The 72,089-nt window shown below is 34.6% G+C and overlaps 2 protein-coding genes and 1 long non-coding RNA gene across 4 annotated transcripts; 1 reads left to right on the forward strand and 2 right to left on the reverse strand.

The window, feature by feature from the left end:
* The first annotated feature begins 5,729 nt into the window (after positions 1-5,729).
* Positions 5,730-25,588, forward strand: POU1F1 (POU class 1 homeobox 1). Of its 2 annotated transcripts, XM_082460587.1 has the most exons (7): positions 5,730-6,270; positions 6,877-7,302; positions 10,222-10,293; positions 17,451-17,675; positions 19,743-19,907; positions 20,642-20,702; positions 21,563-25,588. In XM_082460587.1, the coding sequence occupies exons 2-7, from the start codon at positions 7,161-7,163 to the stop codon at positions 21,771-21,773; spliced, it is 876 nt and encodes a 291-aa protein (XP_082316713.1). In that variant the 5' UTR covers positions 5,730-6,270; positions 6,877-7,160; the 3' UTR covers positions 21,774-25,588. The 2 variants fall into 2 exon arrangements, with proteins under 2 accessions (XP_082316713.1, XP_082316714.1); XM_082460588.1 differs by having other exon boundaries at positions 5,730-7,302; positions 10,144-10,293.
* LOC309660177 lies at positions 11,162-17,451 on the reverse strand. Its single transcript, XR_014263238.1, has 2 exons — positions 13,041-17,451; positions 11,162-12,761 (listed from the first exon to the last, which is right to left on the reverse strand). It is a non-coding gene; the product is annotated as an uncharacterized lncRNA (long non-coding RNA).
* Positions 25,589-26,433: 845 nt separating the features above from the next.
* Positions 26,434-56,331, reverse strand: CHMP2B (charged multivesicular body protein 2B). The gene is made up of 6 exons (XM_082460618.1): positions 56,043-56,331; positions 40,682-40,773; positions 35,328-35,522; positions 31,687-31,789; positions 28,328-28,434; positions 26,434-28,123 (listed from the first exon to the last, which is right to left on the reverse strand). Exons 1-6 carry the CDS (start codon positions 56,074-56,076, stop codon positions 28,013-28,015), a joined length of 642 nt encoding a protein of 213 aa, XP_082316744.1. The 5' UTR covers positions 56,077-56,331; the 3' UTR covers positions 26,434-28,012.
* Positions 56,332-72,089: the final 15,758 nt, after the last annotated feature.

The raw sequence follows: 72,089 nt of genomic DNA on the forward strand, positions 1-72,089 counted from the left end.
AAATCTACCCATGAACTATAGTACAACAGAGATATGGCCCTTGTGGAAGAGCATCATTCCTAAGTCAATGTCTCACCTTGACATTTATGTCCCATAAGTACCAAGTTTACCCTTTAGACAGCATTAAGAAAGCATTCATCTTCAGCAAGGCTGCAAGTCATTGACATTATCTCTTCCTTGGGCAATAAAGAACCTTGATTTCTGGATACGAAAGAATTTAAGCAAGAATAAACTGCATAATGCACACATTCGTTGCTGCTTTCACAATCAACAAAGAGCTAAATATGACATGCATGACTGCTGCATGTTTTGAATAATGTCTGCTTCCAGTGTAACAGAGTTTCTTTTCAAGCCATATGTCTGTATAATCTTTTCTTTAAAAACTGCTTGGAGTAAAATCTATAATCTTCTCCAATGTTGAGTTGTGGGAATACTACATTTTATTGTCACTTACACTAACTGAATAAATTAATTTAGATTCATTTTCATATGCTGATGGGAATCCCCCATCTTAATTCCTTCTCCTCTCTCTCTCTCTCAATCTCTCTCTGTTTATATATAGAGAGAACATATGTAACATATATATAAATAAATAAATAAATATATATATATATATAAATTCTAATTAGTTCAAAGTGATTTGAATTACAAATTGGTAAAGAAAGAATATTAACATTAATTGAACATATTGAATAGGGTTAAATTATGTAGTAGTGCCAGTCCATTACCCCACAAGAAATAATATCTATATTATTCATGTAATACACCTGGGAACTAATATAGGTTTGTACAGAGACCCATATGCTGAGAAGGTGAGAATACTACATCTTGTAGATAATTAGCTCTTTTTCCATGTTTTTTCCCTGAAGTCATGTGACAAGCAAAAAGTCTAAATATAAAGATACGTAGAAAGAGTCAGGGAACTATAGTTAATAAATCTCAAAATCAATACACCTTTTCCTTATACAATAAAAGGCAGTATTACATAGCTTGTTCAGGCTTTAAATGGATTGCTTGGATTCCTATACCATCTCCGTTACTTACTGTATGACTTTTGGTAAGTCTTTAACCTCTCTATTCCTCAGTTTCCCAGTCTGTAAAACAGTGCCTAGGTTGCTGGATTAATGTGAGGATCAAAGAAAATAATAACCATAAAGCACATAGGCTTAATAAGCATAAATATTTATTTTAAAATTCACATATTAATAATTGTTAACATTTATAGAGAACTTATTAGTATTATCTCCATTTTATAGAAAAAGTAAACTGAAACACTGTAAGATGAAGTTACTTTCCTGTCACTTCATAGCTATTAAGGTGTCAAACTTGAGTTCAAGCCCAAATATTTTGGCTCCAAAATCTATCTACATGCTGAACTATTACTTTATTTCTCAACTCATGCAAAAATGTAGAAAAATTAAGAAAAGAGATTTAACTTCTATTACCTGGAGACAAATAGATTTGAGTATTATTTCCTAATCACATAACAGCATTTTTTCTGGGTTTATATATTTTTGTCAAAATGTGATTATTCTGTCAAAACTCAGTTTATTTTTTAAAAAATAATTGTTTAGTTAATTGAAGAGAAGCTACAGTGAATGAACCAAACTAACAAATGTGCCTCACCAAGACGTCTGCTATATTTTCTTTTACTACCTTAACTTGAAGTGGATTTTTCTTCTTATTTATCTGATAGTTTTCAAATTATGCTATAATTTTCTTTAGTATCTAAGCAATTATAAATGAACTCTATTGCAGCATTATTTACAACAGCCAAGATATGGAAGCAACTTAAGTGTCCATCAATAGATAAATGAATAAGATACAGTGTATACAGTGGAATATTAGTCGGCCATTAAAAAGAATGAAATTGTGCCATTTGTGACAACATGGATGGACCAAGAGTGTATTATTCTAAGTGAGATAAGTCAGGCAGAGAGAGACAAATACTGTATGATTTCATTGAGATGTGAAATCTAAAAAACAAAACAAATGAACAAACATAACCAAACAGAAACAGAGTCATAATACAGAGGAAAAACAGGTTGTTGCCAGAGGGGAGGTGAGTGGAGGGAGAGAAATAGGTGAGGGAGATTAAGAAGTACAAAGTTTCAGTTACAAAATAAATGTCACAGTTGTGAAATATATAGTATAGAGAATATAGTCAATAATTATGTAGTATCTTTGTATGGTGACAGATGACAACTAGACTTATCAATGTGATCATTTTGAAATGTATAGAAATATCAAATCACTATGTTCTATACCAGAAATTAACATAGTGTTGTAGGTCAATTATACTTCAAAAACAAATAAAACTCATAGAAAAAGAGACCAAATTTGTGGCTACTAGAGGTGGGGGTTAGGGAAAAGAAATTGGATGAAGGTAGTCAAAAGGTACAAACTTCCAGTTATAAGAAAAATAAATACTAGGGAGGTAATGTACAACATGATAAAGATAATTCACTCTGCTGTATGTTATATATGAAAGTTGTTAGGAGTGTAAGTCCGAAGAGTTGTCATCATAAGGAAAAATTTTTTTTTGCTATTTCTTTAATATTGCATCTATATGGGATGATGGATGTTAAGTAAACTTGTTGTGGTAATCATTTCATTATGTATATAAGTCAAATCATTATGTTGTACACCTTAAACTTATACAGTGCTGTATATCAATTATATCTCAGTAGAAAAAAGTTTTAAATAAATCAAATCTAGAAACATAATGCATACGCCAGCTTAAAATGTTAAGAGGAATTTTTTAAGGCTCCAAAATAACAGAAAACAACAAAAACAAAAATAAAACCTCTAGACAAAAGAGAATTTTAAAACTTAAAATCATTAAGAAATGCACAAAGGAAAACATCAACATATTTAGTTCATGCACAAAAAATTATATATGTCAATATCCAATATAAATTTAAAAGACAAACAAGAAATTTTTAAAAATTTAATCATGAAATGATGGAAACAATGAAAATGAAACAATGACAATTAAAATTAATGTTTTAATATATTTAAAAAACACATACAAATTGATAATAAAAATCAATATTAAGTAAAAAGGCAAAACATAACATCTGTTATTAACAAAACAATAAATACATATAGCTAATATAAATATGAAAATATAGCATATTAGCAATAAAAATGCAAATTAAATTAATAAAATGCTATTGTCTTAAGTGACTAATAGAGCTAAGTGTTTAAAATTTAGTTTATTAATACCATTGAGAAAGCAACAAAAATGTAAGTTTTACTCTACTGAGGCTATTATGAAATTGCAGAACAGCATCAGTCACATTTTAAGGGTGTCTTCCCAGGTAGCAATCCATCCCTCATTGTCTACAAATGCCTGAGCGCTTCCAGTGCAACCCAATCCATTCACAAATGTGGACACAGGGAACCATGTTGTGCTTCTGGAACACAACAAAAGCCATGGCCAATCAGAATGTTTCTCTCATAAATGTAGACTGAGAAATGGCAAAATAATCTCTTTGGTTAAAAGCTTAAGGTGTGATCTGGAGATCTGTGAAGTGGCCATAGATGGACTCAACCTAGGTTGTGTCGTAGAGAGTTAAAAAGTGAGAGACACAGAGTAAGGGAGATAGGAGAGTCAGAGAGATGTGGCAGATGGCTTTCATTTCCTATTCAGTCCCTCCCTATGGCCTGACCTCTGTGAGATCCAAGAATCCTCTGTATCACCTAGTAATAAACAATTATTTTTTGCTCAACTTGTTCCTGGTATTTGAAACCAAATCATAATAGAACAAATTGTTTGAAAAAGAAACTTGGAAGACAAGCCACAGACAGGGAAAAAATATTTGCCAAGACATATCTGATAATGGACTGTTATCCAAAATATACAAAGAACCCTTAAAATTCAACAATAAGAACAAACAGCAACCCAATTTAAAAATGGACAAACGATCTGAACATTTTACTGAAGAAGATATACAGATGGCAAATAAATATGAAGAGATGCTCAACATCACATGCCATCAGGGAATAGTAAATTAAGAAAACAATGAAATACTACTGCATACCTACTAGAATGATCACAATCCAAAATACTGACAACACTAAATGCTGAGGAGGACGTGGAAGCAACATGCACTCTCATTCACTGCTGGTGAGAATACAAAATAGTACAGCCACTTTGGAAAACAGTTTGTCAGTTTCTTACAAAACTAAACATATTCTTACTATACAATCCAGCAATCTTGCTCCTTGGTATTTATCCTAAAGAGCTGAAAACTTATGTCCACACAAAATCTTGCACACAGGTGTATACCCCAGCCTTATTCAAAATCGCCAAAACTTGGAAGTAACAAGATGTCCTTCAGTAGGTGAATGGATGAACTGTGGTACATCCAAACAATGCAATATTATTCAGAGCTAAAAATAAAAGAGCTACCAAACCCTAAAAAGATCTGGGGGAAACTTACATGCATATTACCAAGTGAAAGAAGCCAATGTGAAAAAGCTACATACTGTATGATTCCAACCACATGGCATTCTGGAAAAGGCAAAACTATGGAGACAGTCAAAAGATCAATGGTGCCAGGGGTTAGGAGGAAGGGGAGAATGAATAGGCAGAGCAAGGGGGATTTTTAGAGCAGTGAAACTATCCTGTATGATACTACAATAGTTGATACATGTCATTAAACATTTGTTCAAGCAAGTTGAATACACAGGAGTGAACTCTAATGTAAACCGTGGACTTTGGATGATAATGATGTATCACTGCAGTTTCATTCATTGTAACAAATGTATCACTCTGGTGCAGATGTGAGGTGGACCGTGCATGTGTCGGAGCAGAGTACATACAGGAACTCTTAGTACTTTCTGCTCAGTTTTGCTGTGAACCTAAAACTGCTCTAAAAAAAAAAAAAAATGTCCTTCGTTTTTAAAGCAATTTAAGAATGTTTCCAAGAACTTTAAAAATATCATAAGGCAAACTCATAATCCCACTTCTAAGAACCCATCATAAGGAGGGATATTCAAAACAATCCTATAGATAAATTGTAAAAATGCACTGTGTAAAAAAAACATTTTGGACAAAGAGTTAATTGCATTGTTATTTATAAAAGTGAAAAGCAAAAAGCAATACAAACACCCAACAATAAACAGCTAAATTGTAATAGAGTAATATAGTTCAATACTATGCAAAAGCAAAACTGTGTACAAAAGCTGATTTAAAAATCTGATAAATTAATAATTTACAGTGCTAAGTAAAGATTATAATGGGAACATCTACTTCCTGGCTTTACACAATTTTAACTATAACAGTCTGGTTTCCACTTCACAGCAAAATTAGTTAACATTTTTTAAACCATTATTAAGGAAATTATGTCTAAAATTGCAATTTTAGAATTTTAGATGGCAAATACTGGTGAAGTTCTTTGTTGCTGTTCCAGGCAAGTTTTACAGTGCTCCTCTTTATCATTTGGTTGATATACTTTACTGACATATTCCAATGACTCAAACTATAGCAAAATTATTAGGGGCAATTTTCTAAATATCATTTAGTTTATTTTTAAAATTATTTGATGCCTTATAAACTTTTAATTTAATTTTCTTAGCAAATCGCTTTATAAAAAAATTCTTTATAAACACATCAGAAAATACTTTTTTGTATATGTGAAGTCTGAAAATTACAAGAATTCTGCAAAAGTAAAATAAATACGTTTGATTACCTGTAACCTTCTTCTCTCATTAGAGAAGACTAATGGAGCTTCAAAGAGAATTCAGAATGGAAAATATGTCATTTTTACAATAAATATTTTCAGGCAATATCTAATGATTTGGGCAACCTTATAACATATTTTTTCTACAAAATATTAACTGGTTAATGACAAGCGTTCAAATTTCAAGTTTTTGAAAGTGTATTCTCATCAATGTCAACATTAAATTTAGCACAAAGCAACCAATTCCAAGGTAAATATTCCATAATATAAAATTTCAAAAATATCTAATGGAGCATAAGTCCTTGCTTATGTCAGTAATATCTATGCCTGTCAGGTTACTTCTGGTCCCTATATTATCCCTAGTATACATAATAAAGACAGTATTGCATTCATTCATTTATATGTAGAGATCATGATCATTGTGAAATCATTATACTGATAATTATCTTTGAATCAATTGTTTATAGTATATTATTTTTTTCATAGTCTTATAATGTCAATATATTTTGTGTGGAAAGTTAGCACCCCGTGCAGGTTCTGGAGCGGAATGGCAAAGATCAGAGGCTCTGGCACAATCAAGGTTAGTGGGAATGGTACACAGATCTCACAAAGATGTGACATTTGCTGACATAACTGTAGAAAGCGACTAGAATAGTGTTGACATCTAGTAAGAGCTCACTACGTGTATGTTCTTGTTGAATAAATTGAAACCAAGGGAGAGATACTATCACTAATGTTCATCTTCTCTGCAAATTACTACAATTTTATTTAATATTTTATCATTTTCTATTTGTGATATAGTAAAAATTCAATTGTTTTCATAGTTTTTCAGAATTATATTGAGTGTGAATCACTAGTTGGCAATATATTCATTCTCAAATTTAGTCTTTTATGCATCTTTCAATTTAAACTTAAAAATTCTGCTTCTTAAAATTATGTAGCATGTACTTCTCTTGTTATTTTTGAGATTTAATGAGGTTATGAAAAAAAAGAAAAAATCTCATATGTATAAATTTATCATTTTGTTAGTAGCAAAAATACACCTAGTGTTTTTCCATTCATTTTAGTGTTATTTCTTTGAGGGACACTTTTTTTTTTTTTTTTTTTTAAGTTCTTGATTCCTTTCTAAAAGGTCTGAATTACTGAAGTTGTCAAATAAAGTTTCATATTTCTCCTTTGCCTTCAGTCTGTACCCAAGAACCAGCTTCCCCTCTTGGGCATGGATTATGTTTGGGTAAGAAGGAAGACTGTCCAGATTGATGAAGCAATACCCCTGGGAAAAGACGATTAACATGTATAAAGGGATTTCCCTGCAGTATAAATACCAGCACGCGCCCTCCCGGTGCTCAGAGCCTCCCTGATGTATATATGCAGGTAGTGAGATTTGAAACGGCCCTTTGAGATGGTGATATAATAAAACTCTGACTTGAGGAGCAGCACTTCTCCTCATTTTTCTGCTCTTTTGTGGGAATGAGTTGCCAACCTTTTACTTCGGCTGATACCTTTATACCTCTGAATTCTGAGTCTTCTGCAACTCTGCCTCTGATAATGCATCACAGCGCTGCCGAGTGCCTACCTGTCTCCAACCACGCCACCAACGTGATGTCCACAGGTACTGACTCCAATAACCGTCTACGTGTGGCTGGGCCTAAAATGTCAGGGTGGACGCTTTGAATCTTGTTAGTTTAGAATCTCATTGCTTCTTTTATTTTCATTGGTGTTAAGTTAAATATTCAGGATATCGAAGAGGTCAAAATGCCTAAGAAAATTTTCAAGAAATATTAGTAAGTGTAGTAATTTCTATTATTGTTGGTTTTATTATAGAAGAGATCTGTTTTCTATATAAGTAAACAGTGAGTCTGAAAACCATTTTTACGTAGACATGTATGGATAAAGAGCAAAGCTAAAGAAATAGTGTAAAATAATTTAAAAGGTGTTATTTCTTTATCTAAGAGATTTATTTGGTTTTTAGATTACATTTACTACCATGTCTAAAAACAGTCATACACCTCACAGTAAACACAACTGAATGATTCCCAATACCAACAACAATGGGTTTCAAAGAATAAAATAATTAGGTGTTTAAATACACTTACATTTTTAGCATAATTAAAAACTCAGAAATCAAATCTAGAGGCAATATAATATTTAGAACCCATAGACTGAGTTGAATTTTCTCAAAATTGAGTTCTGAAGAGACTTCAAAGTTTTTATATTTTCTTATATAACTTTCTTAAATGAAAATTAAACTTGAGAATTCAAATATACTGTCTCAAACACAACCAAGCAAATAAGTATATTTTGTTAATGTGTCCATTTTTTATGCAGTAACAAAGTGTTTTGAAGTTGATTTATAAAGTCTTGAGTTGAGTAAATGTCTTCTGTTTAACAGCACTTTCCACTTGTTTTAAAAGCAATCTAAATATGAACTAAATTTTATACATTTAAAAATCAAAATTTGAGTTGATACATTTATATGCTGATTTAAAGTATTTTAGCCTTATCTTTTGTTATAATTAAGCAGCTTTCAAACTTATAGGTAAGTTTGGCATTAATCTTCAGCTGAATTTTAAAGTATCTAGATATCATATATTTAGACTTTGGGAAAATTATTAATGTAGTGATTTTTTTATCTACTAAACATTCTCAGAATTTAATTTAAAATGTACTAATGAAAATATCCTCAAACATATTTTTTGGAAAATGTAATAAAGTATTTTTATCAAAGAGGTGTGGTATAAATAAATTTAAACAATTATCACATAGCTAATTGTATATTTTACATTATAGGCATTTATATAGGTTGGTGATGAGAAGGATAATGCATTGTTTGCTTAATCTACTGTGTGTGGATAGTATTTGGCTAGAATAAAAGTAAAATTTGGAATTGAGGTTAAAATTAAGCGAGTTTAGGTCAAAACCCTATTTATTTATTTAAAAATAAGTAAATAATGTATAAATAAATAATTTATAAATAATTTATAAGTATTATTTATAGCTAATTCATAAATAATTATAAATAATAATGTATAAATAAATAATTTAAAAATAAATAAATAATGTACTTAGTAAGTTAGCCTACCCTTTTACACTACTTCCCCAAATCAGACAAACAAAAGGTATTTAAACCTTGGAAGTAAAAAAATTCATAATCAGAAAAGTGACCTAACGTGTTTTAAATAACAATAACATTGATTTTTATAATTTTTCCATCAAGTTGTAATCATATACATCTAATTGTCTAAGTAAGGAATTAAAAATAGTGATTATAATGAGAAGAGCACTTAGATATTGAATGCGTTTCATGTTCATTTGTTTAATTTTGGAATGCATAGTAATCATTTTAAAGTAAAATGACTTCAGTTCTCTGTGTCAGTTGTAAAATGAAAATTTATGCAGCTATTTTAAAGTATTAAAAATTGAGTTATAGTTTGAGAAAATATGTTTTACTTTCTGAAGAAATTTTGTCTTTAATCGGTAGACCATATATTTTCAAAGGATTCTTAATCTATTCTTTATAATATCTCATATTATTCAAGAAGATACAATTTTATTTATGAAAATCCACCACTACATTCAGGATATCATGAAAAAAAAGAGAAAATAAAATACATAAGAAAACGTTGGCTAGTGATTTTATTGTCAGTAGTCCATTGTGATTCATGTTTAAAGCTTGATAACAGTTTAGTAATTCTAATTTATAATACTTTCAACATACACATTAATTCAATGAAACCTATAACTATTTATAAATGAGGTTAAGTTTATATGCTAGGTTCAACCTTTATAAACCTCAAGTTACTCAACAATCAATGAACTTATTTTTTGACCAGCTTCATCATTAGAATTGTTGAATTAATTGTGTGCCTGAAGAAAATCTACAACCTCATGATTTCAACACCAGCCTAAATACATTGTACATTGTCGCAGGCTTTTCATAAGCCTCTGAACTTAGGGGGGGTTTTATTATTATATCCAATAAAAGGCTAGTGACTCTGCCATTTCCTCTTTGATGGAAACAATTTGTTAGGTGAATAAGCAGAAGTAAAGACTGATCGGGAGTTGATTTCTGTATTCATTGCTCCAGAAAAAGACCACTGTATTATACTATGTTATACAAGAATTTTAAGAAACTATCCTCTCGTCAGTTCATCGCAATGTCTATATTGGGTGGAACCTGCGAGAATTCGGCTACTTCCAATTAGCCAATTTTCAAACTGGTCAATCACCCCAACACAGAGCACAGGATATAATTAATGAAGGCTCTAGTCCACTTTGATGATTCATGATCTCATTATTTGAGACAAATTTCAACCCCTAGTTTTAACTTACTCATCAGAGAACCTCCCCCAAATGAGAACAAATTATTGGCATATAACTTTAAGAATAGCTTAAATGTGTACTTTTGAAATGAAACGAATGTGTCTTGAATCCTCATACATTTTCTTACCAGTCCCGTCTATTTTGTCTTTGATCCAAACTCCTAAATGTTTGTGCACATATTTCTTGGTGACAACATTGGGAACCACAGCAACAGGACTTCATTATTCTGTTCCTTCCTGTCATTATGGAAACCAGTCATCGACCTATGGAGTGATGGCAGGTAAGACAAATTGTCTTTACATATAAGATTGAGTTTGGGGACACTTGGATGGATTTCCTGGGTCTGAGGGAATCTTGACCAGAGTATATCATGAATTTCAGATCTCTTAACCTTGGAAATGCTGGTAAAACCACCGCTTATTGAAATGTTCTCTGATCTGTGATGTCTTCAGAGACCATAATAGTTATACCTGATTGCCCCTTTTCTACACACCTCTGAACTGCTATGCTTCTTAACTCTTGTGTTTGCTTTGTATGATTTTTATTTTAATTCTCTACTGCCAAACTGCTCATTGTCACTTGTTTATGCCATTAGTGGGCTTGCCTACAGTAATAATAAGGTAGCCGCGAGCCTTATGTGTCTATTTAAATTTAGATGTAAATTAACTAAAATAAGGTCAAATTTAAAATTCAGTTCCTCAGTTGCACTAGCCATATTTCAAGTGCTCAGTAATCTTACGTGGCTACCAAAGCAGATGGACCAACTTATAGAGCATCTTCCTCATCATAATATTTCTCTGGCCATTTGGTCCATAAAGATAAATAAGACATTGAAGGCTAAGTGTGATTTGCAGCTGCTTTCGCAATAGTTGAGTTTTCGGCAGCCCTGTCTGAGATGCTTCTGAGTCTTAGATGAGATTGAAATAGTTGAAGTTACATATCTTTTTTCCCTTTGGATAAGTAAAGCATCACTAGATCAAGATAAACTACTTGTTTATTGACACTTGCATGAAGATATTGATAGCACATTTCTTAAAGAAAAGAAAATATGACCTAAGAGATCCACTCATTACAAAATGTATGACTTAATTTTAGGATATGGCCATAGAAACAATTTTGCCTGGCACAGAAGTTTTTTTGGGTATCCCTTAATCTTTTATATTTATTTCTGCAACAGGGAGAGAAATACTGTGGGTAACAATAAACTACCAAGGATCTATGGGAGAATGTGAGTGTGTGTGTGTGTGTGTGTGTGCACACTTGTGTGATATTGAGAAACTCTGGATAGAGAAATCACATATTAGGGAAATCTTGTGTTTTGTTATCCAGAGTAGGTAATAAAAAATCAAATATGGATTTATGCTTATACATTTGAAATAAAATTGAACAAAGAATTTAGCTCACCAACCTTTAATTTCTCAGAATTTCTCTGTTTGGCTCAATAAAACATTAAAACTTTAAAATAAAATATTCCAGAACAAATTAGCTTCTTTTACCTTCTATTAGGCAGCATTCTGAATAAACTAGTATCCTCACCTTTATATAAAATGAAAACTGATGTTCTTAATGGTTACCTGTAAATCCTAATGTCTCACTTTAATAAGTAAGAAATAAAGAAAGCCATATTTTTTCTTCCTCTTTGAAAACAGATCATTTATGATTCATATACGTAGTAGTTAATCAGTATTCATGGTTAATGAGAACAGCCCTCGATGATGAACTACTTTCATTATAAAATAGAATAATATGCATTTAGCCACTAGAGGTGCAGGCAGAATGCCTTCTGTAGCCTCCACCACATTTTGATTATGGAGACTGGAAATAACAAGCTCATGGCCACGTGCTGCCCTTTCTTGGAGGAAAAAGGCCTTGCTCTTCCTTCACAGTAAGTCCCAGGAACCCCAGTACAACTATAGGCTCCCTCTATACCCAGCAAGTGGCAGGAATGGATTGAGGTTGGCACAAAGATAAAACCAGCCACAGACCAAATACTTTTAGACGGTTTTTGCTACCACCTCCCTCTCACCAGATCTAGGCCAGTGTCTGCGGAGTTCACAGCTGACCTGAGAAATCTAACACCCTTCCAATTTCCAGGATTGGAGAGATCAGGCCCAGGTTCACACTGGGAGTCCACAGGCAGCTCAGATTGTGCTGGTACAAGTTTCCCTGGAAGGCTCAGCAAACTCTCTTCCTCATTAAAAGCTGAAAAGGAGAGACCCCTGGAAAAGCCCTTTAAAATGATTCAAAGCCTGGGTTAGTGACAATCACGAGAAAAATTGCCCTAAGATTTGGAGGTATTGCTGTGGTCTTAAACCAAAATTAAATATATTTTGTCACAGAAAGAAAAATTCACCATAGCAAGCATAGAGATTATATTCGAATATTTTTTGAGAGGGATATCATTAAAATGTGGTGTGCTTTATAATTTGTTACAATGTCACTATTTTGACATATATTTGGTAATTAGCCTTTGCATCATGACCGATTAAATCTCAGAGAATCTGAACCTTTCTGCCGTCATCCCCATAGAAGCTACACAAATTGAGTTGTAAAACACAAGAATTCCGAAGTATTCAGGAATTCAGAAAAGGTATAAAAAACACAAGAGAAACCTGGCAATGTCATTTGAATTTTCTGAGAAGTCTCAAGGCGTTCATCAAATCAGCTGCTTCCACACGATCCACAGAAGCGTCTAATCATCAACAACAAAGACAGAGTCATTGTCACATACTCCATATAAAAGTGAAGCTGCAGAAAGAACAATATTTCAAAGGGTGTGAAATTGGCTTTATTTGAATATGGTTATTTTGTCACTGTACTCTGCTGCTTACATTTAGTTTGAGCATTTCAGTAAATTAATAACCCATCGGAAGACAAGAGCTATAGCTAAATATTTTGTTAAGGTTGGTAGGGAGGATTCTAATGACCAGATGTATCCCCTGTGCTTCATAGCCCAGGTGTGGGCATACCAAAGAGAATGACTGATTGGATGAAATGAATTAGCCACACCAGGAGCTAATGACAAACCTTGTTCAAATCAGCATCTCCAAGTGTCAGTCTCTTCATATCCAAGTTGCAGTGGGTACCACAGGTCTATCAGAGTTGAGTTGTGGCAACTTTGTACCAACTCAACCTGGCTTTCTCCTTGATCTTCTCTTCAGATACATTCTCAGTTAAATTTCTTCTTCTATCTCCTTTCTCCTGAGAACTTAGATAATTCAACAGCCTACAGTATAGATAATAGGAAACAGGGAATTATAAATGCTATTCAAAAATCTCTTCTGGAAAAACACAAAATAAACCAAAATAACAACAAAAACCCTTCAAAACTCTGATTCCTGGGTATCTGACATTGTGTCTGTTCTCCAGTTTCTAAAGCTGGGTCAAAATTAGAAAACAAGCTTAATGAGCTGCGTACTTTGTCCACTGTCCTGTGGAAACTGGGCAAATCAGCTACATGGTAATGATTGCTAAATCCAGCAAGGTTATGACATAATGGCCACCCAAGATGTGCTGTAAGAGTCCTTGCTTAAAAATTAATTTTATCAGGAAAGCAAAATAGCTGATATTGGGGAATTAATCAAGAAGATGGATGTTCTTTTCTTATGAGAAGTGGATAATAAAAGAAAAGATTAGTATGGCTGCAAGTGCCCTTTCCACCTGGGCTAAGGCAAAGGGTAACAGAAATCTGTGTGACAGTGACATAGAGAAATAGTCTACTTTGGAGCCCATCTCTTCATTCTTAAGTTGTCTTCTTTTTTTTTTTTTCTGTTTCATTTTTGTCTTTTTTTATTTTATTTAGTCTTACTTTTCCCTAACTTATTCTGGTTGTGTTGACACTAAGGGAAGGAGTAATTCTGACCATCCTTTGCCTCTGGATCATGAAAGGACTTTCAGTAGCACTGACACTATGTATTTTCCCTAAATTTTGTAGCCTCTGTCTCAACTACACAACTCGGTGATTGTAAAGCAGCCACAGGCAATATTTAAACAAACAGGCATGCCTGTGCTCCAAATCAACGTAATTTATAAAACCAGGCAGAGGACCCTGTTGTACCTGAATAGGATGTACAAATGCACAAAAGAGAAAAAAAATCACAATTCAAATTTATGATTTGTTTCACGTTGTCATGCATGAGGACAAAAAAAAAAAAAAAGAAATGGAAATATTCAAATGCACTTTGCTGTGCATGTCTACAGCAAGGTGGGAGTATTTTACTGTGTTTCTCTGCTTCCCCTGTTTGTTCTTTTAAAGCTTCATAACCTCAGAGATGTTGTTAGTTAGCATCTGGCTGAGCCACATGATGCAGAAGAGCCCCCTGCCCTGTATCACAGAACCTTGAGCCAGGTCCCCACAAGGCAAGACCATGGCCTCCCCATCACCTGCTTTAAAAGACTCACCTCTGTTCCTCTCCCTCCTCCGCCACCCAGAAGTACATGCAGAGCAGTTCAGAAAGGCTGTGGTGGATTAATCTGCGGTGTGAAAATACATCTTGGGCTGTAAAAAATGTACAAACACTTCCAAGCTATTTAGGTGTGCGCTTGTTCTAGGCTTATAGACAATTTTGCTTTAGCAATGTTTTGGAAATTGCTCATGAAACTTCTGCTGGACATGACTCACTGCATCTTATTCTCCTCCTCCCCAACCTGACTTTTCAATAATCCAGGCTTTAGAAAAAAATGTTAAATATCTTGTCATGTATACCATACCAATCACTCCCCATTTTCCCCCAAATATAGGATCATATGATAGAAACCACAGGTTGTTTGGCTGTGCTTGTGACTATCATGAATTTCTGTTTAAGGTTAGTTCCAGGAAAACCATGTCCTTGCAGATAACTGTGGATACTTTCAATTAATGAAAAATAAAAGCATGTCACACATTGTGCTTTCCTTTTTCCTCTGGATGCCAGACTTTTGAACATGGTATTTCCTGTGTACTTTTTATGGACTCATGTTCAAATTTATTTGCTAAATGTGCATTTCTCCAGAGTATTTATAATGTATAAACTAGCTTTAAAATTTTCCAGAAATAGAGATGGCACATCCAATATTTGATTAAATAAATATAATACTTTTGTCTGAAAGCGTTTGTTTAATGTAGTCAAATATGTTTAAGATGCAGAAATCTTTAAAGTCATTTGATTTCCCTGAGTGCAGACTACCTGAAAAATGAACTGATTATTTTGATTTGGTTTACTGCAATGTTCATTGGACTTCACTTCTAGTTTCAACTGTGTAGTGAATTCATCATAGCACCCAAGGAGAGTTATTTAACTTGTTTTTATTCAAATTTTAAATTGTGGGTAAAAAATACATATCTTTTCTACTTCATTTGTTTATATAAGGATAAGAAGATGACAAATGTAAAATGAACACAGCACGGAGATTTGTAGCAGTGCGACTATTATCAGCAAGAAAAATTGAAAAGAGTGATCAAGATTGCTAACAAATTCAGACCTTTCTGCATCTCATGTAAACGATATGCAACAAATTACTTATGTGAAATAAAAATAATTTGACACAGATTACATGAGTTATCCAAAGTGCCTTAAAATACATTAAATATGCAAAATAAAACAGCAGCCTGATTTGTCTCTCTGTTTTTACTGTTTCTCAGAGTATTTCATCATTAAGTGTATTAAGTGGCATTTGCTCTTTCTGAATGATGAAAGAAGTGAAGAGTTTTTCATATGTGTAAGATTCAACTCTGAAAGCAAAGCAAAAGAAGTCTTGAGATAAATATTAAGTAAATGTTAAAATAAAAGTGATCAGTTTTCTTTTTTATATATTAGTCTTTTCTTTTACTTCAACTAGCAGAAATCTAAAACTAATAGAAAGCTAAAAATGAACCCCAAAGGTAATAAACATTAACAAATTGAGTTATGTAATAAATTAAAAATTGATATTTAAAAAAAAATAAAACTGGATAATTTTGATTTTTAGAAGTAACATTAATTGCTCTAGACAGGAATAGTTTCTTTTGTATAATTTTTACATCTGTGAAACGGCTAAATTTATTTTATGCTATTTTGTTTAATTTCTCACTTGTATCTGTATTTTGCTTCAGAAAAGTAATATAGTCTACTGGATAGGGGTACACTATATAATACATATTCTCATGTAAATAATATAAGCCAACAATTTGCTGACTTACACTATTCTTTGCTCATTGCGTGTTGATATATTAATGTAAGCTTTATATATTCTGGCAAAATACACTATTACTCATGTCTGACTTGTGAATGTATTTATAGAGAAATTATAGGTAGCATAAACTCGATGTATTTTTTCAGTAAGTTTCTAAGAATGATTACTGCAGGTATTCTGTAGTCATTTATTTTTAGTTTAAATACTTATTTGTACTCACAAGAAAGATTATTAAGATTATTAATTATTGCATATTTTATTTACATCAAAATGTCTTGGTTATACAGGTGTCATTTAATATAAATTAAAGTTAAACCTCTATGAATAAAAATGTAAAGTACTGATGAAGAAAACAGAAATAAAATGTGTGGGAATTTGGCTTATACCATCCTCTCACCCACACTCCACGACTGAGGCAGACTCTTCTTTCCAAATGAAGAATGAAATCTAGAAGCAATTAAAAAATTAAATCTTTTAGTTTTTTGTGATTTATTTAACTCACTAAATGGATTCAATGCTTCATCATTTATGGGTGATTACCTATCATATCTAGAACTGCACCCTTCCTTGCCACTTATTTTTGCTTCCTAAATAATTGTCAGGAAGCGATTCCATTATATTTTATACTTTTCAAGAACTCTTGTTGCTAACTTTTTAATAGAACTTCAAAAATTACTTTTTGTTAATGTCTGTCGCTTGTTAACGTCGAATCTATTTAAACATATTAATGTATTTTGTGTTCTCATAATTTTCTTTTTACCTGCCTTTACTAAATTAAGCATTTACTGAAAAAACAGTGGGGTTTCTTAATAATGTAAAATCAATTTTTCAATCCTACGAAAACTTCCCAGCATAGCCCTTAACCACGTGGCTTGATTATAACAAACATCATAGATTATTTGTTCAATGAATTAAGAAAACAGAGATGAATATGTACATTCTGGTTAAAGTTGAACCTCAGATTCCCAGGAATAGATATCTTTTAGAGAAAAAAATGATGGAAAACTCACACTTCTGTGAAATTTGCTTATTTCTATTTTAATTATTTGTAAGTCCCTGCTTCTTTCCTTTGGCTTTGCATTATCTTTGTTTTTGCTGCTCCCAGGAAGGTGGAAAATAAATCATTGCATTTATACTAAGCTACTCTTCTATTTCAGAAGACTGAATGTCAGGTAACCTTTCAGAATTGAGACTGGCTGTCACAGAATAATCTTATGGGCCAAACTCTTGCATGTATAGAAATGGGGGATAATTACAAACGGTCCTTTCCTTTTCTTGCTGTTACAGGGAGCTTAGCCCCTTGTCTTTATAAGTTTCCCGACCACACCTTGAGTCATGGCTTTCCTCCCATGCACCAGCCTCTCCTGGCAGAGGACCTCACAGCCGCTGATTTCAAGCAGGAGCTCAGGCGGAAAAGCAAGTTGGCTGAAGAGCCAATAGACATGGATTCTCCAGAAATCCGAGAACTTGAAAAGTTTGCCAATGAATTTAAAGTGAGAAGAATTAAACTAGGTATGTGCTTGTTATGAGCAGTGGGGCACACAGCCTGCTCTGCAAATTCTTACTCTGTTACTGTTCAGTCTCTGACACTCTGCTCAAAAGTCCAAGACAGTTCTCATTCTACATCTCTACTGTGGATGTAAGTTACTCGAATGATGACAAACCTACAAAAACCTTCATTTCCCTGTAAATTCTTAGTAGCCAAAATACATAGATTTCTAAATTAATGGTACTCTTTTTCCGAGATAAGTTTTGAAGTGCCTTTTTTACCTATAGTTTATTTGAAGAGATACCTTTGTATGATTCAAAGGCTAAAAAAGTATAAGTGAAATATATCCCTTCTGCTTGTTTTTCCTGTTTATCAGTGTTATGTGGCCTTCCAGAGATATTTTATGCATATACATATAAGCAGATACATATATTTCTTCATACAGATTTTTTTTCACTTAACTATTTGCTTTGGAGAGCTTTCAATATTAGTTTTTTAGAGAGCTTTCTGTAATGCATCTGCCAATTTCCATTTTATGAATATACTACCAGTCTCCTGCTGATGGAATTTATATGGCCTTCAATCTTATGCTACTGAAAACAATACCACAATCATTAACTTCATAAATGTCATTTTGCACCTATATAAATACATGTGAAAGGAAAGTGTTAAAAGCAAAATTTCTTGATCAAAGAGTATGTGTGTTTGTAATCTCGATAGATGTCAAATTGGTCTCTGTGGAAGTTGTACCATATTTTACTACCACCATGGGTGTCTCTTTTGCCACCCTTCAGAATATGAGCTCCATGAAGGCAGGAGTTTTTCTGTACTTTGTTTTTTGTTTATTTATTTCTTTTTTGTTTTCTCCTTAGGGGCATATCCTCAGCACTTAGAACAGTGACTGGCACATAGAATAAAAAAATAGTTGTTGAAGGAAAAAGATGCTATTAAATCTTTTGGATCTTTGCAAATCAGATAGGTCAAAGTGGTGCCTCATGGTAGTTTCATTTTAAATTTCTCTTATTATGAGTGAAGAGTGAAATGTTCTTTCATGTGTTTGACAGTCATTTGTAATTCCTTTTCTGTGAACTGTCTGTTCATAGCCTTTGCTCACTTTCTATTGAAAAGTGTTTTTAATGTAAATAACCATAATAATTAACCTTGATTTTAATGCATGAAATATATTTTTTAATGGATTGAAATGATGGTGCAAACTTTTGCATTTGTGAAATGAGCCACTGGTAATTTTTAATGATATTTATTGATGGGCATCATATGTAATCATTTTATGCATACAGGTATATAGCCTTAGGCCCTGACTTAATATGTAGTAACTACTTGTCATAAACACAGCAATAGGCATCTTTATAACATTCATTTTCAATTTGCTATTTATATTGCTGTGAATGTTTCAAGTTCTATATTGATGGCTTATATCAACTTGTATTCTAAAAATGTTTGAGACAATCTATGAGAACTTTTTTTGCCTGGAGATAGAAGCATTACTGAATGATATCATAAATATGCTTGGAGGTATACATAAAATATTGTGTGATCAAAGTCTCATAATAAACATGTTTTTAGGGAAAGTAAACACAATTCTTAGTTTTAGGGAAAGTAAACACAACTCTTAGTTTTATCTTCAACATGTTGAATTTTTCACTCTTAAAGTTGAGACAGAAATATTTATGATATATCACCATGTAGTTTATGCATTATATTTAATATACTATAGATTTTGAGTATATATCATCAGATGTTTAATAATAATGATTAAGAGAGAATTTTTAAATGTCTTCTAAAGTGTTTATGACACATCTAACCAATCTGGCTAAATATTATGAATGGCAGATGTTCCTACCTGAATTCTTTTGACTTCTAAAAGAGTAATTTATTAACTAGAAGGAATTTTTTTTTGAAATACTGAACAATTCTACACTGAACCTTACTGTTATTCTAAGTTGCCAACAAATATATGGTTAAAAGTGGTAATTAATAGTTGACAAAGATACACAAATTTGTACAATAATGGACCAAAATGAATGTTTCTTGAAAAACTGAAGTTAATGGCCTCTGTTGTTTTTTCACAGGATACACCCAAACAAATGTTGGGGAAGCCCTGGCAGCTGTGCATGGCTCTGAATTCAGTCAAACAACTATCTGCCGATTTGAAAACTTGCAGCTCAGCTTCAAAAATGCATGCAAACTGAAAGCAATATTATCCAAATGGCTGGAGGAAGCCGAGCAAGTAGGAGGTACTAAAGTTGTTTCTGGAGACTCAGTGATGTTCTAACCTGAAAACAATGCCTTCCCTTGGTTGGATTAATGCTAAAGTGAGAGGCTTGAAGTTTGGTTTGGGTTTGCTTTTTCTCTTTGACGTGAAAAATAAATATCTTGTTTCATCACACTAAAAAAAGCAAGGCCAGTGCGAGTATAGAAATAAGTTTACTGAGAATGTAAATTGTGAGAGAATAAACTGTATAAGGAAAGCCTCTAGACAATATGGCATAGGTGTGAAGTGGTAAAATGATTCTTTTTAACACATCCAGATTGTTTTGCCTCTGGGCTATATACTGTAGTAATTATACATGAATCATTTTTATAACCTAATATAAGTGTAGCCAGAGCAGTTGCACACACAAGCAATTGCTAGATGAGCAATTTATTGTGATAAAATTATATTAATTATATTAATGTCAAGGCTGGATAAAGAGCAAGGTTTGAGAGCATTCAGAGCAAGTGTTCCAACTAAAAGTAGGGATAGGATTTAAAGACAATTGTTTTCGCAAAGTTAATATTTATTTCTGTGTTAACATTTTAATCTAGGGCTTGTAATCTAAAATGATGTAGATCACAAAACTTTAAAACAAAAATGTATGGTAATTTTATTTTGCATTGTTTTATAAAGAAAATTTTAAATCCAAATCTGATAGTTAAAATAAAAAGACTTACTTTGTTTTTGGAATTATTCATCTTTTCCCTATCACAGCTTTATACAATGAGAAAGTGGGTGCAAATGAAAGAAAAAGGAAACGGAGAACAACTATCAGGTATACTTTTGAGATATTAAGAGTTACTGGAGAAGAAAGAGATATTTTACAAATGGAATGAGCATTTAAGCATAGTATAGGTTCAATATAACATAAAAATGAATAGAGTCAATTGAGAAAATAAGATAGGTGAAAAAGCATAACATTTAATAAATTACTGGTGAGATAGAGCTGGAAATTTAAAATTTGATGAAAAATATGTATTGTTTGATTAAAGAACAGTTTTACTCTGCAAGTTTTGGATAAAACAGAAACTGGACAATCACTTCTAAACAGAGTGACCGTTTCTATTGTCCTTTTAGACATAAGTCTTGCTCTGGCAGTATGGTATCTATGTTATTACAAATAACAAAACTAGTCATCAGTATTTTAGCTGCATAAAGTTCAAGGTAACTCCTTGCATTTCAAGCCAGAAAGATTGTTCATTGATCTTTTTGTAATTTCCATGAGGCTCATAGAGGAATTGCTAAAATACAGTTTTTGTTTTAGTGGGTTCATTTCATTTATTGTAAATAAATGATTTCTGGGAGACATTTAGAAATGCCCACAGAATTATTTCCTTCTCAGTAAGTCAGTGCCCTCTTGTGGCACAAAGTGGGATAACAGAATGTCTGGGTCCCCCTACTTATTTCTTCCTGTGACTCTGGTATAGGTAGCCTACGGAAGACTAGCAAGCATCCAAATGATCAACAAACTGCACATTTATCTTTGTTGAAGAGCTTTGAAGGTGTTTCCGGAGTCTTTAAATTTCCTTTTTATGTTAATATTTAGGAAATTCAACCTAACAGTTTTGATCTGCCGAAAACATCCCTAAAAATATACTATCTCCCTTTCTCTCCTGTCAACTCCCCACCTCCCAGTATTGCTGCTAAAGACGCTCTGGAGAGACACTTTGGAGAACAGAATAAACCTTCCTCTCAAGAGATCTTGCGGATGGCTGAAGAACTGAACTTGGAGAAAGAAGTAGTGAGGGTTTGGTTTTGCAACCGAAGGCAGAGAGAAAAACGGGTGAAAACAAGTCTGAATCAGAGTTTATTTACTATTTCTAAGGAGCATCTTGAATGCAGATAAGATTTCCTGTTGTGTAATAGCCAGTTTTTCTATTTTTCATTCCTTTCTCTTCTTCAGCCAAACTAAAAATTCGTTTTTTGGTTAGCTTCAAAAAAATCATATCAGTAACTTTTGCAGAAGCTTTTCTTTTCTACTTTAAAAATAAATACGACAATTTAAATTATATTGATGAATTATTCTCAGAAGCCACATTGTACTTTTTAAGCCAGAGACTAATAGGAATAAAACAGTGATTCTCTCTCTCAATATATCTCTCCCTCTCTCTTTATACACACACACACACACACACACACACACACACACACACACACAGGGGAGTGGTCTTTTAGTTTAAAGGTTCCTTTTCCAAAGGCTGTGTATCTGCTTTTTAATATTTTAGTCAGTAATGTCACGTAAAGAATATCACCAGAGAAGATCCAATTAGAAAATTCCTTAACTGATGTCCTGCTTACCATCAGCTCTAATAGTTTGTTTGAACTAAACTTTTTTTTTTTATAAAGTTATTTTATTATTTATTTATTTATTTTTGGCTGCATTGGGTCTTTGTTGCTGTGTGTGGGCTTTCTCTAGTTAGGTGAGCGGGCTTCTCGTTGCAGTGGTTTCACTTGTTGCAGAGCACGGGCTCTAGGTGCACAGGCTTCAGTAGTTGTGGCACGTGGGCTAGGTAGTTGTGGCTCACGGGCTCTAGAGCGTAGGCTCAGTAGTTGTGGCGCACGGGCTTAGTTGCTCCGCGGCATGTGGGATCTTCCCGGACCAGGGCTCGAACCCGTGTCCCCTGCGTTGGCAGGCGGATTCTTAACCACTGCGCCACCAGGGAAGTCCTGAACTAAAAGTTTTGCACTTAAGAACCACAGGGGCCTTTGAATTTTATTATTGCATTTAGGAATAAATCTTAGAAGTGACACCTTTGAAGTTAACATTTAGGGCATAGAGCCCAAAGAAGTGTTTCAAAAGAAATTTGTAGAAATATTAATTTATGTTCTTTTTATTCTTCCCAGACATTAGCTTTTTTGATGTTTAGCTTTAGAAAATATGCTTTATTGATTCTTGAGCCCCACACTGCTATTTCTGTAAGCTGTAAAAGTGCAAGGAAGATGTCTTGCTTGTTTGCTGTTTTTTCTCCAGGGTCTGGGAAAGCCTATGCTCACAATGGGCATGCAGTCTTTGTTAAATGAACAAAGGGCCGTGCTCTTAACAATGGCTACGAACTTGAAGGGAGTCTAATTTAATAACATAACTTATTTTTGAAATCTCACAACCTAGAAAATCATCTGGGGTCCTATCAGAAAAGATGATCATTTTTTATGTAATTGGTTAGAATATGATTTATTATTAATAAAAAAGTTTGCTATATTTAGCTTTACAATTCAGAGAGTTGTACTGTAAGGGACATATTTATTTAATTTATAAGAATGTGCACTGTACAGCACAGGGAATATAGCCACTATTTTATAATAACTTTAAATGGAGTATAATCTGTAAAAATATTGAATTGCTATGTTGTACACCTGAAATTAACATAATATTGTAAATCAACTATACTTCAATTTAAAAAAAGAATGCACTTCTTTAAAACTTGTAGGCAGAAGTAGACTGTAATGTGATAGCACTATCAAATAATGACTTTGTTTTGCATTTTGAATGTAAATCTGCTGGCAATGTTTAACTTATTTTATGTAACAAAAATGGGAATTAGACTAAATTTTTTTATTTAGAATGCTTACTAAACTACACTGTCCTGTCTCTTGCTTTTTGTAATATTAATAAAGACCAAGCATTATACAGGTCATAATCTATGTAGATTATGTATGTCTGTGCACACATAATCAGCATTAATTGGATGGCTAGAAACTTTGATATATCATGAACAACAAAAAAAATTAGTTTTCATGGGATTGACATATATACACTGATATGTATAAAATAGATAACTGATGAGAACCTGCTGTATAGCACAGGGAACTCTACTTTGTGTCGCTGTATGGTAGAAACTAACACAACATTGTAAAACAACTATACCGCAATAATAATAATTAAAAAAAACGTTTTCAGTGGCCTGATCATCCATGCTTAAGGACACATCTAGCACCCAAGAGGTGTTAAATAATATATATATTTAACTATATATTTAATATTTACTATATATATATGAAGGCTTTTCTTATTTGAGAGTAAATTCCAAATTTTTCAGCTATGTGGATTTATAAGTACTTTCTCTTGATAATTCACCTGCTTAAAGCATACATTAGTTGGGGAAGTGATTCTTTAGTTTGCAAAAGGCAGGGCAAAATGTACATACATATATACACACCTAAAAATACATATATGCATGCCTTTGAAACTTGCAAATAGGAGCAAATGTAATGCAATATAAATCTAGAATAGTTTTTGCACTTAAAATCCAGACTTTTTGCACTTAAAATATGAAACTGCTGGGAATGTTTAATCTGACATTATATAGCAAAAACAAGCATGTGTACATGCTTAGTCATCATTACAGATGTATGTTTAGACCATATGATCAGACATTCATTTTAAAGGTCATTCTTTGCAACTTTAGATACAATTAGCATTGGAAACCAATTTTTCTCCCTAAAAATATTCTGAATCAATACTTAATATTGAAATAGCAATTCCTTAGTTATTTAGCTATTCATTGGTTGTAAATGCACTGGTATTTGCTATAAACTCATTTGTATAAATGAGTTTTGAGACTATATTTTCTAACTATATCGAGATAGAATTTTAACAGATACTGGCCTTTTTAAAAAAATAGAAAATAGTTAATGTTAGTTAGAATCCTAAACTGCAATTAAACAAATGACAAATGTGATTTGCTGTGCAGTATCTATGTGTTCATACATTTGGGAATAAACGTCAAAAGCTGACTTTAGCCACACAGCCTTTCCATCTCATGTTTTTGTGAGTTCTTCTGTGGTAAATCTTCAGGAATTCAGTAGAGTTCCGCTAAAATGGAAAGATCTGTTTGTCACTTACCTATTGGTATACTCAATTTTACCCTGTAGAGGTGGTTGAGAAACTCATTCATGTAATTTACCTTTCCATATCTAATGGTGGAAGTATTTATTTAGTTAAAGGAAAACTTTTCAGTGGTTGGGGACAGAGGGGTGTGTGTGTGTGTGTGTGTGTGTGTGCACGCGCGCGCGCATGTAGCACGTCTTCAGCTTCTTAGGAGGATGGCACGTGGGGGAGAAGGAAGTGTGTGTGCTGTCCCAGTAGCAGGGTACCTCACCTCAGACTTCAGGATCCTCATGCTTCAATCCAATTGACTCTTGAAGGAACTAAGTTACAGGAATGGTCTTAAATACCTTTACGGGACTCAGCTTCTACAGAAAGGAAATTGGAAAGGTGATCTATTTTTTTGTAGCTGCAAAACCCTATTCATGTAGAGTAATGGCATCAAAGGAGAAGGTCATCACAGGTCTCTTTTCAGATCTGCACATACACTGTTTCAACATGGCAGTGTCTGAAATGGGGGTGCATGTTTAAATTGGGCCCACTGGGATCAGGCCAGAAGCGTCGTTACTGGGCTAGTAAGGAATGCACATGTGGCCAAGGGGCAAGGGCAGGCTTCTCCTAAAGGCATGCATTACAAAGAATAAAATACACATCACTGTGCAGGTCAAATAACATAAAGCTCACAGGCTACTAGATTCCCCACTCTGGTCTACAAGGTCACTATCTTTTTACAATTTTTTTTAAAATTTATTTTATTGAAGTATAGTTGATTTTCAATGTTGTGTTAATTTCCTGAGCCCATTTCCACTATCCCTGCCATGACCAGGTGCTCCTCTCAGAGCACAGAGTACAGTCTGTGCAACACAGTCATCCGACAGATGGTCATTTTATGTTTTCTAAGATGAGTATTGACATTTCTGTACCACATTCTACTTCTCTGAGACTCAGCAATCTCCTCCATCCATGACTTTCACACCCAGTAATAGGATATGACATTGGGCTGCATCCCTTTCAGTAACAGAGAAATTGCTATACTCCTCTGCTCTCTTTCTACTGGCAAACTTTTGTTTGACTACAGCTGTTAAAGAAATCCTTTTGCCAGAAGTAGGAAATGAGGGAAATCAACTTTAAAAAAAAAAAATCAGTATTTTCATTAAACTCAGTAAGAATCCTTGTTTCCTAATCTTAAGGGTCTAAAAGGAAGTTTTATTTTTAGCAAAGGATAGCGTAACATTACAAATTTATAGTGACTGTTCGTGAAAACTGCCACTAGAGCATTTTATAAATGTAGCCAAATCAGAATGACTCTACTTTTTCCTTTGGATCCCAAAGTCTTCTGTGGTATCCATTTTTGACTGAAATTTAAAAAATAAGCTCTAAGACCTATCTGTTTAAAAATGGTTATCCCCTGGAAGTTCTAGGAAAGAAATTATCAGGTAAGTTTCATGTAAAACCACCAAGTCTTAGACTTACTCCATTCACAAACATCAGTCCTGTATCAGCTGCTAATTCTTAAAAAGATAATTATTGTTAAAATGTAAGTAGCAGAGTTATCTAATTTTTCCTTCCAAGAAAGTAATAAAAATCAGTCTTTTGAAAAATTACCAGATATGCATAAAACTTTTAACTTCAGCAGAAACCAAAAATAGAGTTAAAGAGATAAGGGAAAAAAAAAGCATAACAGCAATAAACCTTTATTGGGATTTTTTTTTAACAAAATAATTTTAAAAACAAAACCCCCCACATGTCAACAAGAAAGTAAACAAGAAAGTTAGTTAGCATTATTATGTACATCCAAGAATCAAAACAAGTTCTGGGTTAACATTCCATAATCCAGTAAAATGTTTTGACCCATCAATGTTCAGGGTAACTGCATTTAATATTATCAATAACGGAATCTTATCTTTGAACATTATAAAATGGTTTATGGATTATAGACTGTAAAGTGTAGGTTTTTGTTTTTCCCACCAATCCATATGCCACATGTCTACTAGTCCTAAAATGTATTGATGTTGTCCGTATTAGTCCAAAATATCCATTATCCCAAATCAACCAGGTTACAGCTATCTGATCTCCTCCAGAAGAGTTTTTATGCTGGGATGTGCTAGAACCCATATATGACAACATCATTTTTCAAAGCTAACCTAATTCTAAATTCTAACTAATCTGCCACTTCTTCACTTATTCTCACTTTCTATCCATACATTAAATACCATAGCAACTTTACCTTAAAAAAATGCAGCTAATACATTAATACACATTCAGGCAGTAATTTCGGACAAAGTTGTAGTTTATTTACCATGAAAAAATGCTAATTTTTAAAATTTAGGTTGAGTACTGTCATAGTAGTGTTATTTGAGAATGATGCCTTCAATTTAGAGGGTTCAGTGTACACATTAATACAGTTCAAAACTAAAGAGATTAAATTATAACTCATATGGAGAAAATCTCAGTTCTTGGCAGAAAGATCAAAATATATTGTTTTATTACTATAAAATGTTATTAATTCAGTGTCTCTTTTTGCTAATTATATTTAATTCACTTTTATAAGCTTTACAAAAAAGAGCCTGGATAATTTTTGTAAAAGGCTTCAATTTGAGTTTAAAATGTAATTCTTTTCTGTCAGTTAAAATGATTTAAAGATGTGCACAATATGTTTGTGCTATTTAAGGCAGGTGCCAAGCACATTTTGAAAGGTAAGAAACTTACCAACTAGAATGTTCTCCCAAAGGAAAAAAAAAAGAAAAGCTCATAACAGTTTTTGTTTAAGACAGATGTTTAAATAGCACTCTTCTTTCAGGTAATTTAAAAATAATTTGGCAGCTGAACCACCTATGGTCATAACACATATCGCTAACAAAGGACAAGTTAACAGATACAGAATTAATGATATACTTTTAATATTTTTACAGGTCTCTTTAAGCTGGTGCCTAGTGGCTTTAACAAGATTTGTATTCAGTGAAAAAGATTTAGAAGATAAACGACACTAAGTAATGAATATAATTTCTCTATGCCATGCAGAAAAGTCAACATTTTACACATCATCACTCCTAAACAGTTTTAATTAAAATCCAAACTGTTCCCATTTTTGCATCATTGTCATTCTTTGGCAAAAGATTCAAAACAGCCATGGGTTAGGAAACAACTGTTTACTCATGGTCTTCATTTTTGCAAAATAAATGTGTTTTGTAAAAGGAATCTGCACTGTGCCTGGTTTATACTAAATAATTATAATAGGCAAAATATAATGGCTTTTTTGATTAATCTACTCCTAAAGCTTTGAGTTGCCGTTCAATCTCTTCGTCGGAGATAGTAGCCTTTGAAGTAGAGGCAGATGGTAAGCTTCGGGCTGCTGATGGAGCTTTGGCCATCTATATTAAAGAGAGAAAAAGAGAAAAAATGTGTATTATCAAACTTTTGGGATAGGACATAAAAGATGTGCTGCAAACAGGTGTAATTTACTTTTCAAACAAATATTAAAAACATACAACCTAACATAAAGGAAAACTTAAAACAATTAAGTGACACAAATGGTAGAGAAAATATTTCCAACTGAGAGAATAAGACATTCATACCTTTCCAGAGATTTCAATTCCAATTTCATCAAGAACTTGATTCACAATATCTTGGCTTTCTTCTTCATCATCAGAGCCTTCAAAGATGTCATCAAGTGTGTCATTGACTTGAGAGGAGGGGAGGAAACAAAGCAGTTACTTTCAAACAGATTTCAGGTTAGGTTTATATTTTTAGAAAAAGGCCCAACTATGTAATTTACACAGTACAAATAAAATTTATGAATGGATGGAGAAAAGTAAAGATCTTAGGTAGTTTACATTTAAGTAGAACAGAAAAAAATTAATAAACAGTTTGTGATAAATGGAAAGGTAAATGATTATAAAGCTTCAAAGGGAAGAGAATATATCCACCTGGGGGGAAGTAATATGTGAGATGGTCCTTGAAGGACACATAGAATTTAACCAAACAGAGATAGCGTAGTGTGAGCAAAGACATGGTGGAAGGCAATAGGGAATATATATAAGTAAGAGTAAGTTCCTCTGTTTGGTTATTTAAGATGTATAAAGGGAAAATGGTTGAGAGGGAAAGAATTAAAGCAACTGGCTTGTGATCATTACTAACATGATCACCGGGGAATGCCCCCAGAGAAAGAAAGACAAGTAACCTAGTCTGACCTCTCTGTAAGCACGCTGCTAATTGGGCTCCTGCTAAACAGACTAATATTTGCTAGCAAGAGAGTCCTTGTTTATGGAATGCTCCTAGCAGGATGTTTTTGCTTTGGTATTGCTATAGCTACTATCTATGGGTTTATATCCATGACTCCCTAGAAAATAACACATAAGGTAGGTGACCATCTGAGGTATAAATTTAATATATTTCCTAAAATGCTCTCTTCAACATGAGATGATAAGCAAACCTATTGGACACATCATCTCTTATGCTGGGTCAAAGAGCTTATGTCTGATATGGAAAGAAAAGATCTGGAGAGTCATTTGGGATGTCCCACCACTCTCCTTGTTTTGCATGTGCATCTTAATAGTTTGTATCCTTGACATTGCTACTAAAGCTTGACATTGGTTAAGATCTCTGATTTGCATGAGCATGGTTTGATAATTTAATTTTTTGTGTTAGTTTAATAGTATAAAGTCAGTTGGAAAAAGCTAAAGAGCTTAAGGCCAAAAAAGTGGACTATCATCTCCGAAGAAGTAAAGTGAATGTTAAGACTTTAATTACAATCTCAATTCTTCCACTTAGTACCTGTGCAACTTTGGAGGAAGTCACTTTACCTCTCTGGGCCTCAGTATTTGCATTGACAAAATAAAGGGGCTTGACCTGAAAATTGTTTCTGATTTATAATGTAGGATTTTATTTTGTAGTCAGAAAGAAGCCACTGTGCGAATATGATCGGCACACTCAGAGGTAAGCTTCTAGAAAAATAATTTAGCAGTGATACTCAGATTGTAGTGAAGTAACAAGGGAGGTGGGGAGTCCAGGTCAGAGTTTATAAGGGCCTGAATGAAAAACTGCTTGCAGAAAAAATGAAAGAAAAGGATGGAGGAGAAACACCAGAATGGTGTAATCAGGATGTAATAAAAATTTCCCAAAGATCTTGTTTCCAAAATCTAAATGTGAACAAGCGTTGGCACAACACTGTACAATATAAATTCTAATTGGAGAAAGACATGTCCATTTAAACCTTGAATTTATCTTTGGGTGAAAATACTAATGTTAAAATACCTTACTGAAAAGACAAGTAACCACCAATAACTACTATTCTTTCAGACTCACTTTCAAATTACTAAAACACAAACAAGAACTGTGACAGATACAAGTTTTAAGTACAAGCTTATTGACTCTCTTCATTATAGCTTAATGGAATAGTTAATCCCTCTGTTAAGATCTGCTCACACCTATGCCATCACTGGAATCCACATAAACATATTAGATACCGTGATCATTATATAAATGACAATTCTCTCAGTCATTAAAAATTCACTAATGATGTCTTTGAAAAATTATATTTTTGAAAGTAAAGGTTCAAAGTAAAAACTTAAGTAAACAATTTTTGGAACTATCAAAGATACATGTACAGTATCATTAAACCTTAGAAGGAAAACAGATACTCTGAAATAGAATACTAGAACAAAGGTAAATTTCATAATCCTAGTAATTTAATTAGATACTATTTTATGCAATAAATGCCGTTAAATTAAAATGCTAGCAGATAAGCAGAACTAAACTGGCGTATCCCGACACAGTTGTAAAACAATTAGAAAATATCTTTGCAAAATAATGATGCCAGCTTTGACATATCATACAAATAATGATTCAATGTTGACCAGGGTGTTGTGAAGGGTCACTCATTCGTTATCGGTGAAATAAAGATGGGCATAGTCCTTCTGGAAAAAGTCTGGTAGTATGAATCAAAAGCTTTATAAAAGTTAATACTCTAAGAACATTGAAGAAATTCAGACAAAGAAACATATTTATCAAAGGATTATCAAATACATTGAACATTTTAAAACAATCTTATTGGCCAATGTAAGAATGGTTCAATAAATTAGGGTATATTGATGTTACATAATATTAAAGCCATTAAAAAAAAAAGACTCCAGAGAAAATTCAAGGTAATGAGTACATGTTTATGTTATACTACTGTTTTTTAAAGGCAAGGTTAAGATTCAAAATTGTCCATGTTATATTATCTCACTTTAGAAGACATGGAAAAATATAGGAAAGACATATACAATGTTAACACTAAGTATATCTGGGTGGTGTGATAAATTTTTTTTATAGCTTTGTTCATTTTAGTCCTCATATTTCCACCACAGCCTGTAGTTTATACTCAAAAAGAAGAAAATTAAATATTAAATTTAGACTCTGGAAAGGGAAAAAGAAAAAAGAATGAAAGAACTCCGTTTTCTCTACCTCCAATATAAATAGATTTTCTATAGCATGAAATATATACATTAAATTTAGATATAGATAGATATACATTAGATATTCTATAGTATGAAAAAATATAAGTATATCTTTTATATATATTCATAGATCTTCTCTAGTATGAAAGGATCAACACAACTCTTAAACTATCTAACTTATACCAGGAAGAGGTATTTTATTCACAAGTTGGTTTGGGTCCTCTAATCAACAAAGTAAAACTGCTGAGGCCAATATGGCATAGAAATATGGCATCACATATTTTATATTTTTCCTTCAGTTAAATGTTAATAGAATTTTGAGCCTTCTATAAAAATACAATGAAATTACAATATAGTCATCTATCTAGAAGGGAGCTGTATCATTTCTTTTCTCATCATTTGTGCCTTCGTGGATGAGAATATGAGGTTGCTAGTAAATAAACTTGTTAATTCAAAGAGAAAAACCTGTAAATTTCATTACAAGTTATTAAACTTACTCATTTCTTCAGTCATTTCCATTTTCATGTTTTCCTTCTGGAAATTCTGCATTGTTTGTAATGTCTTTTGTGGATCCATCTTCTTGTTAACTGCCTGCATTGTCTAAATATATGAAAAGATTCACGTTAGCTACATAATTATGAAAATTTTACTATGGAATAAGTCCAAAGGGAGCACATCAAAAAAAGGCAGGTTTCTTAAAGATATTCTACCATAATCAAACATAATAGTATTAGTATTCTAGAAAAAAATGAAATGCTCATTTGGAAACCACCTGCTTAACATCTATATAATAAAGACAACTGCGAAAAACCTCATCTGAACAGTAGGCAAAAAATTATATAATAAAAAACACTGACAACATAAAATCCACTGCTACTCAAATGGGAAAACTACATTTGCCTATAATGTGGCAAGCAGGTAATATCTAAATTAAAAAGAATTTTTAAATTTTTTCAAAAATTTTCAAAAGTTTTAATGTCTAAATTAAAGGATATACTGGCATACATATTTAACCTATTAATTCATTTTAAACCATGATTTCAAGAAATGTTCAAAACATTGAGTTTTGCAAAAATACGTGAAAAGAATTCTCTTACATTTTATATTCACAACCACTTTTATTAAAAGAAATTAATGCCACCTAGTAAGACCAAAATATTTTATATATTATTATTATATGTGTCTGTGTATATATTATATGTGTGTATTATATGAAATATGTCAGTTTCAAAGATACAAAGCCAAACACAGTCTTTTATGCATGCTGCAGTCAAAGTAATCTTTGCAAGTGTGACACTGTACTCCCCCCACCCCCCACCAGCCCACACATATCTAACTCTCCAGTGGCTCTGCATTGCTTTTAGTATTAAAAGCCAAATTCCATAATTGACCTGTGATACCAAGCACCATTTGAACTCTGCTTAACAAGCCAGTCTCATTCTACACCACTGCCCTCTAGACACACTGATCTTATATTTCCTTAAATGTGCCATGTTTCCTCCCGCCACAGGACCTTTGCATATACTGTCTCTCACCTGGAATGCTCTTCTTTATTTGCTTTCACTATCAATACTTCAGATTTCAGTTTATATACAACTTTCTTAGGGAAGTAGTCCCTGACACCCTAGGTTAGAATAGATACCCCTATTAAATCCTTCTCACTATAGATAAAATTTTATTTATTGGTGTAAATTATATTACTTTACTCGCAAATTACATTATTGTTACAAAAATATACTAAAAACAACAATGATGCTGACAGTGATAATAGAGCAGCTAATGCCTATATATATTAGCTTTCTGTGTGCCAGGCACTGTTCTAAGAACTTTACATATAATAATATTTAAAGTTAATTGACATTTAAACCTAACAAGTCTTTATGTGCTAGGTATTACCATTTCCCCTCCATTACAAATGGAGAATGAAGGTATAGGAAGGTGAAATAGCTTGCTAAGGTCACATAGCTACCAAGTGAGATCTGAACCCAAGTAATCTGACTCCAAAGCTTATGTTTTTAATCACTGCACTAAACTACATCTCAAATGGGCTGCTTTTTAAATAGACTTTAACCTATTACAGGTTAAGCCCTTGCCTGGTTTTGCTTTCCATTTCATCTCCATCACTTATTATAATTCCTACTTAGGGGACCTAAACAAATATTTCCTGAATTAATAAATTTCTGAGAAATTTAAGTGAAAACTAATTCATACATTGCTATATGGCAGGACCACATTAGGTACCTTTTCCTCCCCTATCACTTGCAGAAAATTGCAAAATGAGCAGTCTTCCTCCTCAACATTATTGAAACGTTATCCAGTCCAGGTGTGTGATCTTCAGATATGACCTTTTCCTCAAATTAGACAGATGTTTAGTTCTGTCAACTTGGTAAAACCAAAAAAGGGAAAAAAAGTTTTTGCCTTTGACTGTGTTTTTCACTGTAAAATGACTAAGATTCCTAGAGAGTAAAAACTAACAGAATGAAGCTATATTGAAACATTCTGTTTTTTTAAGGAACACATGTGCCACTGTACATAAGATGGACACATTCTATTTTCATGTGTCCTGAGGTCTAAAAGGCAATTATACTTGATCCTCATTATTTCTGGATTCCTTAGTTTTGAATTTGCCTACTCACTAAAATATATTTGTAACAAGTCAACACTTGCAGTACTTTTGTGCTCATTTGTTGACATGTGCAGAGCTGCAAAACATCTGAGTCACCCAACACACGTTTCCAGCTTAGTTCAAGCAAGGTGACACTCTGCCATCTTGACTCAGCACTAATACTGTAAATTCGTGTCTTCTTTGTGGTTTATTTTGTGCCTTTGGTTGGTTGGGGGTTAAAATGTACTAAAGTGTGGTCTAGCGTTTCTAAATGCAAGAAGTCCATGACGTGCCTTGGATCAAATGTGGAAAAATTGGAAAAAATACAAATGTGGAGAAAATACATTTGTTAGATTAGCTTTTTTCAGGCATGAGTTACAGTGCTGCTGACCATGAGTTCAATGTTAATGATCAACTATGATAAGTAAGGTGTCTTTCAACAGAAACATATAAAACAAGGTTACGTATAGACTGGTTGACAAAAATTGTGATCAAAGGCTCACAGGAACCTAAGTCTGCATTTCCCCTAGGAGCAATGGTTTGATATTCCCTAATTCAGTATTCCTGACTTTATAGAACGTAACTACTGCAAATAATGAGAATCAACTGTTATGTACTATTTTCCTAATATAAACCTGTACTTTCTCTCCTCTGTGGCTTTTCTTCCTTTTGCTCTTCACATTCATATTCTTTCTTCCCTTTATTTAAAGCCTAGTGATATTTAAGACCTAGGTCTTCTGCAAAGTCTTTCAGATCAAGTATAATTGCCTTTTAGACTGCAGAACACAGGGAAATAGAATGTGTCCATCTTATGTACAGTAAGTACTATTCAAGGATCTGTGCAGTTTACTGAAACCTAGCATAGACTGATGTATAGAGAGTTTCCTTTTCAGACACATCTTAACCTCCTCCCATCCCCGACTGAACTATATAAGATCTGTGAGAGCAGAGCCTTTGTCTTGAACTTCTGATTTCTCACAATTCTTAATATACATCAAAGAGCTCATTATTTATTAAATGTCTGAAAGGCTCACAGTCCTTTGAGTTCTATAGTAAGAACACTAATTTTTTTTAATGTAAAGACTGTAAGTTAAACTTAAGTTCCTGATAAAAATTAACTGATAAATTCTTCTCACAATACTCATGTGTCCTTGACACATTCATGAAAATGAATCAAGAGAAAATTATTATTCAAATTATTATACCAAAACTTATGGCATAATGAAATAAGGCCAAAAATCTTAAAATGATGTTTTAAGTCAATTTTAAAAATTTAGAAGCTACATATAGTCTTGGAACAGTGGAACTGCCCTGGAACAAAAAATTTTATATTAAAACAAATCAATAAAAAAATCTAGAAATATTTATCTGGATTATGTAGTATTATAACTCATTTTATTAAAAATTACAAAGATTCTGTACCACATATATATCAGAAGGTGCTTTAAATTTAATTTGAATCTAATCTGAATACTGACATTTAAATATCTCAGATAAAATCATAAAGCTATGGATACAAAAGTTCCCACTTACTTTTGCTGTAGTAGACATTGCTCCTGCCATCTTCATCTGGGAATTCATCACTTTTGTTTGTGTGGACATAGACGTGACTTTTGAACTTACAGCAAAAGTTCTTGTTTTCTGTTTCCTTAGATGTACAAGCTGTTTGGCTAAAACTCTGCAAGCTTCTTTATTACCAATCTTGGCCATTTTCTTAATTTCTAATTCCTAAGAGAGGAAATAAAAAGAGGGGAACAAAATCATTAAGGGGGAGTCCTCAATGATTTAAGAAGAATAGACTGAACATATATAATATACCATTTCACCCTGATTATGAAGAGAAAGAGGCTAGTATAAAGCCACAGAAATAGTAATTAGAGAGGGAAATTTATTCTACATGTTTACATGGAATAGAGAGAACTAGTACCTTCATCCAGAAATACAAAACAAGTGTACAAAACAGTACTCACATAAAGCCCAGAAGAGAATTTAAAAACTCAAACCAAAAGCAGGTAGGAAAAAAAGGAAAAAATAAATAATCAAACGAAGAGTTGGTAGGAGATAGCAAAAAAGAAGACCACAATGGTATAGTTAAAGCTAGTAATATAGACAATCATGTTAGGTGAAAAGGTCCATCTCCATCTCAAATAAAAGGCAGACTGTTAGATTAGATAAGAACATAAAGGCAATTATATGCTATCTCAAGAAACCAACTTTAATTACCAAAACAAAGCTACGTAAAAGGATAGAAAAATATATTCTATACAAATACTTATTAAAATCTGGAAATTTGGAGTGGTTACATTAACCAGATCAAAAAAGCTTAAAAAAAGGAGTATTACCAGAATAAAAAGGGGCATTTCATAATAATAAAGGAATTAATACATAAAGGTGTCAAAACAATCCTAAATGTGTACGCACCTAAAACAGTACTTCCAAATTTATGAAGCAGAAACTGACAGAACTGAAAGGCGTAACAGACAAATACATAACTAGGATGAGGGGTATCAACAACTCCTTTCTGAAGTATATTGCTTTACTTGTTAGGACAAATGGACAGAAAATCTGTAATGATACAGAAGATTTACAAAAACACTATCACCAACTTGACCTAAGCAACATTTACTAAAAGCTCCATCGCCAACAGCAGAATACTCACTCTTTCCAAGTGTACACTAAAAAAAAAAAAAATCACCAAAATATATCATATTCTGTAACAGAAAACAAGGCTCAACAAATATAAAAGGATTGAAAGCATACGAGGTATGATCTCTAACTACAGTAAAATTAAACTAGAAAGCAGTAAGAAAAATATGAAAGGAAAAACAGAAGCAGATATCAAACAATGTGGTTTGAAATAAGTCATGGGTTAAAGAAAAAAATCAGAGGGGAAATGAGATAATATTTTAAATTAATAAAATGAAAATGCCCCATATCAAAACGTGTGAGCTGCAGTTAAAAATAATTCTTAGAAATGTATAGCGTTAGAGCTTACATTAAAAAAATGAATATCTCGTCAGCTTCAAAACAGAGAAAGTAGAAAGAAGAGCAAATAAAACATAAAGTAGGGCTTCCCTGGTGGCGCAGTGGTTGAGAATCTGCCTGCCAATGCAGGGGACACGGGTTCGAGCCCTGGTCTGGGAAGATCCCACATGCCGCAGAGCAGCTGGGCCCGTGAGCCACAGTTACTGAGCCTGCGCGTCTGGAGCCTGTGCTCCGCAACAACAGAGGCCGTGATAGTGAGAGGCCCGTGCACTGCGATGAAGAGTGGCCCCCACTTGCCACAACTAGAGAAAGCCCTCGCATAGAGACGAAGACCCAACACAGCCAAAAATACATAAATAAATAAAAATTAAAAAAAAATAAAGTAAACAAAAGGAAGGAAATAATATAAACAAGAAAAGAAATCTGTGAACTAGGAAAGAAAAAAATACAGAAAATAAATGAGATCAAAGGCTGGTTTTTTACAAGAAATTGATCAAATTGATAAACCATCAGCCAGTCAGAAGAGGGAGAAAAAACCGAGACAGACAGAACACACAAACGATAAATATTGGGAATGTAAAGGGAGGCATCACTTTATATCCTAAAGATGTTAAAGAATAATAAAAAATATTATAAACACGACGTCATTACCTTTTAAAATTTAGTAGAAATGGGCAAATTACTTGACAGATGCACACTACCAAATCTCATTCAGAAAGGTAGATAGCGTGATCCATTCTATATCTATTTTCTAAAAATTGAAAATTTTAGAATTTAAAAATCTATCCACAAAGATAGATTTTTGTGTAGCTTAAAGTCTATCCACAAAGAAAACTTCACTCCCAATGGCTTTACTGATGAAACCTTTCAAACATTTAAGAAAGAAATACACAAACCCTTCCAGTAAATGAAACAGGAAGGGACACTTGCCAATTCATGCTTTAAGGTCAGCAGTACTCTGATGTCAAAACCATATAAAGACACTATACAAAGAGATAACTACAAATTAACAGTTTTTATGAAGAGATGCTAATATTCTTATGAAAATTTCAGCAAATTGAAATAAAAGTATTTTTAAAAAATTCATCATTACCAATGAAGTTTATCCCAGTAGCAAAAGCTTGATTCAGCTTTGGAATTCAACTTTGGAATTCATCAATGATGTAATTCACTATACTAACAGACTAAAGAAGAAGAACTACATAATCATCATTTCAATAGATGCCAAAAAAAAAAAAAAATCACTTGACAAAATTAATTCCCCATAAAAACTCTCAACAAACTAGATGCAAAAGGAACTTCCTCAACCTGAGAAAGGGTCTCTACAAAAAGCCTACAGTTAATATCATACTTAATGATGAAAGACTGAATGTCTTCCCCTAAAGTCAATAAAAAGGTTATAAACCACTTTTAACATTGGAAGTTCTGGCCAGTGTAATAAGGTATAAAAAAAAAAGCATCAAGATTGAAAAGGAAGATGAAAAATTTTATTTACACAGATGACATGATTGTCTATGTAGAAACAGACAATAGAATAGAATAAAATAGAACAGAATCCACAAACAGGCTACTAGAATAAGTGAGTTTAGGAAGGTTACAGGATAAAAGATCAATATACAAAAAAGTGAATGTATTTCTAAATACCAGCAAAACAAAATCAGAAATCTGATGAAAGAAGCACAGGATCAGTATAATTACAAGTGCAAACACTGCTGAGAAAAATTTTAATCTAAATAAATAGAGAGATATAGCATGCTCATGGGTTGAAAGATTAATATTGTTAAGATGGCAAATTGTTCAATGTAATCCCAATCAAAATCTGATCCTTTTTTGTAGAAATTGACAAGTTTACTTTAAAGTTCATAGGGAAATACAAAGCACCTAAACTAGCCAAAACAATTTTAAAAAGAAGCACAAAACTTAAGGGTTAATGCTATATAACTTTAAGACTTAATTATTAAGTGTTAGTAAAAACAGTGTGGTATTGGCTTAAAAACAGTCATGTAGTAAAGCAATTATACTCTAATAAAGATGTTAAAAAAAAAAAAAAGTTATATAGGTCAATGGAATAGCATAGAGTCAAGAATGAGGCCCACGTGTATTTGAACAAAGGATTTTCCGCAAAGATGACAAGATATTTGAATAGGGAAACAAATGATGATGGAACAACTGAATATCCAGATGCAAAATGTGAACCTCTACCCTTACCTGACAACACAGTAAAATTTAATTCAGTAAGATTCACAGTCCTAAATGTAAGAACTGAAATTATAATACTTCTAGAAGAAAATCTCAGAAAAAATATTAGTGACTTAGGGTTAGGCAAAGATTTCTTAGATAGGACACTAAAAGTACTAAATAACAGAAGAAAAAAATAATAAATTTCACTTGATCAAAATAAAAATCTTCTGTTCCTCAAAAGACACCCTTAGGGAAATAAAGGACCAAGCCAAGAACTGGAAAAAATAACTGCAAAACATATATTTAATAAAGCACTTGCATTCAGAATATATAAAGAACTCTCACAACTAAATAATTAGAAAACAACTTGATGAAAAAAATAGATAAAATATTTCAATAGACACTTTGGCAAAGAGAATATGTAAATGGTGAACAGGCACATGAAAAGATGCTGAACATCATTAGTGATTAGGGAAATGCAATTTAAAATGACAATCTACTACACACCACTAGAATGGATAAAATATAAAGACTGTAAACTCCAGCTATTGGCTGGGATGTGAAACAATTTTACTCTCATATATAACTGGTGGGAACAGAAAATATTATAGTTATATATATATTCTCATATATAACTGGTGGGAACAACAACTTTGAAAAATTGTTTAGCATTCTTATACAGTCAAACATACATTTAACCTGTGATCTACCAAGCAATCCCACCCCTAGGAAACATATGTTCAAACAAAGACTTCAACTGAATGTTTATAACAACCTTTATCAAAATAGCCGAAACCTGGGAATAACCCAAATGTCCACTGGCTGGTGAATGGGATAGACAAAATGTGAAATGTCCACACAGTGAAATAACATTCATCAATAAAAAGGAGTTAGTATTCATATATGTAACAACACTGATTAATCTCAAAATAATTATGAATGAAAGAAGCCATATAAAAATGAATTCACTTTATGATTCCATCTATATAGAATTCTAGGAAATGTAAACTAATCTACAATGACAGATCAGTGTTGCCTAACTATGGAGGGAAACAGGGAGGGATGGGTAGAAGGGATTACAAAGGGAAAAAGGAAACTTTTGGGGATGATGGTCATTACCTTGACTGTAGTAATGGTTTCATGAGTTAATACATATGTCAAAATGTATCAACTTGTATGCTTTAAAAATGTACAGTCAACTGCATGTCAATTATACCTCAATCATGCTGGTTTTTAAAAATATTTTAAGCAACATACATTTAAAAGTATAACATAAAAATACAGAAAGATAGCCAATCTATTAAAAAAGTACATTTATTATCACAGACCCAATAACAGTTAAAATATCAAGTAAGACACCTATGAGTTAACAATTATTTTCTGGTAACACTGTCTTGTTTTCTAGGACTATTTTATCTTTGCTGTTAACTGACAAGAAGGTGGCTCTGTTTTGAGCAATATTTCTTCCTAGGCATTCATGTCTTTCACAAACTGAAGAATATAATCAGCAGAATACACAATACACAGAATCCTGATAAAAGTCAGCAGAATGACACAGTAAACAAAGGTAAGCAGAAATTGCAGGAAGACGTTAAATGTCATTTCTTAGTAAAGTAAATCACTTACCACCTGTCGTGTCTTTTTCCTAGTTAGCTAATTATTCCAACACTGATTTCTAAATTTGTTTGAAAAGTTAAAATGAAATTTAATGTTCTACTTACCAGCTGTTTTTCTTGTTTCTCTAAAGCTGCTCGATCTCTGATTATAGCCCTCTGTGTACCTCGTAACTCTCGATTCTGTTCCTTTATTACATCTAAGAGAACCACAAAAGACACCTAAATGTATGAGTTGTAAAATCTTCTTCAATACCATTTAAAATATTGGACTCAGAAACCTCAATTAAAAAAATAAATAAACCTTAATTTACAAGGTGTTAAATTTTTTTTGTTTCAATTCAATATACTAAAAATTAATCAAATGTTAAAACAAATTATAAATATTGATTATATAAAAAACTACAGAAGTGCAAATATGCAAATACGCTATAGTTTGGCCAAAAGTATATATAAATCACAGTAAAATACTCCCTTAGAGAACTGATTATTATACAATGTTTTATATGGCATATATATATATGTCATATGCATACACACGTGCACGCGCACACACACACCCTTTTCATCTCTCCTTACTCCAGTATTACATGAAATTCCAAGAAGGAAGACAAGCAATGTGTTTATTACATCTTTTTTCCTACACTAAGTCATCATAACAGAGTGAAGCAGTTGACCTTCCAATGAAGCAGACCTGGATTTGAATCGCACCTCTGCCACTTGATAATTATATGATGATACCTTGCAAAGTTAGTTAACACTCTAAGCCTCAGGTTTCTTACAAAATTAGGATTGTTGTTAAGGAGTAAATAACATACACAATGCCCTGATATATTGTAAGTGTCCAGTCATTGTTAATGTCTTTCTCATTTATCTCAATTCATCTGGATCCACCGGTCTCACCTTTTTTTTTAAAAAGATTTTTTTGATGTGGACCATTTTTAAAGTCTTTATTGAATTTGTTACAATATTGCTTCTGTTTTATGTTTTGGTTTTTTGGCTGTGAGGCATATGGGATCTTAGCTCCCCGACCAGGGGTCGAACCCACACCCCCTGCATTGGAAGGCGAAGTCTTAACCACTGGACTGCCAGGGAAGTCCCAGTCTTACCTTTTGCAGACTTAAAATATTAGTCTGAGACTGACAGACTATCATTTGGGTTAACTGTTACTAAACAGTGATTTCTTCAAAGGATCACAGATATGGATAGTAATGTTTGCCAAAACTCTTCCCTCATTGTCAGGAATCTTGCTAAGTGCTTTACATACAGTATACAGTATAATGTTCACAATAATGCCATGGAGTTGATTTTTCTATTATTTTATATATATGAGAAAACTAAGTGTTAGCAAGTTTAAATAATGTGCCCAAGGAATCCAAGTGTTGTCTCCTGAATCAGTGATCTTAATCATTTCACTAGAGTACCTTTTTAGTAAAGAGGTAGATTTAAAACCACCACCATCACAACAGAAAGAACAGTCTCTTCATCAAATGGCACTGGGAAAACTAGATATCCACATGACACACACACAAAAAAAGAAATTGGACCCCTACCTAACACCATATATAAAAATTAACTTATAAAAGATTAATGACCCAAATATAAGAGCTAAAATCATAAAACTCAGAAGAAAACACAGGAGTAAATCTACATGATTTGGGATTTGGCAATTGATTCTTAGATATGACACTAAAAGCACAAGCAACAAAAGAAAAAAATAGATAAACTGGACTTCATGAAAATTAAAAACTGTGATTAAAGGACATTATCAAATGAAAAGACAGTGTAGAAAATGGGAGGAAATATATGTAAATTATATGAGTCTAGTATCCAGAATATATAAAAAACTCTGACAACTCAAAAACAAAAGACAAATAACTCAATAAATGAGTGAAGGCCTTGAATAGACATTTCTCCAAAGAAGATACACAAATGGCCAATAAACACTTGGAAAAGATGCAAAATATCATTAGTCATTAGGAAAACCAGATACCACTCCACATCTGCCAAAATGGCTATAATCAAAAACAGGAAAATAAGTGTTGATTTGCCAGTAGGAATGTAAATTATTTCAGCCACTGTGGATAACAGTTTGGTGGTTCCTCAAAAAGTTAAACATAAAATTACCAAATCACCTCACAATTCCCCTCCTAGGTATTCACCCAAAAAAACTGAAACAAGTACCTAAACAAATACTCTACACAAATGCAGCGCTATTTACAATAGTCAACAGGTGGAAACAACTCAAATATCCGTGAACTGATGAATTCATAAACAAACTGTGGTATATACATATAATATAATGGAATATTGTTCAGTTATTTTAAAAAATGAAGTACTGATACATACTGCAACATGGATAAACCTCAAAAGCGTGCTAAGTGAAAGAAGCCAGTTACAAATGGTCTTTTATGATTATACTCATATGAAATATCCAGAATAGGTAAATCCACAAAGACAGAAAGCAGACTGATAGTTGCCAGGAGTTGGAGAGAGGGGGGAACGGATGAGTCACTACTTAATGGATATAAGGTTTTATTTTAAAGTGATGAAAATGTTTTAGAACTAGAGATGGTGGTTATACACCATTGTGAATGTACGAAATGCTACAGACCTGTTCACTCTAAAATGATTAATGTCATGTGACTTTCATCTCAATTAAAACAGCAGCAAAGCCAGCAACCGTTACCTTTTTAGTGATGGAGCACCACAACTTATATTCTACACATTTCTGTTTTAATGAAACTTTACTCAGAATACAAATAACTAATTACACTGAGTAATAGACACTATAGTAAGTGCTTCACAACAACCTCCAAAGGTAGGTACTATTATCTCACTTGTTTCAAAGGGGGGGAATTGATATTTGGTGAGGTAATCTGCCCAAGGGAGAAAAAGTGGTAGGATTCACATACAGCCATTCTGATTCCAAGGCCTCTGATTTTAAATATGCTATTACACTGTGAAGCTTTTAGGAAAACAAAAAGTAAAGTTATCAGAGATATAATCCTTATAAATATAGATCCATATCAATAAAAATACTGTTAAAACAGAATGAAAAACATTTCAAGTCATTATATAGAATATAACTAATCAACTACAATGACTTTCTGAATAAAAGTTAAAATAAGATGCCAGAGCTCCTATATCCTACATACAAGACATCTATTTCTCCTCCTTTACTCACTCTGTTTCTCAGTGAAGTTATATTGGTGGACATCTCATGCTCAGGATTTACTAAGAACACATTCTATATGTTCCTTAAACATAAGCATATGAAACCATACAATATCTATATGGGAGGTGAAACGAGAGGGAGCTCTCTCCCTCCACCAACTTCCTTCTGGATGGGAAACGTGTTTCATTTAAAAAAGAGGGAAGGAGATATTCTATAGACAAATATATTTGGGAAATGTTCAAGTTGGAAAAAAAAAATAAACCGATTTGTTTGCTTCAAGGCTTCTAAGAACATTTAACATAAGAATATACATTATCAATCTTTAAGGGGAGAATATGTGAGATTGTTTCCCAAATTTATTAAGCCAAGGATCCCTTTTAAGAAATCTCTATTAACATTTCTCAGATATAACTGTTTCATGGAGCATTGGTCGGGATCCTATTCTAAAATAACATGACTTATTAGTTTGCTAGGGCTATCATAACAAACACCTCAGACTGAGTGTTTAAACAACAGAAATTTATTTTCTCCTAGTTCTGGAGGCTGTAAATCCAAGATTAAGGTGCTGGCAGGGTTGGTTTTTCCTGAGCCCTCTCTCCTTGGCATGCAGATGTCCACCTTCTTGCTGTGTCCTCACATGGCCTCTTATCTGTGTGTGCCCATCCCTGGTATCTCTTCCTCTTCTTATAGGGACACCAGTCGTATTGGATTAGGGCTCCACCCTCATGATCTCATTTAACCTTAATAATCTCCCTAAAGACCCTTTCTCCAAATACAGTCACATTAGGAGTTGGGGCTTCAACATACCAATTTTAAGGGGACATAATTAGGTCCACAACACATGATATTTTTCCTCTGACACGTACAGATTCATACTAAACAAAATAACAAAGAAAGCTCTCATTTCCCCTTTCAAAACAATCATCAGCCTTTTCATCCTCAACATTTAAACCCTCCAAATTTTTATCTTTTGGTCTTAGTTCCCTATTTTGCCCAAGGCAATGGATTGGTATGAAAACATTCACCACTTATCCTACTATTTCAATAGAAAATATGCCCTAAATTTAAAACTATGAAATTACAAATGAACTTTTAGAGTATAACCCCTTTGTATACTAAAAACTCCCTGAACTCAACTAGGATAAGATGAAATATTAAAATAATGATGACGGTCTCCTAAAGTTACAGAAGTACTGGGCTGAAAGAGAAGTCACCGTATTGATAAGCTGAATTGTGACCAGGTAATTGACACAGTGCAAAGCACTGTGAAACACTACTGAAAGCCTTGACTGCTAAGATCTAGAATGTTATTCACATACATTTTTTTCATTACTTGGGTGGCATAATGAAAAATACATTATTTGGTCTTTGGCTTGAGTTCCTGGCACAAAGGTCCTAAAACCCTTGGAATTTCCTGAGTGATAGAAACATCTTTTGACTCAGAGAGGGGTACACCTACATAGCTTCAGGATGGGGCTGGTTACCAGAAAGTCCAAATATTTGATTAGAAGGTGGGGAATTTCAGCCCCATCCCTCAGGGGAGGGGAGTGGGGCCAGAGGTTGGGTTATAATAACTCTTGAACAAAGACACTGGAAGAGCTTCTGGGTTCGTGAACATATTGATGTTCTGGGAAGGTAACATGTCCAGAGAGGGCAGAGAAGCTCTGAGCTGCACCCCTCACCCCACCCCCCCTGCATAATAACTAGCTTCCATTTGGCTGTTCCTGAGTTGCATCGTTATAATAAAATGGTAATACTAAGTAAAGCACTTTCCTGAGTTATGAGTTGTTCTAGTGAATTACCAAACCTGAAGAGGGAGTTGCGGTGACACTAGAATTTATAGCTGGTCGGTCAGAAGTACTGGTGGTAATCTAGGACTGCGACTGGCCTCTTAAGTGAGGACAGTCTTGTGGACAGAGCCCTTAACTTGTGGTGTGGGGTCTGTGCTAACTCCAGGCAGTTACTGTTAGGATTGAACTGAACTGCTGGAGACACCCAGTTGGTGTCAGAGAATCAGAGTAAAGAACAGATATAGCCATCTTTGTTGAAAAACAAGTATGACATGAAATTTTAACAAAACATAATTTAATTAAAATAGTTTGGCTTCACTTTTCTTAATTTTATGTAACTATGTGTACCATAACTGTCACTGTATATAAGAGAAGGAAAATAAAGAAAATTAACTACTGCATATTCCACAGCCTTTTGTTAATAGACCTATTAATATTTAAACAGTTCTAGGCTATAAACCAAGAGCATCTAATGTTATACTAAAACAGAGTCATAACACTTTAAAACATATTAAGGTAAGTAGGAAAAGACAGTAAAATATTTTTTCACATGAGATGATAGGTATATCTTATAAAACAAATTACTCTTTAATTTTCTTTAAAAACAATCTCTACACTAAACCCCCAGTTAATGATTTGGTCTTCTAGATAATTCAGAAGGAATAACATGAGAAAGATTCTGAGACTATTTTAATGTTTTTAAGGCCAAGTTTATTTCCAATCATATTTATTTCTTAGTAGGTCTGATTTATTCCTAAGATTACAAGCTCTTTAAGAGCAAGAAACACATTTTATTTTATTTACCTATCTGTATTCCCATTTTACTTTGTGTCAACAACTATACCAATATATTAGTTAACAGTAATCTAAGGCAGCACAAACATATATATCAAAATGTAAAAGGATTTGCCTTATAGTCATAATTTAACACATTTCTTTAAAAATGTATAATAAAATCTATTGGTTATCAAGAAAGATGGCTGATAATTTAACAAATTATCATAGTAAAATCTGAACTACGATAGATACCTTTCTACAATGGAAAAATGTAACACTGAAATAATCAGATGTTTCTCTTATAATTTTTTGCTGTCCCCTTTTTTCATTCTGAGTTATGACCATGACAGAAATATGTGCAAGTACTGCTGACCTAGGAGAGACGGAGCGCTTGGCTCTGCCTATCCTGTGCTTCCCTGTCCATCCCGTTTCCTCCTCTAGTCAAGAGCACTCCCTGAACTCTCATACGCCAGCACTTCTTCTACCTCGTGGGGTGTTGTGAAGCGTTTCGTAACAGGTGGCTATAGGGAACTTGCAAACTGTGAAAATACATGGAAGTGCCCGTGGCATGCTCTCTCTTGAGGTCCAAAGGGTCTGGGAACTCCCCCACCCACCACCCTCTCCTCACCCACACCCAGCACAACACTGAGAAAAAGCCACTCAGGCCAGCTCCATTCTGGGCACTAAAGCCTGTCTCAAGCCTTTCAGGCTCTTTTTACTGAACAAAAGAACACATGTATACATTAGAGTGATAAGATCACTGACGTAAATTTTGGGCTTAAGAAGATACAGACAGAAAAGCTCATTCTGTACTCTTTGGTTCTGAGTCAATAAGGCCTATCTGCTTACAGAAAAAAGAAAAAAAAAAAAAGCCAAAAAATAAAAAATAAAATCTAAAAGGGCCTCCCATGTGGTCTAGCTCACTAGAATTCTCTACTGGGGCTTGAGGCCAAGCCCCAACTTGAATTATGGCTGTCCTTCTAGACCCTGCTCATTTACATGCTATTTGCACATCTGAGGATTAAAGCAAAAAGTGATTACCAACTGCAAATATGGACATTCATTAATTTGTGAGTAATATCCTCTAAAGTGCCTATCTTTTGAGAAAAGGAGGGGGCCTGTCTCAAGCTTTCAGGATAGTTCAGGATTACTGCCCCATGAGCGCTAAGGCACAACTCACCGACTGTACCACTCAGCTGGATTCAAGCTGGTCTCTTAGACAGCATCCGCGCTACCGTGTACTGGGTTTGCCGCTTTACTATAAGGTCATGATGGACCTTTTAATCTAATAGATTTTTTCGGCTTTTAAATGTATTTCTTCAGAGAAAAATCATTTTGATTTATGCAACTTTATTGCCTACCAATTATTCTGAATCTAAGGATCACATGGATTGAGAAAGGAGCACAAAATGCTCCCACATCCTGCTTTACCATCTCCATTAACTGGGTTTTGGAGATCAAGATCCAAGAGGAAAGTGAGCTCCCTCTTCAGATTTCACGTGCAAGCTCTGCAAGCTAGTATCAATGGAAATAGTGGGTAGTGTGGCACTGGTATAGTGGGATAATGGATATTAGGTAAATTCTGATCATGTTTATGAACAGAAGAACTGGGAGTGTGAGTTCAGCTACAGCAGTCATGGTGGAGCTCACCAATGAACAATAAAGGGGGATGGGGGTCCTGGCCATTTGGGGCTATACCATCTTCTTAGGTTGATGAGGAGAAAAAAACTGCAAAAATGCTCCAAACTCAAAGGTTAAGGGGTAAGAAACAAATCCTAAAGGCCAGTAACCAGAAAATACCGGCTCTAAAAGCCAAATTTACTCAGAGGCAGAAGCACAATGACAATGAGAGAGTGGGTGAGGAGAAATCAGAATTTGATATGCAAAGCAAACTTGCTTCTCAGGCTTTGGACACGATATATGAGAAATCAGGGAGAAAAGGTATCAGCTTAATTAACCAGTTTTAAACACATGAAAAAGAAAAAAGAAAAACAAAAATAAACTATAGGAAACAGAAAGGACAGTAGAGAATCATGCCAACAGCTTTACTCTATACATAGATCCACTTAAGAACCAGGTTGAAGTTGAAAAACTCAGCAGGACTCACTTGGGAGGAAGAGGTAGAACACTAAGAAGAGAATAGGAGTCTAGCTTTAAGGTAGGATAAAAGGAAGCAATAAGGAATGTTTTTCCCCCCACCAGTAAAGTCTCAAAAGTCACTCAAGCCCTGAGGAATTCATTGAAATGAATTTGTTCATTATATTAAAATATCAGTGTTTTCAAGAGCTGAAGGAAGGTTTTGAGATGTCAGCTGTTGGCAGACCTTTGGGTCTCATGTAGTTCTCAAAGACACAGCCTTTGGCATCATCATCAATAACAGCTTCAGAAAACTGTCAAAGGGCAGTTTTCAGCTTAGATAAGGGAATGAGGGAATGATCCTTTGAAAGAACAGTCTCACAGATATATGGATGGACTTGAAGGTAGAAAATGGTAGCATGAAAAGAAATACCAGTCTTTGGTATCATGCTTGGGATGGAGAAATACAGAGGAAAGACATTTTCCTACAGAAATATCTGTTCCTAGGCTTCTGAAAGGGCCTCCTGCCTCGCTGTTCTCTATGCCTAGGAGGCTCGCGTACCAGATCATCACATGACTATTTCTTCTCAACGTTCTGTTTTTCCCTCAAATGCCACATAAGTAGGGAAATCTTTTTTCATCACCCAGGTAACCACTCTCCCACACACACAAACAACAACAACAAAAACAGCAATAATGGATTTGGGAGGTGGGGCAATAGAGGAAATTTTGAATTTCATTCCATATTAAATAATGTTACTGTATACTATTAAATTTTTTGAGAGTCATAATGGCATTGTGGTTATACAGGTGAACATCCTATTCTTGGGAAATATTTGGTGGACTATTCAGAGATAGTTTCATTATGTCTATAATTTACCCTAAATAGTTCAACAAGAACCCACATATGTGTATATAAGTACATATAAAGACATACACACATAGAGGACGGAGAGAGAGAGCAAATGTGGCATAATGTTAATAATTGGTGCATTTAGGCAATGAGAAAATGGGTGTTCACTGAATACTGTCACTTCAACTTTTCTGTAGATTTGAAATTGTTCAAAATAAAAAGAGAACAGTCTACATTCCTAAAAATAAACAAATAAATAAAGTATGGAGAATTTTTGCTCAGAAAAATGCTCAGAAAAGAGAATGGTGCCCCTGAATCCCTTAATCAATTATTTTTCTTTGGTGTGCCAAGAATTTAGGGACCAAACAGAAAGTAATTTGAGTTTTTAAATATTCAGAATAATAATCACTCTGGGAACACACAACACGCTAGGAAAGATCTGGGTACTTACTGTAGGTAGCACCATAAGAATTTTGTATTTTACTTGGAAGAAAGCAGAATGTTTCTGAAGGGGATCTAATTTATATAGATGGTAAATTTTATTCCTTCTTGAGCTATAAAAAATGTGACATCACAACTGACTCCTGACAGATTTATCCAACTTAGTCAAAACTTCACAGGTTCTGAACTCTGGAAAACTCGCATACATGGATACCACCCCAATGAGGCAAAACCCAAGAAGCTTTGTTCCTCTACTGTCAGTAACATTCCTCAAATTATCTCTAAACTTGTACTAAGGTTCGAGGTGAGTGGCGATAATATGGATGTAGACTATAGTAAGCTCTGGATACTGGGAACACAACTTTTGGTTAGTAAATGTTACTATTTTGGAATTTAGTCTCCAAATTCTAAACTGCTGCAGTTATTTTCATTTATGCTGAAGACTCTCTGCAACCTTGCAAATGTGGAATGACGGAAAAACTTAGAAAAAGCATAATCCAACTTTGGAAGTGCGTGAGGATCTACTTTGGTTCTGGTGAATGCAAATCGGGAAGCAGATGGGGGGAACACAAGGAGTGAGGCATTTAACATAATTTGAGGTGGCATCAAAGAAGAATTTCTAGAAAAAGAAAAAACCTGAGACAGTTCAAGTAAGCTAGAGGAAGAAAAAAAAAGATTTCTATGCATAAAGTCATCATAATTTAAAATATGTCAGAGTGGGTAAGAGTATGGTATATACAGATGAATATGAGAAGTGTTCTTGGAGAGTAAAATGACATGGCTAGAAAGGAAGACAAGGACCAGATCAAGCAGGGCCATACATACCTTATTAAAGAGCACTCACTTGATCTTTTTAGTGCTAGAGACTCAAATGGATTTATACTGAGGAGCAGCATAGTAAGATTTGGATTTCATATATATCAATCACACAGGCAACTTTGTATTGAGTTGGCCAAAAAGTGCCTTTGGTTTTTAAGTAAAAATAAAAGACACACTTTTCATTTTCACCGAGAACTTTATTGAACAACGTATTCACCATTTTGTTCCACTACCTTCTGCCATTTTTCAGGCAACTGCATAATTCCATCTTCCCAAAACTTTTTATTTTTTTGAGAAAAGAACTGTTCCAGGTGCCTTTTACAGTCTTCCAGGGAATTGAAATTTTTTCCATTAAGAGAGTTTTGTAAAGACCGAAATAAATGGAAATCCGAAGGTGAAATGTCTGGTGAATACGGCGGATGAATCAGAACTTCCCAGCCACTGTAACAGTTTTTGCCTGGTCATCAAAGTAACATGCGGTCTAGCATTATCTTGATAGAAGATTATGCGTTTTCTGTTGACCAATTCTGGACGCTTTTCGTCTAGTGCTGCTTTCAGTTAAGTCTAATTCGGAGCAGTACTTGTGGGAATTAATCGTTTGGTTTTCTGGAAGGAGCTCATAACAGAGGACTCCCTTCCAATCCCACCATATACACATCACCTTCTTTGGATGAAGACCGGCCTTTGGTTTGGTTGGTGGTGGTTCATTTCGCTTGCTCCATGATCTCTTCCGTTCCACATTATTGTACAGTATCCACTTTTCATCGCCTGTCACAATTTGTTTTTAAAACAGAATGTTTTCATTGCGTTTAAGTAGACAATCACATGCAGAAATACTGTCAAGAAGCTTTTATTCGCTAAAGTTATGTGGAACCCAAACATCAAAGTGATTCACATAACCAAGCTGGGGCAATGGATTTTCAACGCTTGATTTGGATATTTTGAGTATGTCGGCTATCTCCCATGTGGTATAACATTGATTGTTCTCAATTAATGTCTCGATTTGATCCCTATCAACTTCAACTGGTCTACCGGACCGCGGAGCATCGTCCAGCAAGAAATCTCCAGCAGGAAACTTCGCAAACCACTTTTGACACGTTCGATCAGTCACAGCACCTTCTCTATATACTGCACAAATCATTTTTTGCATTTCAGTTGCGTTTTTACCTTTCTTGAAATAATAAAACATAATATGCCGAAAATGTTGTTTTTTCTTCCATCTTCAATATTAAAATGGCTACACAAAAATTCACCAATCTTGATAAGTCTTTTTTTTTAAATGCACGCTGATATGACAGCCATTACATACAATCTAACAAAATTGTTTCAAATGAAGTTAAAGACAACTAAGTGCTACTAGAGGCATCTTACAGAAAAAAACAAACAAACCTTTTGGCTAACCCAATAGATGAATGATTTAAAGGCTATGAAGTTACAGGAAAGAAACACAGAAAAGTGATGTAGTAAAGTGTAAAATAAATGGGATCTGAATAAGAGCAAGGAAGATCATATGTGCCAAACATTTAAGAGGCAAAAGGAAAAGGACTTGGTAATTAATTGAAGGTAGAGGGCAAAATCAAGAACTGCCAAATACTAGAAGAGGAGAACCCAGTAAAGGAACTGACTTGAAGGAGATGGTGATGAATTCTGTTTGGGATCTGTTTTAATTTGAGGTATCTGGGACATCAAGGTGGAGATACTTAGCAAACTATTGTATATATTAGTCTGAAACTCAGAAAAATATATCTAGAGATACACAGTTGGGATCCATCAGCACTTGGGTTATATCTAAAATAATAAGAGTTTAGATAAGATCATGTAGGGAGAGAATGTACGATTCGAATAGTGGTAGTTCAAGATGGAACCAAGAAAAATACTAACATTTAAAGGGCAGGTTCAAATAAGAAAGGAAGAAAGGAGGAAAGGAGGGAGGAAAGAAGGAAGGAAGAAAGAAAGGAAAAAAGAAAGAAAAACATAAAAGGAAAAAGAAAAAGAGTAGTCAGAAAAATTTGAGGAAAATTAAGAGAGTGTTATGTCATGCGAGCTGAAAGAGAATTTCAAGGAAGAAATTATTGTGAAAATCAAATTCAAAACATAAGCCCAAGAGACGATCACTAAAAAATGACCACGGGATTTGGTGATCTAGAAGTCATTGATGATCTTAGCAAGATCTCATTCATTACATGAGATGTGAAACAAACTGCTGTACAATGGGGAGCATCAGAGAAGTAAAGAAGTGAAGATAGGAGACATCACCACTCCTTCGAGAGGTTTCGATGAAGAGCAAAAAGAGACTGGAAAATACTTCCTAAGAAAATGTTGGGTTAAGGGAGAGTCAGGAAAAGGAGGGTTGTTTCCAGTTCTACCACCATTAGAAATTAAAGTTCTAATACTAATTCTAATGAGAGAAAATAATACTAATACTAATACTAATGAGAGAAAATAGTCTGGCTCACAGACAAAAGGTAGGTGTACATGGTACTTACCAAAAGCTGAGAATTCCATGTACTTAGCAAGAACAGCAAAATTAAACTGTGCCACAGGCTCTCCAATAAGAAGAAATAACAATGATAATACCCAAAGAGATGAGGTCCTGGCTCTGCTGCAGGCCCGTACCCAAGACCGGCCCATAGCCAAGTTAATTTAGTAGCTGTGTGATCTTGGGCAAGTTACTTAGTCCTTTGCCTCTCAGTTTCCTCATCCATAAAGCGGGGATAATAATAGTACTTATAGGTTTTGTAAGAATTAAATAAGATACTGATACAAAATGCTAGCAGTGCTGGCTCAGAGTAATACCTCAAATTTGTCTTTGTTGAGGATAACAGACAAAAAGTATATAGTGCCTAAAGAACCTCACTTTTTAAGAGGCATATTTAGTTGTGCATTCATGACAAGTCCTCATGGCATCCTGATTTATAGGTTCATAATTAGCTTCAATAAATAGGTCACCATTAGTCCACTTAGGAAAAAAACAAAAGAAAAACAAAAAACAAAAAAACACTGTAGATAAACACATTGCCATATATATGCCTTATATATATGTGTATATCTTATAAATCAGTAAAAGTACTCAACTGTAATTTCAAATTCAAAAGAATCTCTTCTTTAGCATTGAGGTACAATTCTCATTAATTTTTGTAACAAAGTATACACTGCAGAGACTTGTTCATCTTTATGTCAAAAATGAATTAAACATAACTCTGAATAGTAATAAGTGTTTAATGTTGTCTCCCTTTTTAATTTACAATGTGCAGTATTTTTTAATGATATAATATGCAACTCTTCTAGCCAATCCAAAGAGACAAAAAGATTCAATTATTCTCCAGCTCTATAAGCAGTTACATATTTTCCTTTCATATCAGAATTTCATTGCTGCTGAAACAGATAAAAAGACAGCATACAGTAAAAGATCTTGTGATCAATAATCAACGAGTCTAAGGATCTGGGAGAAATGCATAAGAATACATTTAACTTCATAATATATAGCCTCATTATTGCTAAGAAGAATGCTGTCACCTTTTAAACAAAACACCTTATTTTTGATAAAACAAAGAATAAAAACATCAGTAAATCTCTAGATCAAAATAATGAAAGTACAGATCGACAGTTAAGATGCCATTAAGTGATCTGAATTGACATGATAATTTAAGAAAACATCAAGTATGCAGTTTGGTAGTTATAGTGAATGTACATAGTGGCCAAATTTATATTCAGAAATTTCATACACAGATCTTTAAGACAGTAGTATAGTTCCTTCCAAAAGTCCTTAGGATCTTTTTCTCGCAAATAAGTCTATTTAGCAAAAACATTATTTCTTGGATGAATTAACCCAACTTCAAATAAATATACAGTTAAACACCCTCACTGCACATCCTCATTGCCTTTTTTTTTTTTTCTGCTCTATACTTCAAGTACAATAGTCACTAGATTGCCAAAAGCACCAGGAAGCACAGCACTGAAAATATAGAACTGATTTTCATGTCTTAGTAAATATTTGACAGATATCAAGCAATTAAAGCTAGGATGTTTGGCTTTTAATGTTAATTTTTTAAATTTAATTTGTAACATCACAGTAAGAAAGATGCAACCCTTTTCCTCTGTTTAGTAAATTCTCACTTCATAAAACTGAAACAAAAAAAATGAACCATTTTTTCCCCTGGAGTACTATACAATGACTGAAAATCATATTACTGGTACTGAAACACTGAAAAACTAAAGTGCCATGTTAAAGATTAAATAGGATTCTCAGGTAAAACACACATAAAACTCATTTCACATAACTGTATTACTTCCTATCCCAACTTGGTAGTTATTTCAGGTATTGTAAGTGGTATTTCTCAGTTAATAAAAGGTCAATTTCACCCACTCAGAATAAGCGAAAATATTATTATGCTCTGTGGTAAATTAGGGGTAAAATGCCATTATGTGTTGAAGTAAAGGGTAGGGTGGCAGGGTAAACATATGTTTTTGTCATCCTCCACAAAATAACTGTGCTGGCATTGGAAAAGTCACTACAGAGGAATGAAGGAGTTACCCCAGGTCTGGACTGACCACCCTGTTGGTACCAATCACTGTCTAGCTACCACTGCTCCTTTTGTGGCAGAGTTAGACCCTTACAAAGAAGTGATTCTTCGACTGAACCAGCAACAACCTAGATTCAACATGTAATGAGAAACACGATTTTTAAATAACTTGAATGAATTTGATTCCTAGTAGAGTCAATGAAAGTATCAAGACTAATTAAACAGTTACATAACACATATTACAGTCATTCCTTATAAATACCCATTTGTATATTCCTGTACATGCACTTTTTTCCCCTTAACATGACATTGAGCTAAATGTCTGAAGCAAGTCTCTTAAAATGTAAACTTCTAGGCAGATAATGCATACCATATCTCTTTAGATAGCAAAACACAATCATAAGGGAGAAAAATCTACTATGAAAACTAAATCCAGGCACTTCCCCTGGATTTCTTTAATTTTTCTACCGGTGTCAGTCAAGAAGCATTTTTTTCACGTCTCTACTGATGGGGTGTTCCTAGGGCAAGACCGGCCCGTACCTAAGTTCATTTTGTAACAGTAGCCTATTACACCCTCCCCCACCTCAACACAGGTTTCCGGTTTGGATGCCCAGAAGTAGTACGGCTCCAAACTGAAGGAGCAGTAAACCAAGCAGGGGAAACCAATAAGAAATTCATCAAATCACCAAGTCTAATGACACTCAAGGGCCAGCCGCATCCTGCCTCCGTGGATGCTCAGGATCCCGCTAAAGGAGAAACCTGGGGGCGGGGCTGTTAAGGACTATGTTATCAGAGAGAGGAAGCCAGACTGCCCAGGTGAGGTTGAGGTGGGGTGAGTCAGAAGAGATAGGGAAACAGAAAAGTGACGCACGAGGTAGGTCAAGTGGTCACCTGTGGGGCCACTTGATCCAGCCCCGCCCCCAGGGACAGCAACAAGAATCGCGGCCGGAAGCCCCCAAAATACGCCGGGGAAAGACAGAGCTGGGCCCCTTCGGCCCGGCCTGGAACTCACCATCCACGGTTTTCTTCTTGAAGAGGGACGCCATGGTCAGGGACCGCGCCCGGGCAGCCCGGCTCGGCCCGGTCCGGCCCGCGACTGGGAAAGGACCGGAGGAAAAGGACAGGCCTTTGGAGGGCTCGGGATGGCGGAGCGGATGGGCAAGAGAAGAGGGCGGGGTCTCCAGGCAGGACCCGCGGAGGGCGGGTTTCCACGAACCCTGCCGCAGCGGAGTTGCCCTCCGCTCAGGTGACCGCGAACTAAGACACTTTTTGGAGAAGTCACTTCCAGGCAGCGCCTGCGTGATCTGCGCGCGCGCCTGCGTACTGCGGCGCCTGAAGCTGCAGCGCTGCCCTCACTTCAGCTGCTGCCCGCTCTCCCGTTTGCAGCGTCCCGGTGTGGCGAATCATGCGAGGCTTGAGGTGGTAGCGGTGCGTAGGAGACTGCGGGCGGTGTCAGGTGGCTTCTAGGTGCGGGTTCCGTGCTGAATGCTGACAGAGATGAGCCTTACTTAGCGCTCTTTTTGCCCCGGAGAAGCTGGAAGTAGGGGGGTCCCCAGAATCCTAGGACAAGCGTGGGTCGTCCTGGAACCAGTTGATTTACGACTATCCCCTTGCTGTCTGTATCAAGGCATACATAAGTGCAGGGGCTGGTGATAATGCTGAGGTCCGAGCCCCGGTGGTATTTGTCTCGGGAGTTCACGCTCGTTTGGGCCCTGACTCGCTCAGCGGTCTCTCCGACGCCGCCCACGCAGCCCCCTGCCGGACCCGAGGCGCTCACTGCGGCCGTGAGCCGCAGGCTCTGACCACCAGGTGTGGGTCTCCGGGGATCCGGTTTCTAGGCTTGAGAGTGGCGGGGGAGGAAGGGAATGGGGAGCAGCTCCCTTAAGACACCATTTTTTATTTAATGTTCTTGGCTGGAAACATGAAAAAAGAAATCCATACACATTTGTTGTATACCGGTTTAAATGTCGGCAACTCTATTTCTTTAATATCTCAATTTCTTGTAATTGCTCAAGAAAAATTTATGGCTACACTGTGAACCTATTAGAATGCTACATACCTGTACATTGGTATTCACTGTGGAAAAAATCTCCATATTATGTAAAAGGAAAAGCATAATGAATTATTTCAAGAATCCTTCTGTGTATAAGCGTAAATATGGGAAATACTGTCTTTGGATTAAGATCTTGAGTTCATCGTTCATTTTGTGAGTGTGTGTGTGTGTGTGTGTGTGTGTGTGTGTGTCTTTCTCTTTCTGTGTGTACACATCTCTGTTTAATATATTATTTTGCTATTTGGAATCTTAATTTTGCTTTGAACTTTTTTCTCCCAATCTATTAGTGCTTTAAGCAGCACTGCCTTCCACAGGATGAAAATCATAGTACTTTTTTACAAAGATGTGATTTATGATAGGAAGACACCTCAATAATAGTATCGGTATTATCAGTCACCTCTGGCTTTAAGAATCATGTCTCAAGGATTTTTAAATATTTGGGGTAGTCAGACTTTCCTTCCCCATTTTTCCCCCTCTTGAGACATCAAAGCCCTCAGGGCCACTGATCATCCCGCTGTTGCTGCTAAAATTCAGCTAAGAGTCTGCTCATGAAAACTTTCTCAGAATAACATAGTAGTATGCAAGGTATAAGTATCTTACTCCTTCTCAAGTTATTTGAGATATTGTGGGAAGGTGAAGAAGTAAGGAAACAGGAAAAAAAAAAAAACATAAGCAGGAAACAGCCTCTACCCCCAAGTCCCGGCCTTTCTTGGGGTAAGCTCTATAGCAAAAAGGCGGTTTGCCCCGGCTGCCTGTTGTAATGAATAGCACTGAGCTGTGCTTGAGTGCCTGAGAGGCAATAAGCTGTGATGTGTCTAGTGATCGTATTCCTCCCTGCTGCAGTCACCCTTGTTTTATTACTCCCACACAATCCCCCCCACTGACCCAATTGTAACAGTTGGGAAAATGCCAAAATACTTAGCAACCATATGGAAGACCCTCCAAAAGTGCACAGCAGGAGCTAAAGACAGGGCTTCCTCATTACAATAAAGACAAAATAGAAATATGCAGTATTTAAGCTCAGCACTCAAATAGTTTTAATTCTCCCCTGGTTTGAAGCAGGCTGATATGCAGCTGATAAGCAAACTGGCATCCATTCTGATTAGTTGCTGGCCAAACTACTGGTTTATATTTTGTAGATCACTCCTTATTGAAGGGCATGTACACTTAAATATAACTGAGATTTAGGACACCAAGGTGCCATAAATTAGAATACAATGGTATTTTTCATTTGTTCAAAATCACCATCATCGCATACAAACTCACTGAATCAACAAGACATATATATAAGCATAGTGGATAGAGAAGATGTTTTAATGTTATTCTTTTTAAACCTCATTAAGAAATAATGAACTAATATCCTATGGTCATTATGACCCAATACTAGTCTTCCAAACTGCTCAGGCAGTGAAAAATATATTTGTTATATACCTAATGACACATACCATGTTTTGTGTGAAGAAACAAATACAGTCCCACCATCATCTTCTCTTACCCACTTTCCTACCAGGTTTTTCATCTTTTATCATTTACTTGTTACTCTCTGACACGAATTCCAATATGTGGGATTTTTTTCCCACACGAAGCCATTCTCCAACACCAGCTGGGTGTCCTGCGACTCAACTCAATTCCAACACCATCTACTCAGAGATATAGCATCAGATCCACAGCATAAGGGCTCAGTCCCAAAAGATCATCCTCACTTCAGGTGCCAGTCGCAAGTCCAGGTTGTTACCTGTGCTTCTGACCAACCATCCATAAATCAGAGGTTCCTATGACCCCCCTCCTTGGGTTTAATTAATTTGTTAGATTATCTTACAGAACTCAGGAAACCAGTTTATTCACTAAACTACCAGTTTATTACAAAGGATATTAAAGGAATCCACAGCCAGATGAAGAGATACATAGGGCCAGGTCCTGAATGCAGGTTCTTTTGTCTCCATGGAGTTTGGGACCCAGGCACAGCTGCATGTGGATGTGTTCTGGTTCACCAACCTGGAAGCTCCCTAAACCCAGACCTTTTGGGTTTTTATGGAGCCTTCCTTGCATAGGCATGGTTGATTAAATCATTGACCCATGGTGACTGAACTCAATCTCTAGCCCCTTTCCCCTCCCCAGAGGTTGGAGGAAGGAGACTGCAAGTTCCAACCCTTTATTCACATGGTTGTTTCCCTTCATGACCAGCCCCCATCCTTAGAGGCTTTCCAAAATCACCTTACTAACATAAACTCAGGTGTGTTTGAAAGGTGTTATGAATGTCAACATACATTTATTGCTCTTATCACTTATGAATTCACAAGAGTTTTAGGAGCTTTGTGCGAGAAATGAGGGGGAAGACCAAATGTATATTTCTTTTTTATAAATCATAATAGCACACTTGTCCATCACAGAGGAACAGGCTTTAGCTCGGTATAAGAAAAAGAGCTTTTAAAAGCAGAACTTCTCTAAAATAGGATGGGCGCTGTGTGAGATAGTGAGTTCCTTGTCACAGAAGTGTTCAAGCAGGAGCAGGTTATTGTAGAAAGAATTCCTTTGAAGAATCCAAGGTTTGATGAGAAGGTTTCTAAGGTTCCTTTAAATTTTGGAATTTTATTATGAATAAAATATAGCTCAGGCCAAATATCTTGGTGTATGGTGTCCCATATGCTACAGGTAATACCATCAAATCTTATTGGCTTCACCTTTAAAGATATGGTAAAGCCAAAAAAATACAGCATTTTATGCTGGAGAGAGTGTGAAGAAAAGGGAACCCTCTTGCACTGTTGGTGGGAATGTAAATTGATACAGCCACTATGGAGAACAGTATGGAGGTTCCTCAAAAAACTAAAAATAGAACTACCATACGACCCAGCAGTCCCACTACTGGGCATATACCCTGAGAAAACCATAATTCAAAAAGAGTCATGTACCACAATGTTCATTGCAGCTCTATTTACAATAGCCAGGACATGGAAGCAACCTAAGTGTCCATCAACAGATGAATGGATAAGGAAGATGTGACACATATACACAATGGAATATTACTCAGCCATAAAAAGAAACGAAATTGAGTTATTTGTAGTGAGGTGGATGGACCTGAGACTGTCATACAGAGTGAAGTAAGTCAGAAAGAGAAAAACAAATACTGTATGCTAACAGAGATATATGGAATCTAAAAAAAAAAAAAAAAAAAGGTTCTGAAGAACCTAGGGGCAGGACAGGAATAAAGACTCAGACATAGAGAATGGACTTGAGGACACGGGGAGGGGGAATGGTAAGCTGGGACAAAGTGCAATAGTGGCATGGACATATATACACTACCAAATGTAAAATCGATAGCTAGTGGGAAGCAGCTGTGTAGCACAGGGAGATCAGCTCGGTGCTTTTTGTCCACTTAGAGGGGTGGGATAGGGAGGGTGGGAGGGAGATGCAAGAGAGAGGAGATATGGGGATATATGTATATGTATAGCTGATTCACTTTGTTATGCAGCAGAAACTAACACACCATTGTAAAGCAATTATACTCCAATAAAGTTGTTTAAAAAAAAAATAGCATTTTACCATTCTGAATCATCCCAATACAGGTAACCTTCATCTTTCTTCTAGATCATTACCATCTATGTCGGGGTTCCGCAACCCCTGGGGTACCAGTCCACGGCCTGTTAGGAACCAGGCCACACAGCAGGAGGTGAGCGGCTGGGATCCCGAACCATCCCCTCCCCCACACCCCCGTCCATGGAAAAATTGTCTTCCACAAAACCGATCCCTGGTGCCAAAAATGTTGGAGACCGCTGATCTATGTTATTTTTCTGTTTCCATCCTTACCTCACTCTTCTTTTGTCACAATATAGAGACAGAGTGGTCCTATTAAAATGTGAATCAGAGCATCCTGATGATGCTCATCTGTATCTCAGAAAGAGATCAACATAATCTCAATACTTATGTCTGGACATATGTGAATGCGTACATACACACACACACACACACACACACACACACACACCCGTTTAACAGATTGAACTTCTGTTATTCATTCATTATATGTTCAAAATTTTACCATCCAGGTTGCCCTCCTAATTATTTCCCTTCATTATGAGTCACTCATATGGAACGTAATTGTTTACATGCGATCCTAAAATTATGCCATCTATTACCTCCCTTGTTCTGTACATGGAATTTCTGATAGCACTCTCTTCGATTGCATTACCATTTTTGACTATCATGTTCTTTGAAATGCGTCAAACTTTTAGTCAAGTAAAACTTTTAGCATTTTTTAAAAATATGAATTCCTACTCAGTCCACTCATCCTATTCTTGATTATGGATAATATTAACCCAAATACAAAAGTTTTCATGCATCACTAGAGACATCCATTCATCTTTGTATTGATTCATTTATAAGTACTTTTGAGGCATTGTAGCTATCTATGAATCTATTTATACAAAATCATCAAGATTTTATTTAATTTTCATTTTTAAGATCATTTTGAAGATTTTTGTCATCTTTATTAAGACAGAAAAACTTCTGCTGATATCAAGGTACAATATGCCTGTTATATCACATTTTATCAGTTATAACAACCATAAAGATAAAAAAGATGAGTTGAGTTTGGTGTAATTTATTCCAGAGGAAACAACATTCACTCCACATGATCAACAATTTGTTTTTCGAGTATTAATAAAACATAATTTAATAATCTATTTAAGAGTGTTTTCTGAAGTATTTTATAACATAGTTTCCTCTTTGAGAACCAGAATATTTGCCATTCTCCAGTCTTTTGCTGTCATAGGCTATAATTTTAATGGACACCCTCTTTTACTCGTTTGGCTGTTATACAACATCACGGTTGAGAGTGATGACTTTGGACATAGACTGCCCAGGTCTATAACCAGCTCAGCCACTTTCTAGCTATCAGACATGGGGCAAGTCATTGAACCTCTCCATGTCCATTTCATCACATGTAAAATAGGGATAATATTAGTACTACCTTCAAATGGCTGTTGAAAGAATTAAATGAGCTAATATATGTAAATACTCAGAGTAGTGCCTAACACATATTAAGCACTATAAGATATTGGGTCTCTGTGTTAATATTCCTAGATCTTACCTTTCCATGTTTCCTCAAGAGTAATCGCTTCACTCTGAAATTCACTAATCTGTAATAGGGAAAATATAAATCTTCGATTTGTGTTTTCTGATTCTGATCCTGGTTACCTTCACTCTATCAGTCACCCCACTTCACTTATCCCCCAATTAGCCAATTTCCTTCTCCTTAATTAAAAACAATCTGTTTTTCTTGTCCTTGATTCTATTATATTTATAGAAGTTGCCTTGTTATAGGAATATGTGTCTAACATTGGTATTTATTATATTGGGCGGATCCATTGCAGGTTTGTTTGTGTTCGTCTTTTCTCCCCAGCGTCCCATCCTAAGCTCCTTGGATTCAGAGAGACTATCTTGTCATATGCTTCAATCATTTCCTGTTGGAATATAAATATATCAATATTTAGTCAAAACTTAATAATGCAGTAGCATCTTTTATTACCTATGTTTCTGTATTTTTAATGCCAAAGGGACAGAATGTGTATTTAGTACATTTGTATTAACTTGACATACTCAGTTTCGAGGCTTTATATATATCTGAAAGCAGCCACCATTATCCATCCCCATAAACAACATAGATCTAGACAGCCTGGTTCTGAGTCAATAAATAACCCAAGGATTAATGTGGATAACCCCTTTTTTGTTTCCTGTTTCCCTTAGATTCAAATTTGAGCAGACCATAAGCTGTTTTGCTATTTCACTAACTACCTTACAAAATACATTCTGCCTTTTGTTTAATAATGCTACAGTACAGAATATACACACTATATTCTTACACACTATATCTTGCCTTATATTTAATAATGCTATGGTAAAATAACATGTCAACTTATGTAGCATTAAAAATTTTTTTAGAGACAGAAATTTAGGACAGAAAGAGTCATTGGCAAAGTTAAAAAATCTCTTATTTCTTAAGAGATGTAAACAGTTGAGAGAAATAAAAAAGCTTTTCAAAGTCATATAGCTAACAAGGTGTTGAGTCAGAAAATGTGACGACAGACTCCTTTGGTGAGTTCCTACTTCATAGTCAATGATGCTGACTCTGTCAATTACCATGTGACTGTGACTGAGTAGGTTGTGTGTGCTCAGGGGGCAGGACACCAAAGAGTGTGGACTGTTTAAGGTTGCTACTTCCCACATTTGCTCACAGAGAAATACAAGGTTTGATTTCAGGGCAAGGTAAGTTAGAGAAGGACCTCCTGTTTTACCTTTACTTCCTGGTTCCAGTCTCTTGTCAGGGCTCAACATCTACACGTGGATCCCCCTCTATCAACTTCTCCAAATTCAGCACAGAAGAGGCAGCACTTACTCCACCTGATTAAACAAAGGACAACATTCAAATGAGATTATCTCAAACACATAGATAATTTTTGTCCATCTCAAGCCAAATAATGTATGCAACATTTTCCCATATTTTAGCATGTTCACCATGTTTTGGCATTAAAATTTCAAATTTTTCCTATAATTTCTGCCTCCATGCTTTTATGGTTCTAGAAATTCACCTCATTTTTCTCTTTGTCAAATCTTGCTTTTAAAAATATCTGCCATAAAGAATGAGTCAAACAAGTCCGACATTTAGTCAATGAAAAGCTAAATGAGTAGCCTAAATGTGTATGGCTGCACATCATCGGTTTTATAATCAAAAAGAGTTCGTGTGTTATTTGGAATATGTAACAACATGATCCTTTTTGAAAAATAAACTAAACTTTGCCCTGAATTTCTCACAGTGTTGATGGAGTTGCACATGAGTAAATCAAGACAGGATTTGTGCCCCCTAGCACAACACAGCATATGTATATATTGGTGGGAGTATTCTTGGTGCTTTCTCACATCGACTGTAGCAGATTTCTAGGAAAGGGAGTAAAAGACATTTGGACAAATCCTGACATGGGATTTTTCATTGGAACAGACTTGGTTTAATACTCTGTTCCAAATTCTTCTTTATGGATATAGTGCATTTGTATTTAATCAAATTTTATTTAATTGATATTTAATTTTGGTCTCAAGCTGCATTCATAGTGTTGACAATCAACATATTTAAATATTTAAATGACTGACTGCCTTTTTCTTTTATCTTCCACATATGTCTGGCAAAAAAGGTTTTAATAAACATTTATTACATCAAGTCAACAATATTCAATCAACATTTAGCTTATAATTTAAATACATTTCAAAAATGCATATTGGAGTAATGCCACTCAATTTTATTGTAAGAAAGACAAATTAGGTAGCACTAGACCAGAATGCTCAATAATTTATTCAGTCATTTATTTCTTCATTTGTTCATTCACTTATGCTAGAATTTTAGAGGTGAGAGGGATCTTAAAAGTCATCCATTACAAGCTCTTCATTTTACAAATAGATATCAGGACCCCATAACGAAGAATTGCTGAAGCTCACTGTTGGTCAGTGGGAGTTCTACAAGGAACCCCAATGACTCAGGTCTCAAGTCAATGCTTGTCCTGTCCTATAGATCTGTCTTAATAAAGAAGCAGAAAATAAAGAAGAAGAATAAAGAGACAATCTGGAAGGCAGTGTCTGAGAAATCTGCAGGCATTGTTGACACATTTACACATTTTGGCTTATGAAGAAATAACAGAATGTTCCCACCACTTTCAGTGCCCAGGATATAATTCATGTAGCTCATTGAAACAGGTTGTGTAAATATGAGAGGCCAGCCTTTTGGATAAATTCCCCATTCTCTTAGGTACATTTGAGCTAGGAATTTTTTCTTTCAGCAAATTATTTCTGCCATTCAAAACTGAGATTCAGGAGAGCACTCATAAATATTTTTATAACTTTATTCTGATTTTAATGAAGATAGAAAATTATTTTAGATCAGAAGCATAAATGTCAAATTTGAGATCAATCAGTCCCTGAAAAGAATGATGCCAAAATGGGATTGTGATTATGGAAATGGGATTTTCTGAAGCCCTAGCTACAATCTGCTAAAGAAATTAGAAAGTGATGAAGGCAATTCCCATGAACAAGTCAGGATGTACACATGTACCCAGCTCATCTTTTAATTTCTAAGCCATCAGAAAGAGTTTTAAGTCTCACAGGTCCCTCAAACCCAATGTAAGGTTATCCAGGTTAGGGTGGTGAAATAGAGATTGGGAGAAAGTACTAGTATTTCTGTGGGACACATTCTGCATAGAAGAAGCAAAAGGCACAAAAATAAAAAGTGCGGACATTTTACCTCAAGTAAAATTACGAAGGTTCTTCCAGAATATGGTTTAAAATTGAAAAATAAATTACAAAAAGTTTTATGTCAAAAGAATGCCAAATGACAAGGAAGACCTTTCCAAAATCAAGTCAGAAATGTTGGTCAGATAACTTATATGAATACAAATATAAATTATGCTTAATCTTAGTCATTTTAGTAATATCTGACATTACAAGAGAGGGCAGTTTCTTTTACTACATTTTGCTCATAACCCATTACGTAGTGAAGCAGATCTAAGCACAGGGTCGTATTACCAAGGGAGGTTGGGGACCCTCCCTTTGGGGGTCATAAATATAGTTTTCCATCTGCTGGAAACTGTTTAGGTGAAGCACGCCTGAAGTCAGGGGCTGGATCAGATGATCTCTGGGGGTCTCTTCCAGCCTTTTGAGTCTTTGAGAGAAATTTCTAATCAGCATGCTAATGAGTACTTTAAATTTGTATTCTGGTTTCCTTGAAGATAATTACCAGAAACACTAAGCAGAGAATAGCATTTCTAAATGCCTGTTTAAAAGAAGCAGAGAAAGAAGAAAGAAAAAAAGGATTCTGTTTAAAAAGAAAAAATAGAGGTAATAAAATGTGACCCACTTGATGTCAGAGAAGGCAATTACCTGAGAAGATAGTATGGTTCAGTGGTCTTGTTAACGTCTGAGAAAGTCCAAGGTTGCTGGATCTTTTCCTTGTTCTTATGATGTCTTGCTGGGTGACCCAGGGCAAGTCACTTGACCTTAGTTTCCTCATCTGAAAACGCAAGACCCCAGGAGTTGTGCTTGATTACCTGACTAATATCAAGCTACAGGAATTAAATGAAGAATGGAATTTCATTTTGGGCTTCATCACTGCTGCAGAGATGACAGATGGGAATCATATGAATTAGGTTAGCCCCTGCGCTTCATTAACTGACAGAAAAAAAGTCTGAATGACATGGATGGTAAACTACACTTTGAAAACCCTTTAAGAAATCTTAATTTGGATATTATATGGATGATAAGTACAGCAAAGATGTATTTTGATTTCTACCTTATGGAAAATCAACTGTAATATTATTCTATATGTTCTAATTTAGTTACTCCAAAATTGGCCCCAGAAAAAAAGGAATGGGAAAAATACATACATTAGGCCAATATCTTTTCTTCCCATACCTAGTCTTTAGAGGGGAAAAAAACTTTTTTATTAATATTAATGTATAGCTGCTTTATAAATAAGACCAAAAATGTATCAGTCCAAATTATTTTCCTCCTTATGTACTCCTTTTCTTTACCAATAGTAAAATAAGTTTAATCTGAATTTTCATGTGTTTCTGGCACAAAACATCATTTGCCTTGGGTGACTAAGCTGGCAGGTTTCCAAACCTGGTACATAGGGTTAAATGCTTAGCTCCATGTTATTTCCAACAACACATTTCTCCCACCAGAGACCACTGCTTGTTTTAACAAACATGCCCCAAACAAGAAATCAAATGAGGAAAGAATTAAACTTATGCCTAACACAGAAGATTATGATTTCCAAAATCAGCTAAAACTTATCTCTGAGTACTACTGATAACCATTATCTACATTTTAATAAACAATATATTCCCATCACAGTGAAAGAACCAAACCCATTCTGAAAAAGTAGTTGGCATTTATAAAGATTGCAATTATATGCAGCCTTTTGTTCACGAACAATAAAGAGAGGGCAGGGATATCACAGGAAATACTGCTCTACATGAGGTTTGGGGAATCATAAATTCTGGTTCCGACTCTGCTATTCAGGTTTTAGATGGCATTATACCTTAGTTCCCACCATCTGTACGGTATGAATAATCATATTTCTCTAACTCACAGGTGTGTTGTAAAGAATAGACAGTAAAAAGTAACTCTGAACATATAACCATTCTCAGAGCCCAGATGATAAGGAAAATAAATGGTTAAGAGATACAAAGTAAGTGGGTTGAACTTTCTAATAAAACTCTGAGAGTCACATTTAACCCAATAACAAATATATATTCTAACAGTGTTTACCTACCAAAATTTTTATATGGCTCAATTTTATCTACAAAATGTGCATGATTTGGACTTTGGGATTTTATTCCAAAGTCTGTGAGGAACAACAAAAGAGAAAAACACAGCCCAACCCTACATTGTTTTGGTATCTCTTACATGAGGGATCAGCTAATGGTACATTCTCCCTGTAAGTCTCTGCAGTATTTAATATCGAACTACATCTTTAATTGAAAGATTGAACTACTTTAGTTGAAGAACAGGGACTAGGGCAACTGTTAGAAGTTGAAGAAATGCCTTTTTATTCCAGGTATTGACACTTATTAACATGACACAGGCAAAATGCCCAGCAAGACTTTGTGTTTCTTTCTTCTAAATTTTGAATTCCAAGGATACCAAATCTATATGTCCAATTTAGAGCAGATATTTACCCCTAGATATTCAGAGACACTCAGAATAGAAAGGTTAGAGTATACATATGGCCATTATGCACGATATTTGCTTATTAGTGGGTTATTTGCAAATATAGGAAAAATCATTGTGAACCAAGGAATCACCCCCGGTGCTGACTTCTAAAAGCATGTTACTAAATGTATATTACTAAATGTTATTAAAAGCAAATTAGCATCCTTTGGTATATGGGAGAAAGATAACATGCTGACTTTCTTCTCTTCATGCTTGAAAGAACATTTCCTATCTCTGCTGCCTGATAAACACTTCTTTGTCTTAACTCCTTTACCCTCCATGGAAGAAAATCAGAGTTTAGAAATGTGGAGGTGGAAGTTGTGTGTCTCCAATTCCTTTCTTTGTATAACTTTCTGGGAAGATTTTGCTCCCAATAAACCTTTTTTTTTTTTTTTTTTTCACCCTTCTCCCTCAGCTTCTTCCTTTTGTGAAATTTGAGCTTCATCCAAGAAAAATGAAATAAACAACACAAATAAATAAGTTGAGGATCTGTGGTTTAGTGTTAGGAAAGTCAGAAGGAAAGAGAATTTCACGGATGGGTAGTCAAATCTGTGAAAATCACATACAGTAGATGGAAAGTAGGGGGCAGAGAAAAAGGCCATTTGATTTTGTGATTATCATTGGTGACCTTCAGAAGTGCAGTTTCATTGGTTTAGGACCAAAAGGTCAAAATGCTTAGAGATAAAGAGCAAATGATTGTGAGAAAAAATGTGGAGTCATTGAGTAAAGAATACACTTCAAAATTTTGAGAGTTAAATAAAAGGAAGTAGATTGTTTTCAAGATACTTGAAATATAACCTCACAACATCTGGTGGGGTGTGTGTGTAGGTCCGGGAAAACTCTTTTAGTTGGTGGACCCAGGCATATTTATGGAAAAAGTGAGAAATGCCTTCATGTTTTGTACATGGCTTTCTGTAGTCCTAGCCCTATCAACCTTGAATAGGTGCCCATGAGTACTTTTACGTTTTTTTTCATCATTCATAACTTTTCTTTTTCATCCTTCTCATTCTCCTCACCTTCCAAGGCCCAAGGTCAAGAATGTACCTTGAAGTCAGGGCAACTAATTTTGTTTTGGGGTTTCATCCTGTCCTGAGTTTGGAATAGTTTAGAGCATCTGGATTCTTTTCAGTGTAACATCTAAGAGGTAAACATTTCTTCACTAATATTGACAATCTTAAAGGAAGGAAGTGCACAAAAGGAGCAGGAAACTTCTATTCCCCAATGAGTGTATTTATAACAACATGAGAGCTCCTTGTGGAGACAGAGATGAAAGATGGTGGCACCATTGTTTATCAAACTGAGCTGAAGACTACTTGCATCACAATCATCTGTGGTGTTTATCTATGTCACTGATTTACTAGACAAAGATCAAAGGAAGGTTTATCTTTAGAAAGGAAAAGGAGTATCTTTGCCTCTGAGATTTAAGAAAAAAAAAAAAAGCTGGATGAGCTTTAAGGAAAAGTGAACAAGTGGGCACATACATAGCTTACTTATAACATCTTGATTCTCTAAGTGATGAGGAAGTGAAGTTCTCTACTGAGAAAGAAGTAAATGGGTGGAATTGTGAGTAGAGAAAAAAATAGAGAAGTTTTGGAATGGTCACCTTGCTGAACTCCCTAGGAATCAACAATATTTTGTTGTTTATAAGGCATAATTTTTCTAACATTTTAACAATTGATGGCAACTTAAAATCAGTGCTGGCTAAGTCTTAATGTAATTTCTATTTGCAGCACATATGAGAATTCTATCATGGCTATCCATATTGTCACTTAAATTGAGTTATGTGCATTGCTGAAAATGTCATCAAAATGATTACTCTGTGATTCAGCATTGAAACAATAAGTTATTTTGTACTTAGAAAGGCATGGAAACAGAGCAGTGGGACATGAATTTGATATTAATGAAGCAAATATTCATCAGAGGAGGAATGAACACAATTCTATAATTTCTTGCAAAGAACAACCAAAAGTTTTAATTAGATCCAAGAACATAAGACATGCATATATTTATTACTGAGATGTTTGTAAAAAGATTGGCAATTACACACCAAACAATGTAACTGAAGGGAAGAGAAATTTCCATATACCTCATCATAGATGAATGAACTTTCAAATCAATGAAAAGTTGGTGTGACCAATGCAATTGTAACACAGGATTATTTTTACAACATGTGATTCAGTTGAGTCAAACAATATAAACTGGTGAATCCTGCAGCTCTTTGACATGTCCCCAAATTAGACAATAAATACCAAAGCACTAAGAAGATGAAGATCATGAGCCTGGATGAAGAAAGGCAATGTATGACCATGAAGCTGTGCATAATTGCCAACAGCCAAATGTTCCCTCCATGTTGCATTTTAACTTCAAAATGTTTCTGAAAACTATCTCCTCAAAAATGTTACTCTATATTTTCATGCACATACATAAATGCATGTGCACATGCACGTGCACACACACACAGATGGTTGGAAAATGACAGCTATTAGACTGGATATATTTTTCTGGAAGACACCTAGGAACCTTTCCTAATGAGTATCAATATTTTGCTTCTTGATTTTAGTTACTGGACATGCACTGAAACAGTTTAAACATAAACTTACCCCAAACTATAATGACTCAGTTGTTATTGCTACCAGTATGAGTGGACAACTGCAATCTCATGATTTTTCAATCAACTAACTATTTAAGGACTATTTAAAAAAGGGCATGAGCCCTTGTTTCTGAAAGAAAACTATCTATTAACACCTGCTAGCAAGATTACTGAAGTGTCAGATATCAAAAACTGCCGAATGAGAGTCAAGAACCTAGATGAAAATCTTGAAGAAACTAGTGAAGATGTAAGACATAACCATGCATCAAAAACACACTTAGCAGGACAGAAGATGATAATTAATATGAAAACATGCTCATTGATGAAGGAGTCAAAAAAGAGATTCAGAAGAGTAGTCTCTGAAAGTAAACATTTCAGGAATTCTATACCAATTGAAATTGAGACTTGGAAAATTATGTGTCCTCCCCAAAGTGATATAGTTTATTATACTTTTCTTTAAGTGTATGCATAAAATTATATTTAAAAAATTTTACATCTAAATAAGTCTAAAAGAGCTCTTTCAACATGTGTAAAATAAAAAATACATAAGTTTCAGGAAAGCATGTCATAGTTTAATTGACAGAATTTTTTCCTTCTCAGTCACACATAAAAAATGGTACTTCTGAGAACTGATGGCATCTTAGATTAAATAAAGTGTTATAATAGGGATTTTTACAATGTTATTTGTCATTTTTTCTACGTATTCTAACTCATTCATCCATTTGTGCAACCCATAATAAGCAGCAATTTTGTTCTAGGAATTCTACAAAAACTAGAGATAAAAAGTCTTGTGATTAATGTCTTCATAGTCTAGTTGGGGAAAAAAGTAGAAGTAAATAACTGTAATATAAGGTGATAAGCACTGTATTAAAGTATGTACAAAAAATGCTATTATTGGAGTAACTATGAAGAAGTCACTGGCTCTGCCTTGGAGATTCTGAGAAAACAGAAGAGAGACTAGGGATTAAATCATGAGTAAGTTTTATTCGACAAAAAAAGGAACACATTTTGCGTGGAGGGAGCAATATATGCAAAGATCCATTGGTAGTGAAGTGTCTGAGAATATTCAACAAATAGTGCGAAGATCAGAGTGACAGAAACACCAGTATCAGAGGAACTTAGAGGGATAAATTGGAACCAGATTTTGAAGTATTTTGTTGGCAATGAGAAGATTGTAGTAATTGGAATCACTGAAGACTAGTAGATAGAAACTATTAAGATAAAGTTTGTAGGAGGAAGATTATTTAAATGAGTTCCACTGTAGATATGCTATGTTTGATAAGTTTATGAGACGTCTGTGGAAAGCCCTCCAAGACACAATTGGAAATTCAGTTTGGAGCTTAGGGAAGATGTGGAGCAAGAGTCATTAGCCTTGCTGAAGTGAACTTTCTTAAGGAACATGCAAGAAAGTGAAGAAAATAGTCAAGGACGGAACTTTGAAGGGACTCAGCATTTAAGAGCTCCCTAAGAACAAGGAGTCAGTAAAGGAGACCATGAAAGAATAGCAGAGGGAAGAACTAAAAGAGACAATGTTAACATCAAGAAAGGAAAGTATTTCAAGTGACAAGAGCATCTAATGGTATCAAATATTAATACTCAAACAGGATAAAGCTTTTAAAATAGTTCATTGGATTTGACAATTAGGAGGTCATTGGTGAGTCTAG

This window comes from Balaenoptera physalus, assembly GCF_965194825.1.
Source record: "Balaenoptera physalus genome assembly, chromosome: 4".
Lineage (NCBI taxonomy): Eukaryota > Metazoa > Chordata > Mammalia > Artiodactyla > Balaenopteridae > Balaenoptera > Balaenoptera physalus.

Excerpts from the sequence above, each read along its gene's own strand:
- POU1F1 (XM_082460588.1), top strand. The coding sequence starts at position 7,161 with ATGAGTTGCCAACCTTTTACTTCGGCTGATACCTTTATACCTCTGAAT. Across the intron at positions 7,303-10,143 it reads CACCAACGTGATGTCCACAG|TCCCGTCTATTTTGTCTTTG; the intron begins GTACTGACTCCA and ends TTTTCTTACCAG. Across the intron at positions 20,703-21,562 it reads AAACGGAGAACAACTATCAG|TATTGCTGCTAAAGACGCTC; the intron begins GTATACTTTTGA and ends CCCACCTCCCAG.
- CHMP2B (XM_082460618.1), bottom strand. The coding sequence starts at position 56,076 with ATGGCGTCCCTCTTCAAGAAGAAAACCGTGGATG. Across the intron at positions 40,774-56,042 it reads CAAGAAGAAAACCGTGGATG|ATGTAATAAAGGAACAGAAT; the intron begins GTGAGTTCCAGG and ends TGGTTCTCTTAG. Across the intron at positions 35,523-40,681 it reads AGAAACAAGAAAAACAGCTG|GAATTAGAAATTAAGAAAAT; the intron begins GTAAGTAGAACA and ends TTCCTCTCTTAG.